The sequence below is a fragment of the Pseudophryne corroboree genome, chromosome 7, assembly GCF_028390025.1.
Source record: "Pseudophryne corroboree isolate aPseCor3 chromosome 7, aPseCor3.hap2, whole genome shotgun sequence".
In the NCBI taxonomy this organism is placed as follows: Eukaryota; Metazoa; Chordata; class Amphibia; order Anura; family Myobatrachidae; genus Pseudophryne; species Pseudophryne corroboree.
Window position 1 is genome coordinate 373,291,099 of NC_086450.1, and position 72,089 is coordinate 373,363,187.

The 72,089-nt window shown below is 44.8% G+C and overlaps 2 protein-coding genes across 2 annotated transcripts; both read left to right on the forward strand.

Moving 5' to 3' along the window:
* Window positions 1-29,908: 29,908 nt before the first annotated feature.
* LOC134944207 (paraneoplastic antigen Ma1 homolog) lies at window positions 29,909-31,312 on the forward strand. The gene has a single exon (XM_063932790.1). It carries the CDS (start codon window positions 29,909-29,911, stop codon window positions 31,310-31,312), a length of 1,404 nt encoding a protein of 467 aa, XP_063788860.1.
* Window positions 31,313-39,536: 8,224 nt separating this feature from the next.
* LOC134944208 (paraneoplastic antigen Ma1 homolog) lies at window positions 39,537-40,940 on the forward strand. The gene has a single exon (XM_063932791.1). The coding sequence runs from the start codon at window positions 39,537-39,539 to the stop codon at window positions 40,938-40,940; it is 1,404 nt and encodes a 467-aa protein (XP_063788861.1).
* The last annotated feature ends 31,149 nt before the right edge of the window (window positions 40,941-72,089 follow it).

Here is a 72,089-nt window from a genome sequence, read left to right on the forward strand (position 1 = left end):
TCGCCAATTCATGTAACACATACATATATTTGATTATGTTCAAGTGCTCTTGAGGTCTCATCTCTAAGTAACAGGCCGCAAAGACCAGCCAGTTAGAATATGATTTATATGCCTCTTCACCTATAACTGATTTCTTTCTGGCCACAGCTAATGCCTTTTTTGCTTTGCTGGTTAACGCAAACATGTTAACAAATCTGCCCTCTCGTATACGATCCCTAATTCTGGGCTGTACTCCTCTTAAATCAGCCATATTAGCACATTTCAGAGAGTCCTCAGGACCCTCCTCCAAGGAAATACTAGAACTGCTCTGTCTGCGCCTTCTTTTGTGTTTTCTCTTGCAAACACTGTAATCGCTGTCTACCGAATCTGAGGACTCAGAGGAAGATGTGGATGAACCACTCTCCTTCCTGCGCCTGTGCCTACGCTTTCTTTTATCAGCAACTTTTTGCGTGCATGTTTTCTCCTTACCCAACGACTTGTTGCCCGAGCTGGCTACTACACCCTCCTGACATGCTTCAATGTCAAAATCAGACTCACCATAAAATCGACCGCCCTCGTCCAGAGCGGATTTGACCACAGCAGCCGACTCCCCTGAATCCTCCTGTAGTTCGGGGACAATCAAAGATTCTGCAGGAGAAATACAAGGGGAGACATCCACTAGACACTCATCAAGTATCACATTACCCCCTCTTTTTCTGCGTGCCCTAACCCGCGAATCCACGACCGCTGGCTCACTTACACTAGCCTCATTCATCATGGAGGGATTCTGCCCACCCAAGACTCTCCCCTCAGCATGACCTGCCACAAGAACAGGGACCAGAGCTGATATTACTGAAGTGCATATAGACGCTACTTCAGACGAGTTCCAGCCAGCACCTTCTCGCCCAAAACGTGCAGCGTCTGCATATGAATGCCTAGAAACCGTGTGCCTGCTTTTATTTACCTCAGACGCCACACTTCTGCTCCTCATACTCAAGTTAACAGGCTTCCTGCTGCACACCAGCATTATCCAGGCCTGAAGTACCCGCGCGCTGACCAACTCCCTCCATGATTTCACAGGTACCCCTTAAATTGGCCCTCTCCCTGTTAACGCCTCTATTAGGTGCTCCCACTCCTTGCACCACCAATTGCTCAGTTGTGCCCCTTCCAGTTTGCTCACCTCTGGAAAGTCTGGTACTGCGACGAACGCCTAATCCAGCCACAGTCCCCCGCGGGCCCACGGGACGACCACGGCGCACCTCCAGCACATGCAATCCTGAGGAAACCCCTCTCGACGTTACCGCTCTCTGCATCACCCTACTCCGTGACTCCACCATAGCTCCCACGCTCCGAGACATCACACCTTCGGCGCGTGACACAGACAAGCTGTTCACCCGACCTCTGCGTGACACAGCTCTGCCATTCACAGCCCTCTCAGGTGGTCAAGCCCGACCCCTGGCAGCGGGATTACCACCCACATTTACTACACCTCACCGTCTTCCCTGTGCTGAAATAACATGTCCCCCACCTGACAAAGACTCAGCGTCATCCCTTGCACTGCTTTCAAGAAAACGGATAGGGGGACCCGCAGCACGACTGGGCCTTGGCATGTTAAAGGAAAGTTATATAAAGAAAGATTTAGAGAAAAAGGGGTGAGAAAAATAGAAAGTAGTAAAGATTGAAAGGAAAAGGAGAAGAAAATACCACAAATTCAGTTATAAGAAGTTCAGTACAACACAGACGCAGACAACTACACTGTTCAATTTTTACTGAGGAAAAGCGGGAGAACGTAATCAATCCTCCCCTCAAAAGGGCTAAGCCCTTCCCATCACCTGATTCCTCAGCACAATCTCATAGGGCCAGCAGTTACCATGGACACACCTCCACCTGTCCTTGCTGCTTCATTCAGTATACTACTCAGAATTTTATGTCACTATGGACATATGAAATGTCCTTCGTTCTCTTAATCAAAATAAAGTATTTTTAAAGTACCTTAGTTTCCCATATTTCAGTGGATTTAAATGTCCCTCTCTTCAGCAGCATTTCTGTAGCTCATTGATTCATTTTAGCTTTGTGTAATCCATATTGTAATCCATTTATTCATTCCTGTCATTTTTATCACATTTGTAAAGAATTAGCATGCTTATTGATTATATTATCAGGTGGAAAAGTTGCATTCAAAGAGATTGCACTGAGTCTGGTTAAAGCTTGTTTATTGTAATCATACAATTACCAGTCTATCAATCTAATGCGCCCTACACACTGGGCGATAACACTGCAAGATATGAACAATCTCGTTCATTAATGAACGAGATACCATTCATATCTGTCAGTGTGGAGGCACCAGCGATGAACAATGTGTGGCCCCACGCTCATTCATCGTTGGTGCCCCGTCGCCTGTGCATGCAGGCCAATATGGACGATCTCGTCCATATTTGCCTGCATTGCTATGGAGCCGAGTGACGGAGGAGTTAAAAAACTCCACTCCCCCTGTCACTGTCCCCCCCCTCCCCGCGCCGCTGGGTCGCCCGTCTGCCGTATCGGCGGTCGGGCAGCTCGGCAGCGTATCGCCGTGTCTGTATGGCCCCTTATAACTATAGGGCCTAATACAGCAAGAGTTGAAGTTGTGCGACTATTCGCACAACTGCAACTCTTTACACTTACATGCGGGAGGGTGCTCAGCACAGGGCAAGTGTGCCACGCATGCCGGGTCCTTCACCCCCCCCACCCTGCTAACATGTGAACTAGCAAAGCATTCGCATGATATGGGTAGCCCCCAGCCATGTTTCGGGTTGCAGCAGCCGCGTGATACGTCAAGCAGCCGCGCAGTCCACCCGGCAAATGGTCCAGACACGCCTGCGTTGTCCAGACCGTGCCCCTCAATGCGGCATCAACACCCATAAAATGCAGCATCATCGCCCCCGCCCACCCAGCGAATGCCTCTGCCTGTCATCTCACCATGTGCGCACATGCAGTGCGGCGGCTGCGTGTGCACAGACTGCACATGGACTTCAGTATGCGAATGCATTGTAGATGCGTTCCATACTGAATTAGGCCCATAGTACACAGCTCATGAAATAAAAATGTATTCAAGATACTGTATGTCAGATCAACTTGCAATGTCTGTGAAGCAATTTCTCATATTTGTACTTATCCATATTCCACAAGTGTTATTAATGTTAGTGCAAAATTGTGTCCTGGTGTTTTAAGTTAATAGGCCAAGTGATCGCCACTTTGCAACTGTGCACCAACCTTGTACACAGTGGTGGTCATTGCGAGTTGATCGCTAGCTGAAATGTTCGCTGCGCAGCGATGAAGCAAAAAAAGTCACTTCTGCGTATGCGGCGCAATGCGCACGCGCGACGTACTTTCACAACGGCCGATGCAGTTTTACACAAGGTCTAGCGAAGCTTTTCAGTCGCACTGCTGGCCACAGAGTGATTGACATGAAGTGAGCGTTTCTGGGTGTCAACTGACCATTTTCAGGGAGTGTTCGAAAAAACGAAGGCGTGCCAAGAAAAATGCAGGCGTGGTTGGGAGAACGCAAGGAGTGCTTGTGACGTCAAATCCGGAACTGAACAGTCTGAAGTCATCGCAAGCTAGGAATAGGTCTGGAGCTACTCTGAAACTGCACAATTTTTTTTTGTAGCCGCTCTGTGATCCTTTCGTTCGCACTTCTGCTAAGCTAAAATACACTCCTAGTTGGAGGCGGCTTAGCATTTGCACGACTGTTAAAAACAGCTAGCGAGCAATCAACTCGAAATGACCCCCAGGGTACGGAAGGGGAAATTGCTGTGCAGGGGTGCAATCGCATGTGCAGGATAGCTACACAAACAGAAGTTTGTGCACTCTCTGCACAGCCCAGGACTTACTCTTCCAGTGTGATGATCAGGGCCGGAGCTGACGACAGAAGACCTCCCTTCAAACGCCTGGTCCCTCCTGCATTTCTCCGGACACTCCTTAAAAACGGTCAGTTGCCACCCAGAAATGGCCTGTTCCTGTCAGTCCCCTTGTGATTGCCCGTCGATCCCCGTCACTGCGGACCAACGCATCTGCGCATTGCAGTGCATACGCATGCACGTTTCGGACTTGATCGCAGGCTGTACGAAAACGCAGCCTAGCGATCAGGTCTGAATTAGGCCCATTATTCTCTACAGTTGCACACAAACCTCATTGAATTGCCACAAACCACCGGTCTCCACTCTCATCCCACAAAGCAATACTCAGTCTAAAGGGCTTTGCAAAATATTTAACAAAAAGTATCAGATTATGGGGTGAATTTATCAGCAAACACTTTTTTAATGTGATAATGCTATGATAATTATGCTTGAAATCACAATGCAGTAATGAAAATGACTGTATGCATTTACTAAAGCTGGGGTGCAAAGTCAGAGCTTCTGGAAATAGCCTGTCCCCAGCGCTCCAAATAGCCCCCAGCGTGTGCCTAAAGGTGTAACCCCCGTTGTCAACATTCCTGGAAATGTTGGGCAACCTCCAGCAGGGCCGTAACTAGATGTGTGCCGATGATGCCTTGCACACATGCACTGAAGGTGCACCATCGGCAGCACACACACACACACACACACACACACACACACACACACACACACACACACCCTCATGGCCGTAGCCACTGTCAGTACAGTACAGTAATTTTTACAGCATACAAGACAGGGCCAGTGTACATTTATTTTCACTGCACCCACTGTCCAGCGCTGCCGCCTGTCTTCCGCCGGTCACCAGAGCCGTCGCCTCTGAAGGGACAGGGGGCGGGATGTACTAAAGGGAAAATGCGATAAAACCCCCGTTTTCAGGGGTTTTATCGCATCTTCGTATGTATTAATCCATGGCCGAGACGTTTTTGCCTCTGAGGGTATTGCCATCTTTTGATGGCAATACCCTATAGATGTCTATGGGCTTCTTAACGCAGGCCGCCGCAACTCACCGCCACAGATGCCGAATCCCCTCCCCACGGCATACCTTTTTCAGGCAGCCCTGGCCCCGGAAGCTAAACTCCTCCACCTCCTAGCAATACAGGCGGAGGTCCTTCCGTCTGCAGGGAGGAGGATGCGCCGGGGACAGCCTGCTTCCCGGCAGGTGAGCAGGTGGAGAGCCCAGGGATGTGACGGAGACCCCCCCGCACACCACCTCACAGGTATCGCCTCCATCACCACATTGCGATGTTAATCGCATATGTTAGTACATATGCGATTAACATCCCTGCGAGGGGCAGCGATGTATGTTAATACATCCCGCCCAGAGCGCAGCATTCACCCTCCCTTTCTGCCGCGATCTTAGGTCTCCAAGTCCTGCCGGTGCCTGCCTCCCGCCGCCTCTCTCCGGGACTTAGAAGTGAGGCCTCAGCCGCCAGCTCCAGGTTCTCTACCTCATCTTCCGTGGATGCCGGATCGCAGGTCACAGGTGAGTATAGCTCTCTCTCTTCCTCCGTCCATCCATCCCATAACAAGGGGACTGCCTGCTGTAATGTGTAAAAAAAAAAGGGGGACTGCCTGCTGTAATGTGTAAAAAAGGAGGACTGCCTGCCATAATGTGTAAAAAAGGGAGACTGCCTGCCGTAATCTGTAAAATAGGGGACTCTACCTGCCTAATGTTTCAAAAAGGGGGAATCTGGCTACAGTACCTAATGTGTAAACAAGGGTGACTCTCCCTTCTTAATGTGTAAAAAGGGGGACTCTGCTGCTGTAATGTGTAAAAAAAAAGGGGGGACTCTGCCTGCTATTATGTGTAAAATGGGGACTCTGCCTGCCTAATGTGTAAAAGGGGGACTCTACATGCCGTACTGTGTAAAAGTGAGCGCTGCCTGCCGTAATGTATAAAAGGAAGCTATGCCTGCTGTAATTTGTAAAATAAGAATTTACTTACCGATAATTCTATTTCTCGTAGTCCGTAGTGGATGCTGGGAACTCCGTAAGGACCATGGGGAATAGCGGCTCCGCAGGAGACTGGACATAAAAGTAAAGCTTTAGGACTACCTGGTGTGCACTGGCTCCTCCCCCTATGACCCTCCTCCAAGCCTCAGTTAGGATACTGTGCCCGGACGAGCGTACACAATAAGGAAGGATTCATGAATCCCGGGTAAGACTCATACCAGCCACACCAATCACACCGTACAACTTGTGATATGAACCCAGTTAACAGCATGATAACAGAGGAGCCTCTGGAAAGATGGCTCACAACAACAATAACCCGAATTAGTTAACAATAACTATGTACAAGTATTGCAGACAATCCGCACTTGGGATGGGCGCCCAGCATCCACTACGGACTACGAGAAATAGAATTATCGGTAAGTAAATTCTTATTTTCTCTGACGTCCTAGTGGATGCTGGGAACTCCGTAAGGACCATGGGGATTATACCAAAGCTCCCAAACGGGCGGGAGAGTGCGGATGACTCTGCAGCACCGAATGAGAGAACTCCAGGTCCTCCTCAGCCAGGGTATCAAATTTGTAGAATTTAGCAAACGTATTTGCCCCTGACCAAGTAGCTGCTCGGCAAAGTTGTAGAGCCGAGACCCCTCGGGCAGCCGCCCAAGAAGAGCCCACCTTCCGTGTGGAATGGGCTTTTACAGATTTTGGCTGTGGCAGGCCTGCCACAGAATGTGCAAGCTGAATTGTACTACAAATCCAACGAGCAATAGTCTGCTTAGAAGCAGGAGCACCCAGCTTGTTGGGTGCATACAGAATAAACAGCGAGTCAGATTTTCTGACTCCAGCCGTCCTGGAAACATATATTTTCAGGGCCCTGACTACGTCCAGCAACTTGGAGTCCTCCAAGTCCCTAGTAGCTGCAGGTACCACAATAGGCTGGTTCAGGTGAAACGCTGAAACCACCTTAGGGAGAAATTGAGGACGAGTCCTCAATTCTGCCCTGTCCGTATGAAAAATCAGGTAAGGGCTTTTACAGGATAAAGCCGCCAATTCTGACACGCGCCTGGCCGAAGCCAAGGCCAACAACATGACTACTTTCCACGTGAGATATTTTAAATCCACAGATTTAAGCGGTTCAAACCAATGTGATTTTAGGAACCCCAAAACGACATTGAGATCCCAAGGTGCCACTGGAGGCACAAAAGGAGGCTGTATATGCAGCACCCCCTTGACAAACGTCTGAACTTCAGGCACTGAAGCCAGTTCTTTCTGGAAGAAAATCGACAGGGCCGAAATCTGAACCTTTATGGATCCCAATTTGAGGCCCATAGACACTCCTGTTTGCAGGAAATGTAGGAATCGACCCAGTTGAAATTCCTCCGTAGGGGCCTTCCTGGCCTCGCACCAAGCAACGTATTTCCGCCAAATGCGGTGATAATGCTTTATGGTTACATCCTTCCTGGCTTTGATCAGGGTGGGGATGACTTCCTCCGGAATGCCTTTCTCTTTCAGGATCCGGCGTTCAACCGCCATGCCGTCAAACGCAGCCGCGGTAAGTCTTGGAACAGACAGGGTCCTTGCTGGAGCAGGTCCCTTCTTAGAGGTAGAGGCCATGGGTCCTCTGTGAGCATTTCTTGAAGTTCCGGGTACCAAGTCCTTCTTGGCCAATCCGGAGCCACGAGTATAGTTCTCACTCCTCTCCGTCTTATAATTCTCAGTACCCTGGGTATGAGAGGCAGAGGAGGGAACACATACACTGACTGGTACACCCACGGTGTTACCAGAGCGTCCACAGCTATTGCCTGAGGGTCCCTTGACCTGGCGCAATACCTGTCCAGTTTTTTGTTGAGGCGGGACGCCATCATGTCCACCTTTGGTTTTTCCCAACGGTTTACAATCATGTGGAAGACTTCTGGGTGAAGTCCCCACTCTCCCGGGTGGAGGTCGTGCCTGCTGAGGAAGTCTGCTTCCCAGTTGTCCACTCCCGGAATGAACACTGCTGACAGTGCTATCACATGATTTTCCGCCCAGCGAAGAATCCTTGCAACTTCTGCCATTGCCCTCCTGCTTCTTGTGCCGCCCTGTCTGTTTACGTGGGCGACTGCCGTGATGTTGTCCGACTGGATCAGTATCGGCAGACCTTGAAGCAGAGGTCTTGCTTGGCTTAGAGCATTGTAAATGGCTCTCAACTCCAGAATATTTATGTGAAGTGATGTCTCCAGGCTTGACCACAAGCCCTGGAAATTTCTTCCCTGTGTGACTGCTCCCCAGCCTCGCAGGCTGGCATCTGTGGTCACCAGGACCCAGTCCTGAATGCCGAATCTGCGGCCCTCGAGAAGATGAGCACTCTGCAACCACCACAGGAGAGACACCCTTGTCCTTGGAGACAGGGTTATCCGCTGATGCATCTGAAGATGCGATCCGGACCATTTGTCCAGCAGGTCCCACTGGAATGTTCTTGCGTGGAATCTGCCGAATGGGATTGCTTCGTAGGAAGCCACCATTTTTCCCAGGACCCTTGTGCATTGATGCACTGATACTTGGCCTGGTTTTAGTAGGTTTCTGACTAGCTCGGATAACTCCCTGGCTTTCTCTTCCGGGAGAAACACCTTTTTCTGGACTGTGTCCAGGATCATTCCAAGGAATAGAAGACGTGTCGTCGGGATCAGCTGCGATTTTGGGATATTGAGAATCCAACCGTGTTGCCGCAGCACTACTTGAGATAGTGCTACTCCGACTACCAACTGTTCCCTGGATCTTGCCCTTATCAGGAGATCGTCCAAGTAAGGGATAATCAAAACTCCTTTCTTTCGAAGGAGTATCATCATTTCGGCCATTACTTTGGTAAAGACCCGGGGCGCCGTGGACAATCCAAACGGCAGCGTCTGAAACTGATAGTGGCAGTTCTGTACCACAAACCTGAGGTACCCTTGATGAGAAGGGTAAATTGGGACATGGAGGTAAGCATCCTTGATGTCCAGAGACACCATATAATCCCCTTCTTCCAGGTTCGCGATCACTGCTCTGAGTGACTCCATCTTGAATTTGAACCTCTGTATGTAAGTGTTCAAAGATTTTAGATTTAAAATAGGTCTCACCGAGCCGTCCGGCTTCGGTACCACAAACAGTGTGGAATAATACCCCTTTCCCTGTTGCAGGAGGGGTACCTTGATTATCACTCGCTGGGAATACAGCTTGTGAATGGCTTCCAATACCGCCTCCCTGTCGGAGGGAGACGTCGGTAAAGCAGACTTTAGGAAACGGCGAGGGGGAGACGTCTCGAATTCCAATTTGTACCCCTGAGATACCACCTGAAGGATCCAGGGGTCCACTTGTGAGTGAGCCCACTGCGCGCTGAAATTCTTGAGACGGGCCCCTACCGTACCCGAGTCCGCTTGTAAAGCCCCAGCGTCATGCTGAGGACTTGGCAGAAGCGGGAGAGGGCTTCTGTTCCTGGGAACTGGCTGTCTGCTGCAGCCTTTTTCCTCTTCCTCTGCCACGGGGCAGAAAAGAGGAGCCTTTTGCCCTCTTACCCTTATGGGGCCGAAAGGACTGCGCCTGATAATACGGCGTCTTCTTATGTTGAGAGGCTACCTGGGGTAAAAATGTGGATTTCCCAGCAGTTGCCGTGGCCACTAGGTCTGATAGACCTACCCCAAATAACTCCTCCCCTTTATAAGGTAATACTTCCATATGCCTTTTGGAATCCGCATCACCTGACCACTGCCGCGTCCATAACCCCCTTCTGGCAGAAATGGACAGCGCACTTACTCTTGATGCCAGTCGGCAAATATCCCTCTGTGCATCACGCATATATAAAAATGCATCTTTTAAATGCTCTATAGTCAGTAATATACTATCCCTATCCAGGGTATCAATATTGTCAGTCAGGGAATCCGACCAAGCCACCCCAGCACTGCACATCCAGGCTGAGGCGATTGCTGGTCGCAGTATAACACCAGTATGTGTGTATATACATTTTAGGATATTCTCCTGCTTTCTGTCAGCAGGTTCCTTAAGGGCGGCCGTATCAGGAGACGGTAGTGCCACTTGTTTTGACAAGCGTGTGAGCGCTTTATCCACCCTAGGGGGTGTTTCCCAACGTGCCCTATCCTCTGGCGAGAAAGGGTATGATGCCAATAACTTTTTAGGAATTATCAGTTTTTTATCGGGGGAAACCCACGCTTCATCACACACTTCATTTAATTCATCAGATGCAGGAAAAACTACGGGTAGTTTTTTCTCACCAAACATAATACCCTTTTTAGTGGTACTTGTACTATCAGAAATGTGTAAAACATCTTTTATTGCCTCAATCATGTAACGTGTGGCCCTACTGGAAGTCACATTTGTCTCTTCACCGTCGACACTGGAGTCAGTATCCGTGTCGGCGCCTGTATCTGCCATCTGAGGTAACGGGCGTTTTAGAGCCCCTGATGGCCTTTGAGACGCCTGGACAGGCACAAGCTGAGTAGCCGGCTGTCTCATGTCATCAACTGTCTTTTGTAAAGAGCTGACACTATCACGTAAGTCCTTCCATAAGTTCATCCACTCAGGTGTCGACTCCCTAGGGGGTGACATCACCATTACCGGCAATTGCTCCGCCTCCACATCATTTTCCTCCTCATACATGTCGACACAATCGTACCGACACACAGCCCACACACAGGGAATGCTCTGATAGAGGACAGGACCCCACTAGCCCTTTGGGGAGACAGAGGGAGAGTATGCCAGCACACACCAGAGCGCTATATATATATATATAGGGATAACCTTATATAAGTGTTTTTCCCCTTATAGCTGCTGTTATGTTAATACTGCGCCCAATTAGTGCCCCCCTCTCTTGTTTTACCCTTTTCTGTAGTGCAGGACTGCAGGGGAGAGTCAGGGAGACGTCCTTCCAGCGGAGCTGTGAGGGAAAATGGCGCCTGTGTGCTGAGGAGATAGGCTCCGCCCCCTTCTCGGCTGACTTTTCTCCCGCTTTTTGCTGTATTCTGGTAGGGGTTAAAATACATCCATATAGCCCTGGGGGCTATATGTGAGGTATTTTCGCCAGCCAAGGTGTTTTTATTGCTGCTCAGGGCGCCCCCCCCAGCGCCCTGCACCCTCAGTGACCGGAGTGTGAAGTGTGCCTGAGGAGCAATGGCGCACAGCTGCAGTGCTGTGCGCTACCTTGGTGAAGACTGATGTCTTCTGCCGCCGATTTTCTGGACCTCTTCTTGCTTCTGGCTCTGTAAGGGGGCCGGCGGCGCGGCTCTGGGACCGGACTCGGAGGCTGGGCCTGTGTTCGGTCCCTCTGGAGCTAATGGTGTCCAGTAGCCAAGAAGCCCAAGCTGGCTGCAAGCAGGCAGGTTCGCTTCTTCTCCCCTTAGTCCCTCGATGCAGTGAGCCTGTTGCCAGCAGGTCTCACTGAAAATAAAAAACCTAAAACTAAACTTTTTCTTAGAAACTCAGGAGAGTCCTAGAATGCACCCTTCTCGGCCGGGCACAAAAATCTAACTGGGGCTTGGAGGAGGGTCATAGGGGGAGGAGCCAGTGCACACCAGGTAGTCCTAAAGCTTTACTTTTGTGCCCAGTCTCCTGCGGAGCCGCTATTCCCCATGGTCCTTACGGAGTTCCCAGCATCCACTAGGACGTCAGAGAAAAGGGAGATCTACAGGCCTAATGTGTAAAAGTGAGCTCTGCCTGCCGTAATGTGTAAAAGGGGGCTCTGCCTGCCGTAATGCATAAAAGGGAACTACGCCTGTCGTAATGTGTAAAAGGGAGCTCTGTGGCCACGCACCTTCCCCCATGAAGCCACGCCCCTATATTTTTGGCAAGCACTTGCCCTTATTTGTATATGGGAGAACACCGATGCTGTTTCTTACCGACAGCGCTAAAATGTCTAGTTACGGCACTGACCTCCAGAGATTCTCCCTGCAATGCCGGCTTTTCAGTGACAGAATCAGCAACTGTTCAGCACTCGGCTCCCCGTTCACTGAAGAGGAACTGGTATTTTAGTATCACCACCCTAGGCTACTATGGACTAATGTCATCTTGAGATGGCATTAGCTGACGGGTCCAAGATTCAGAATATGATGCATTCTGATGCTTGGTAAATCCAACAGTTTAGCAACACCCATAGAAAATGATGAGGGCTGCTTTAGCGGTCAGAAATGGATAGAACAATTGAAAATATCAGAGAGATCAGTTCCCTCCTTGTTACATCTTGGGGATGCTTTAATTTTGCAACGATTTCCTGCAATATAACTTTAATACACAAGTTATTTTAAATTGTGTGAGATACCCAGTAAGAACAAAATGCAGAGATGGGGGTCATATACAGTGGAGCAAGCTGTTTTTTTGGTTTGTCTTTTAACATAAAAATACCTTATCACTCTGCACATAAGCAAAGGCCTGTCCCTGTGTTCATATTATGCTTTTTGTGTATCCCTGTCGTGTGCCTTCTTGCGTCTTGAGAAGACACGGGACATGTACAGTAAAGCTGGGCATACACTATACAATTATCTGGCAGATTATCTGCCAGATCTGGCTGGTTGGAATGAAAATGTGTTAATGGAAAAATTTACAAAACCTGTCATTCATACAAATTGATTAAATCACAGCTTTAACCAATTTGCATGAACAACAGTTTTTGTCCATTTTTTAGTGTTTGAGAGCAAATGGTGGATTGTCATTTGCTCCCATCCAATACCAGATTTTCATTCCAACTAGCCAGATCTGGCAGATAATTTGCCAGATAATTGTATAGTGTATGCCCAGCTTTAGAGGATATACGTTTAATTTGCCAGCTGTGGGGATCCCGGCGGTCAAGGTACTGACGCCGGAATCCTGACAGCTGGCTATGCTACAGGACTGTTCCTACTCATGGGTGTCCACGACACCCATAGAGCGGAAATAGAGCCTGTGGTGTGTGCAGCGAGCCACAGAGCCCGCAGTGTGGCAAGCGTAGGAAGCCCACAAGGGGACTCCTTGCGATCGCCCCACTGTTGGCATACTGGCGTCCGGGATGCCACTGTCGGTATATTGACGGCCGACATCCCGGTTACCGGTAAATCATACTGAACCCCTTTAGAGAGTGTTCATGGAATTGATCTATACTGTACTTAGAGGTGGACACACCAGTAGATACACCTGTTGCTGTTTTAGGTGCAATGTGCTACATTAATGTATTTCAATGAGAAAATTAATTCAATATATTGTATCACCTGGTAAGGTCTGACCAGAGCTTTCTCGTGCTCTAACCAATCAGAACAAAGCTTTTTATTGGTGAGTTAGAGACAGTTCTCTTTCCTGTCATTGGCAAAGGGGCTATTTTACTTGTATCCAGGCCCCCTTTGAAAATAGGCCCACACGATCTACTGCAGTGCAGCCAGTGATGACGGAAAAAAAAATCCTGTCACCACAAATAGCTCAGCTCACTCACCTCCCAAATGTCCATTCACCCTCACCCCGAACTGGAAGGCCAAAGTCCCAAACACCCCAAGGACTGTCTGAAAATGCCCATCCTGAATTTGCCTGAGAGTCCGCCCCCAGTCCCATCTGAAGCTTTGCCCAACCAATCCGAGGCATACCACCTGAAGCACCTCTGCCCCCTTGCTCTTCCAAAGTAAAATGCTTACCATTCCCACTGCATCCAATGACAATCAAATGCCTCATGAAAGAGGGGAAGGCTTTGGGGGAGGAGGCTGCTGTCTTTTAGGAGAGCCGGGTCCATGGATATCAGAGCTGAGTGGGCATGCAAAACCTGGTGATTCACAGCGCACACCAGGCCCTGAGGGTCTACTCTCCTCCCATTTAAGTGGTATCTGTGTAAGTTTATCTGTGTGTGTTGTGTTGTGTCTGTGTGTCAGTAAGGGGTATCTGTATCAGTAAGTTGTGTCTGTGTCACTAAGGGGGGTCTGTTAGTATGTATTTGCCAAGAAGTGGTGTATGTGTCAGTAAGGGGTATATGTCAGAAAGTTGTGTCTGTGTCAGTAAGGGGTGTCTCAGTGAGTTGTATCTGTGTCAGTAAGTATGTATGTTCCAGTAGGTGTGTGTGTGTGTGTGTGTGTGTGTGTGTGTGTGTGTGTGTGTGTGTGTGTGTGTGTGTGTGTGTGCGCACGTGTGTTTTTCAGAAAGTGGTGTGTGTCAGCAAATATGTTTGTTTATGTAAGTGTGTCTGTGTCAATACGTGTGTGTCAGTAAGGTTTGTCAGTAAGTGTGTCTGTATCAGTGTGTTTGTGTCAGTAAGTGGAATCTGTCAGTAAGGGGTTTCTGTGTCTGTAAGTGATATCTGTCAGTAAGTGGTGTCTGTGTCAGTAGTGCTACCTTTGTCAGTAAGAGGTGTTCAAGTGTCAGTAAGTGGAGAGTAAGTGTCAATAAGTTTGTGTCAGCATTTGGTTTGTGTGTCAGTAAGGTGTTTCAGTAAGTGTGTCTGTGTCAGTAAGTGCGTCTGTATCAGTGTGTTTGTGTCAGTAAGTGGAATTTGTGTCAATAAGAGGTGTCTGTGTCGGTAAGCAGTGTCAGAGGTGTCTGGTTGGGTAAGTGCTCCCCTTTCCCCATCTGCACTGTATACAAGTCCCTATCTTTTCTAATCTTTCCACATCTGCTCTGTTTTGCCCCACCATTGCTCCCCTTTGTTGATACAGCTTTCTGCATTATACGGCAGTCATTGCAATGCTCTCTGTATTATATGGCAGTCACAGCAGTGCTCTCTGTATCATATGGTGGTCACTAATGCTCTATATGGTGGTCATAAGCTTTTCCTTGTTATAGCGCCACTATTATGTGGTTGAAAGTAGGCACTAGCTATGACCTCCAAGAAGATAGCCACACCCGTGTCACAGGCCACACTGGTCACACTCCCACATTACTAGTTACATCACCACAGTGCTTATCACACCTCTTGCCAAGGCACACAATAGGCCCTTTATAAATTTCAGTTACAGGCCCATGTGGACCGTAATCTGGCACTGCTTTTATTCCATATGAATTAAAAGGTGGAAACAAGAAAATGATCCCCACTGGTGATGATGGGTATCAAGCCAAGAGTACGGATCGGGGCAGATATCGATGCGTACAACTCTGCACACAAGCAAAAATACGTATTTTGGGGCAAATTCAGTATGAATCGCAAGTAGCGATTCGTACAGAATTTTTGCTGGGGGGGCGCGGGCGCAGCAGGCCCTACTGCGCATTCGCCCGCATTTTCTGTGGGGGGGGGCTGAAAAAAATATGATTTCCTCTGCCTGTCAATCAGGCGTGGCTTCATAGAGATGTGTGCAAATGGATACGTGTGATATACTTTGTTGTTTGTAATGATTTTATTATGGTTTGGTATGATGTTCAAGAGTTTATTTTGATATCTTCATACAGTATGTCATATTCAGAATCTTGGGTAACACATGAAAAAACCTCATTGCATTGCAAACCAGTTTTACATTTTGTGGCCAGTAAGTTATGAAACTGTTGAGTTTAATAATTTGGGCATTCAGTCTAATTTGCACAACTCTTATGTAAATTGTAATTACAGTTAGGCTGTGTATATTATTAGCTGTTTATGTTACTACTATTGCCATTGCATTCAGTGATTTACAGGAATTATGATTTATTAGTAAAACTAGTACAAAAACATTACTAAGGGTTCCATGTGGTGTGATACGGAAGGAGGTCCATGGGGGTGACACCATGAGTTACCATACCGGGTGACACCAACCTTAGTGACGCCTCTGCATAGAAGTTATAATTAGGAGCATACTGTAGCCTGAGCTTCTGATGGCAAGAAAGCCACCACAAAGTGTAATAGAAGAATCCCTTTCCAGGAAACATTATGTTAAAATAGCATACACAGAACAGATAGCAAGAAACCACACTGAGTGCAGAGAACAACTACTAATCAATTGGTTACATTCACATAAAAGAAATACACAAACTTGAAAAGATGCATTTATATAGGGATTTGGAAAATAGTCTGTTCTAGTCCATCTGAGCCACAGCAAACCTGATGAACAAGGGCAATGTAGTTTAGTTCAGGGGTGTGGGATATAAGGTCCACATTCATCATTTCTACATTCATGTTGATGTGAGAATGTTGATATATGTAACACTGACTAAATTAGCACTTGAAATGTTGACTTGTTAGAATGCTGCTCCTGGTGGTTTAGCAATGACTTACTGTACTTGATTCCAGGGGCAGCGTCGTCTCCAGCGTCGGCTTCCGGGTCTGACGTGTACAGCAGTTCTGGCTTAGACATCTGACGTTATGGCGGATACGGTGTCTATTCTCTGCCTATCCCTATTTTCTACCCCTAACCCTCTCCCTAGTGCCTGACCCTAACTTCCCCCTGCTGCCTGACCCTAAACCCCCCAGTGCCTAAATTTAGCCCATTCCACAGCCTAATTATAATGTCAACAATCTGAGAATGTCAGGATTTCACATGTCAACATTTTAGATATCAACACTATGTAATTGTCGACATTCTGAGGATGTTGACATGTCTGTCGATATTTTAAAAATGTCAATCTTACTGTCAACATAGTGGTGCCGAGATTATTATTGTTAGCATTGTGAATGTTGACATTATGACAGTATACCTATTCCATACAGTACTTCAGACCAAAAGTCATTCTCCCTGTGTGCCACTAGCAGGGCTGTCTTTTTGTATGGGCTCAACGGGCACTTGCCCAAGGGCCCCAGGAGTACAAGGGTCCTAGGCTGATAGCTGAGGGTCCCCTCTTTCCAGGGGTACCAGAGTTTTTTTAAATCTGCCCTAGGGAACCGGAGATATCTGACTTCAAAGCAGTGGTCCCTATCCGAGTCTGTTAATTGCTCTTCCCAGCCAGATATCTCTGGTTCTGTCTGACTTAAGGGGGGTACTCACGGGAGAGATGTGTGCTGAGCGATCTTAACACAGACCGCTCAGCACACATCTCTCACCCCGCTCAGCACAGCGCGATGTGCTGAGCGAGGGGGAAAGCTGACGGGGGGCCGCTCACTTCACACAACGGTGAAGTGAGCGACCTGCTAGATTGAACCTGCATGCAGGCTCAATCTAGCACCGGCGATAGCGATGCGCGGGGCCGTGCATCGCTATCGCTGGAGGGCATACACACGGCAGATCCGTGCTTAAAATCTAAGCAATCTAGCAAGATTGCTTAGATTTTAAGCACGGATCTCTCCGTGTGTACCCCCCTTTAAAGTTTTTCTGAGGGTATACTCCAAAATCTGGGACTGTCCCCTTTTGGTGGACACTGGCAGCTTGTCTCTACTATGCCCAGAACCAAAGATATCATCCTTCCAGAAGATAGTCCCTGCTCAAGCTCCACACACCTAATATGCAGTTTTATATATTTGTTGGTGGATTACTCTGGCTCCTGAACTCTGATCCCCAAGTCCCCATTACCTCCTGAAAGGTGAGATGCTCTAATTTTTTTATCCCATTCAAAGCTAAGAAATCTTTTTCCAGGTACTGGAGATACTGTATCTGCAGTCAAGCAAGCTGCCCTCTTTATGGAAAATGATGCATACTAAGCACACTCCACTATCGACCCCTCCCCTACATATTAAACACCCCCTACCACGCTGGAAGTCATGTACCGAGGCCCCTTCATTCAGGCCAGTGCCCCCTTCTACAGTTTAGTGTTCTCCCTCCCGCCCCATCTCCCGCCATCTGTGCAGTAATGGAGTAATTAGCAGAAATTACTGCTCCAGGTCCTACATGCTCAGCGTAAAATAGAAAACCCGCTACCGCTGGTGGGACATTAAAGCTGCCGCTGATAGCACCTCGCACCCCTACCGCTGCAGGATGGGTAAGGGCCCCAGTGCATTGCTGTGCCCAGGGGCCCACACTGCTGTTAAGACGGCCCTGGCCACTAGCTAGACAAATGGTTTATCATCCTTTGTTGTCCTTATCAGAAATAGAATTATCCATGATAGATTAACACTCCATAAACAGTGTAATAAAAGATGAAAAGGGGTCTCTATACTGAAGTGGATAAAGATAAAATAACAGCCAATCAGATCCAAACTGCCATGTTACATGCTATGGGCATAGGCGTGCGCAGCATATTTTATTAGGGGGTGCACGACTGGAGTGGCGTGACTAACACCACCTACTCGGTGTGCCTAGCACCATGTATTAGCAGTCAATGCCTTCAGAAATATAGAGATATATAGTCAGTGAAAGGATGCGGCACTCACATGACTTGTAATCCGTATGCAGGTTATATACTGTTCCACCTCACCTTACAGGTCAATGTTTCAATTTATTACATAACATTTCGTATGTCCTGACAAAATGTAATGTAATAAAATAAAACGTTGACCTGCATACGGACTGCATACGGATTACAGGACCTGTGAGTGCCGCAGCCTTTCACTGAGATATATATATATATATATATATATATATATTTATATAAACAGTCCAACAGGGGGTACTCTCCAGACTTCTATATATAATGAAGAAGAGTCATTTTATTGAACATACCCAACTTGCACAGGTTATTTAGTAGAGATGAGCGGGTTCGGTTAGTTAAGATTCGAACCCCCCCGAACTTCACCTATTTTACACGGTTCCGAGGCAGCCTCGGATCTTCCCGCTTTGCTCGGTCAACCCGAGCGCGCCCGAACGTCATCATCCCGCTGTCGTATTCTCGCGAGATTCGTATTGCATATAAAGAGCCGCGCGTCGTCGCCATTTTCACTCGTGCATTGGAGATGATAGCGAGAGGACGTGGCTGCGTTCTCTCAGTTTCTGTGTTCAGTGTGCTGCAAATATCTGTGCTCAGTGTGCTGCAAATATCTGTGCTCAGTGTGCTGCAAATATCTACGTTCTCTGCCTAAAAATGCTCCATATCTGTGCTGCATTGTAGTATACAGTAGGAGGACAGTGCAGAATTTTGCTGACCACCAGTATATATATATATAGCAGTACGGTACAGTATTCCATTGCTCTACCTCTGTGTCGTCAAGTATACTATCCATCCATATCTGTGCTGCATTGTAGTTGTGCGCAGTAAATAGTAGGAGGACAGTGCAGAATTTTGCTGACCACCAGTATACAAATAGCAGTATGGTACAGTAGTCCATTGCTCTACCTCTGTGTTGTCAAGTATACTATCCATCCATATCTGTGCTGCATTGTAGTTGTGCGCAGTATATACTAGGAAGACAGTGCAGAATTTTGCTGACCACCAGTATATATATATATATATATATATATATAGCAGTACGGTACAGTAGTCCATTGCTCTACCCTGTGTCATCAAGTATACTTTCCATCCATATCTGTGCTGCATTGTAGTTGTGCGCAGTATATAGTAGGAGGACAGTGCAGAATTTTGCTGACCACCAGTATATATATATATATATAGTAGTACGGTACAGTAGTCCATTGCTCTACCTCTGTGTTGTCAAGTATACTATCCATCTATATCTGTGCTGCATTGTAGTTGTGCGCAGTATATAGTAGGAGGACAGTGCAGAATTTTGCTGACCACCAGTATATATATAGCAGTACGGTACAGTAGTCCATTGCTCTACCTCTGTGTCGTCAAGTATACTATCCATCCATATCTGTGCTGCATTGTAGTTGTGCGCAGTAAATAGTAGGAGGACAGTGCAGAATTTTGCTGACCACCAGTATACAAATAGCAGTATGGTACAGTAGTCCATTGCTCTACCTCTGTGTTGTCAAGTATACTATCCATCCATATCTGTGCTGCATTGTAGTTGTGCGCAGTATATAGTAGGAAGACAGTGCAGAATTTTGCTGACCACCAGTATATATATATATATATATATATATATATATATAGCAGTACGGTACAGTAGTCCATTGCTCTACCCTGTGTCGTCAAGTATACTATCCATCCATATCTGTGCTGCATTGTAGTTGTGCGCAGTATATAGTAGGAGGACAGTGCAGAATGTTGCTGACCATCAGTATATAAATAGCAGTACGGTACAGTAGTCCATTGCTCTACCTCTGTGTTGTCAAGTATACTATCCATCCATATCTGTGCTGCATTGTAGTTGTGCGCAGTATATAGTAGGAGGACAGTGCAGAATTTTGCTGACCACCAGTATATATATATATATATATATATAGCAGTACGGTACAGTAGCCCATTGCTCTACCTCTGTGTCGTCAAGTATACTATCCATCCATATCTGTGCTGCATTGTAGTTGTGTGCAGTATATAGTAGGAGGACAGTGCAGAATTTTGCTGACCACCAGTATATATATAGCAGTACGGTACAGTAGTCCATTGCTCTACCTCTGTGTCGTCAAGTATACTATCTATCCATATCTGTGCTGTATTGTAGTTGTGCGCAGTATATAGTAGGAGGACAGTGCAGAATTTTGCTGACCACCAGTATATATATATATATATCTCTACACCTCTTTTTTTCTTTGCATCATGTTCTGTTTGGGGACTATTTTTTTAAGTGCCATCCTGTCTGACACTGCAGTGCCACTCCTAGATGGGCCAGGTGTTTGTGTCGGCCACTTGGGTCGCTTAGCTTAGCCATCCAGCGACCTTGGTGCACCTCTTTTTTTCTTTGCATCATGTTCTGTTTGGGGACTATTTTTTTAAGTGCCATCCTGTCTGACACTGCAGTGCCACTCCTAGATGGGCCAGGTGTTTGTGCCAGCCACTTGGGTCGCTTAGCTAAGCCATCCAGCGACCTCGGTGCAAATTTTAGGACTAAAAATAATATTGTGAGGTGTGAGGTGTTCAGAATAGACTGGAAATGAGTGGAAATTATGGTTATTGAGGTTAATAATACTATGGGATCAAAATGACCCCCAAATTCTATGATTTAAGCTGTTTTTGAGGGGTTTTTGAAAAAAAAACCCGAATCCAAAACACACCCGAATCTGACAAAAAAATTTCAGGTAGGTTTTGTCAAAACGCGTCCGAATCCAAAACCTGGCTGTGGAACCGATTCCAAAACCAAAACACAAAACCCGAAAAATGTCCGGTGCACATCACTATTATTTACCAAACGTTTTCAGTCCACACAGGACCTTCCGTATGTTCAATAAAATTATTAGTCTTAATTATATATAGAAGTCTGGAGAGTGCCCCCTGTTGGAATGTTTCTATATTTATGATACCTTGGTATCCGGTGGACACCCCGGCTGCTGATTTTTCCTGAGTATGTAAGAGAGAGAGAGAGAGCTGAGCCAAGCAATCAGTAGTTTACTGAGTGCACCTATAGACTATAGGTGCACTCAGTAAACTACTGATTGCTTGGCTCAGCTAATATATATATATATATATATATATATATATATGTATAGAGAGAGAGAGAGAGAGAGAGAGATGCAAGTGGTGCAGCACTCCAGGCGATTAAGGAATTCAGAGACGGTGAAGCATGTCTTATAACAACAACGTTTCAATGCCTTTATTTCAGCATTTTCATCATGCCGAAATAAAGGCATTGAAACGTTGTTGTTATAAGACATGCTTCACTGTCTCTGAATTCCTTTACGCCTGGAGTGCTGCACCACTTGCATCTTTATGTCTACTTAGTGAGGGCACCCAGCGCAGTACGGACATTATTGGGAGAGATGGACCTACAGTTGTATGTATGTGTGTGTGTGTGTATATATATATATATATATACAGCAAATCCTAGCATGCAGCGGCACTCAGGGACAGACTCATGAATAATCCAAACAAGCGGTGTTTATTCCATAATGGTGTGAAAAAAGAACATCCAACGTTTCGGGGTGCTAACACCCCTTTGTCAAGGTGAACAAGTAAGAAGACTTCTTTTTGCTGACCACCAGTATATATATAGCAGTACGGTACAGTAGTCCACTGCTCTACCTCTGTGTCATCAAGTATACTATGCATCCATACCTGTGCTGCATTTTAGTTGTGCGCAGTATATAGTAAGAGGACAGTGCAGAATTTTGCTGACCACCAGTATATATATATAGCAGTACGGTACAGTAGTCCACTGCTCTACCTCTGTGTCATCAAGTATACTATGCATCCATACCTGTGCTGCATTTTAGTTGTGCGCAGTATATAGTAGGAGGACAGTGCAGAATTTTGCTGACCACCAGTATGTATATATATATATATATATATATATATATATATATAGCAGTACGGTACAGTAGTCCACTGCTCTACCTCTGTGTCGTCAAGTATACTACAAAAGTTCAGTAAAATGACCCAAAAATCAAAATCATGGGCCGGGTGTTTGTGTCGGCCACTTGGGTCGCTTAGCTTAGCCACACAGCTACCTCATCGCACCTCTTTTTTTCTTTGCATCATGTGCTGTTTGGGGACTATTTTTTAAATCTGCCATCCTGTCTGACACTGCAGTGCCACTCCTAGATGGGCCAGGTGTTTGTGTCGGCCACTTGGGTCACTTAGCTTAGTCACACAGCTACCTCATTGCACCTCTTTTTTCTTTGCATCAAGTGCTGTTTGGGGACTATTTTTTAAATCTGCCATCCTGTCTGACACTGCAGTGCCACTCCTAGATGGGCCAGGTGTTTGTGTCGGCCACTTGGGTCGCTTACCTTAGCCATCCAGCGACCTCGGTGCAAATTTTAGGACTAAAAATAATATTGTGAGGTGTGAGGTGTTCAGAATAGACTGGAAATGAGTGGAAATTATGGTTATTGAGGTTAATAATACTATGGGATCAAAATGACCCCCAAATTCTATGATTTAAGCTGTTTTTGAGGGGTTTTTGTAAAAAAAACACCCGAATCCAAAACACACCCGAATCCGACAAAAAAAATTCAGGGAGGTTTTGCCAAAACGCGTCCGAATCCAAAACACGGCCGCGGAACCAAATCCAAAACCAAAACACAAAACCCGAAAATTTTCCGGTGCACATCACTAATGCATAGTATACTTGACGACACAGAGGTAGAGCAGTGGACTACTGTACCGTACTGCTATATATATATACTGGTGGTCAGCAAAATTCTGCACTGTCCTCCTACTATATACTGCGCACAACTAAAATGCAGCACAGGTATGGATGCATAGTATACTTGACGACACAGAGGTAGAGCAGTGGACTACTGTACCATACTGCTATATATATATACTAGTAGTCACAGCAAAATTCTGCACTGTCTTCCTACTATATACTACAATGCAGCACAGATATGAAGCGTTTTTCAGGCAGAGAACGTAGATATTTTCAGCACACTGAGCACAGATATTTGCAGCACACTGAGCACAGATATTTGCAGCACACTGAACACAGAAACTGAGAGAACGCAGCCACGTCCTCTCGCTATCATCTCCAAAGCACAAGTGAAAATGACGGCGACGCGCAGCTCCTTATATAGAATACGAATCTCGCGAGAATACGACAGCGGGATGATGATGTTCGGGCGCGCTCGGGTTAACCGAGCAATGCGGGAAGATCCGAGGCTGCCTCGGAACCGTGTAAAATGGGTGAAGTTCGGGGGGGTTCGGATCTCGAGGAACCAAACCCGCTCATCACTAATTAGAACCAAAATCAAAACACGAAACACGAAAAGTGCAAGCCGAACATCTCTATTAGTAACATAACTCTGTTAAATGATACATTGCTGTGAATCTGTTATGTTATTGAGTCCTTTATAAAAGGACATTGGTTAATAAATACATTGTGCAACAAAACCTTTAAATAAGTTCGTATTATGGGATTCTTCCTCGCCTCTCTGCAAAGATTGAAGTTCTAGGAGATCCGGTAAGAGAGAAAGAGACAAGGGGGTATATTTACTAAGCTCCCGATTTTGACCGAGATGGTGTTTTTTCTTCAAAGTGTCATCTCGGTCATTTACTAAACACAAATCTCGGCAGTGATGAGGGCATTCCTATTTTTTTTTAAGTCAACGGAAAAAAATACGAATGAATACACCATCGGTCAAATACGCCTGTTATTTGGTAGAACTCGGTAATTTACCAAGAATTCGTATTTGTATTTTTCACCGTGAAAGGTCCATTATGTTCGTGTTCAAGATAGAATCGTAAAAAAATACGACGAAAAAATAGACCTGCTTTTGAAAAGCGTGTTTACATGTATTGCACCCTCACCAAAAATTACACATATAGGCCCTCATTCTGAGTTGTTCGCTCGCAAGCTGCTTTTAGCAGCTTTGTACACGCTAAGCTGCCGCCTACTGGGAGTGAATCTTAGCTTAGCAAAATTGCGAACGAAAGATTCTCAAAATTGCGAATAGAAATTTCTAAGCAGTTTCTGAGTAGCTCGACACTTACTCTGCCACTGTGATCAGTTCAGTCAGTTTCGTTCCTGGTTTGATGTCACAAACACACCCAGCGTTCGCCCAGACACTCCCCCGTTTCTCCAGCCACTCCCGCGTTTTTCCCAGAAACGGCAGCATTTTTTCACACACACCCATAAAACGGCCAGTTTCCGCCCAGAAACATCCACTTCCTGTCAATCACATTACGATCACCAGAACGAAGAAAAAACCTCGTAATGCCGTGAGTAAAATACCAAAATTCTTAGCAAATTTACTTGGCGCAGTCGCAGTGCGAACATTGCGCATGCGCAGTTTGCGGAAAATCGCTGCGATGCGATGAAAAAGAACGAGCGAACAACTCGGAATGAGGGCCATAATTGTGATACTTTAAAAGGTCAATAAGTACAAGATTAACATCTCACCCTCAGAAATGGTAGAAATAGCGATTATCCACAACATTTTTATGTTTAAACCACAAAAATGTTTATTAAAATGTGAAAGTGTGTACATTGCAAACGTCAACAGACAGTGTTAACCCCACTTATGCATCTGCCATCTGCAGAGGCTGGCTTTATTTTTTTCGTGTAGCCTTGGAGGCTTCAGAGGTGGGGCCAGGGACATGAGCTCTTGATCTGCTTGACCTCCTTATTGGGGAGGTCACTGGGGTATTTATTGGAGTTGTAGTTCCTGAGCTAGTGCTCGCTTGTTGGGAGTGTAAAGCACTTGTGTTGTGGCTTAAGTTACTGAGTGTAGCATTTAATTGGTTATTGGAGGCCGTGTTATTGTCTATAATTCTACCCAGACTTTCTGTAAGGCTATTGTTCCTTTCAAGGAGATGCAGGTAGTTTTGGTGTTGCCTCATTTGTTCATCCAGAATGCGCTGTAAAGTGGTCATCATGGTGCTGTTTTCTGCCCGCATTTGCTCCAGACAAGTCGCCACACGACTGGTTTCCAAATGTTCTCTGCTGAGATTTCTACTTATGCGTGGCATGTAATGTGGCAGACTTGCCAGCAGCTGATTTTGTCTTTGGAGACACTCTGAATTGAGCCTCTGGTGGTTTGCCCAGTTGGCCCAAAATGTCTGCTCTTCAGTTTGAGCCAGTGGTGTACTTGGGCTCATTATTGGTTGCGGACTTGTTTGTTGTGGAGGCGGGGCCACAGGTACCGTGCTAGGTTGCGTTGTCTGTAATGGGCGGAGATCCAGAACAAACGTGGCATCAGTTTGCAGTGTCTGCTGGTCCGTGGGCATGCTGTCATCATCTGTGTGTGGTATAAGAATACAACATTGTAGTAATATGCAACATGTATTTTATACTTCTATCATATTGCTTTGCATTTATTATTCTGTTTGTCAAAAAATAACACACATATGTTTGTAACCACAACAAATATTTTTCTTAACGGAAGACCCTATTTTGTTTTAGGTTCGTGGTTTTGATTGATTTAAAAACATTAGACAATCAGGAATAGACAAAAAAACAATCATGTACAAACCCTGTTGAAGTAAGATGAGGCAGAAAACACAACATGAATGGCATAGTAGACCAACATTATTTCCTTTTTTGTAAGGTTGCAGGAGCAGGGACTTCTTTCCTCATGTTCCTTTTCTTTAATTATTTACACTATCTATACTCCATACTCCCTTTGATGGCACCTATCACCAGCTTTTCTAAACCTGTCCTATTTTGTCCTAAATGTAACAGTGATGAACACTGATATATATAGATCGAGGTATAGCCTTACATATATGTATAACTTTATATTTACTTGTCAGTGGATATAGTAATGTCCTCTATGTTAACATGATATCTTCACAACTATGAGGTAAACCTGTGGAAGCTTTGATGTATTTTCGGGCAAAATGTGCCTATTAATATTTGTGTTTAATGAATATTCTCATTAACAGGAATGATCAAATTTATAATCCCCTATATCCTGTATTTGGATTATAGTATGATTGTGTGGCAAATCTATAGATCCATTGGACTATGAATATGCCTCAGTAAACAGCAGGGCACGAGGAACTGTTAGAATTAGCTCGTGCTGCTGGCGGGAGAAACTTACTCACGAGGACTGGAAACTGCCCTCGTGGCCCTTGGGGCTCCTGTATAAAAGGGGGACCTGAAGTGCTGGAGGGGACTAGTGGGTGCGCCTCTGAGGGAGATACTCATCCTTCTCCCTGCCCGCCACAAAGAGCTGTGCTGTAGACATTGGCGGCGCAGTGGAGATGAGGTGATTCTCCAAACGAGCGATAGCACCCTGAAGCAACCGGAGCACCTAGCGGCTGTCTGCAAGAGCCGTACCGAGCGGTGACCAGCGCTATCAGCGGCCAGCGGCCGGAGCCGTGAAGAATCGGAGCCGCCGGGTGAACAGTGACCGGCGCGACCAAGCGGCAAACAACCGGAGCTGTACAGCGCGGAGAGCCGGGGGAAGCGATGACCGGTGAGACCAGAGGCTGGAGCCGTGAAGAATCGGAGAAGCCGGGGGAGCAGTGACCAGCGGCGCTGTGAAGATCAGAGCTGGGTGAGCGGTGACAGTTCAGAGCAGCGGCGGCCGGCGGGGCCGTGAAGATCCGATAGCCGGGGGAGCTGTGACCGGTGTGAGCAGCGTCAGTGACCAGCGGCGCTGTGAAGAGCAGAGACCGGCGCGGCCAGCGGTGATCAGCGGGATCAAGAGCCGGGGAAGCGGAGACCCTCGCGGCCAGCGGTGAGCAGAGGGAGCGGTGAATATAAACACAGCAATTACCGGCATCAAGGCAAGGCAGAGATCCCCCTTCATCCAGCACTGGCTAAGGTCAGGGTATCCGCTAAACCAACCCAGCCACGCCACTGATCCCCATCCCAGCCTATGCTACTAAGCATAGGACAGCCGCTCCATTGCCCACCAATGAGACGCTAGATGGGCGGAGCTACCCTATTAATATAGTGAGTGTCAGGAGGCACTCACCGAAGACATCGAAGGTCTGTAACTATATTTATATTGTGCACCTCTTCACTATAGACTTCACTATAGGCACACCAAGTACTGAAGTGGCAGCTATAAGTACTATCTATTTAAATATCTTTCACAAAATACTTGCAGCCACGTTTTATCTAAATTGCAATAGGGAACTATAAAACTATATGCTGTGGACAAAACAAAGTGTACCTTGGTACATTATGAAGATAAGCCGTACCACCTAAGATCAATTATTGGCTGTCTATATTTACTGCTGCTACCACCTACTATAGAGCTACAGTAGAGTATTTATTGTGGGGATTTAACATTACTGACAAGCCCAGAACTATTCATACAGTCAAGGGAAGCCTGTCAGCCTAGACTCAAAGGATACAGTTGCATTATTTGTAGCAGTATAAGTTCAGAGCCGCATTCATTGATACATACTACTGCAAAAGTATCAAAGTGACATTTGTGGACAAAGCTTACTCCTGCTCCCAGTTAAATATTCTTCAGGCAGTGTGACAGTCTACTCTATGGATACCAGCCTTTATTTTCAATGATTACCAGCTGCATTAATGTCATATACAAAGGAAAATTATTTATCACAGAGTTTCTGAAGTTTAACTTCTAGGAAATACGTTGCTCTGTACCAAAATCTATAGACTATATATGCATATATATCTAGTTACCTACATACTCAAAGGATAATTACAGAGGATAACCTCAGCAGGTTCAAGGGTGGACTTCAATAACTATTGTGGACTCTATTTAAATGTGTGACTAAAATATAATTCAGAATTGATATAGTTATATGTTTTAATGGTTCTAATATACTTCTTTATAAAGCTAATGACATCTATAGATAGATATATATAAATATAAGTAATTCTGAGTATGGTTATTAAGAATGTTATCTCAAGGGTATCATCGAGTATGAATTAATTACACATAGGGGTTTGTATACATTAGAGTGTAATTGATATATATAATATTTCTATGTATATATATATTCAAATGGTATTGCTAATGTATTTAAGTAAAATTTAAAACCAATGTTGTCTAGTACATTACTTCAATAAAAAGAATTAATAGAGGCGCTCATAAATTCCACATTCCATGTATTCACAGATTCAAAGAACAACCAAAGAATCAATTGCTTATAAAAAGAGGGTATACAGTTTTTATTTTTCACAATAATTGATAAAAAACCTTCTGGTGTAGATGATTATTAATAGTAGCTATCGTAATTACCACATACATATGTTTATAGATATAAAATTGCATAGGTTATCTGTGCTTTAATCAATTATATGTATAACATTCAAATTTCCACTAAACTAAAATAAATTAAAGTTCCAGGTAATGTCCCAGTGACTGCACGTTTTGGGTGTGCACTTCAATCAGAATTATTGTATAAATGACGGTGTGGAATTTAAGGTATTACCTCTCCAGAGGGGCTGGTGAACCCGAGCGTCCCCGGGTGAGTCCAAATTTTGCCCTGTAGATAATGCATCTTTGAGAAAGTCACGGGTCACGTGACGAAACGCGTCAGGACTCCTCCCCCACGTCTTTTCCACTGAACACCTATCCAGGTACCTTTGGCACGCAGATCCCCCTGCCTGTATTCTATCAGCGGCAGTAAGAGGTGACTACTCTTTTTGAAGATAATCCAACTGTGGGATCTGCACGGCGGCTAAAATTGGCCTCACCATCTTTCTACACTGCTGACTGTCGGCGGGCGGTGCACGTCCAGGCAGTCCGAAAGAAATATCACAGTGCTGCTTGATCTTTGTGGACGGCTTACACCAGATTGGCTTTCCGTTTGCCGTATGCTCCTGCCTGCACGGCTTACATTGGAACATCAGGTAACTGAGCCAAATTCTGCAGCAAGTGGAGACGTTTATTCATCTCACGCACTCTCCAGCTGCATTATCTACAGGGCAAAATTTGGACTCACCCGGGGACGCTCGGGTTCACCAGCCCCTCTGGAGAGGTAATACCTTAAATTCCACACCGTCATTTATACAATAATTCTGATTGAAGTGCACACCCAAAACGTGCAGTCACTGGGACATTACCTGGAACTTTAATTTATTTTAATTTATTTTAGTTTAGTGGAAATTTGAATGTTATACATATAATTGATTAAAGCACAGATAACCTATGCAATTTTATATCTATAAACATATGTATGTGGTAATTACGATAGCTACTATTAATAATCATCTACACCAGAAGGTTTTTTATCAATTATTGTGAAAAATAAAAACTGTATACCCTCTTTTTATAATCAATTGATTCTTTGGTTGTTCTTTGAATCTGTGAATACATGGAATGTGGAATTTATGAGCGCCTCTATTAATTCTTTTTATTGGGCTAAATTCGATAGGAGTTCCGCATATCTCCTTATAGCGGCGAACGTATATTCACACTATCAGTTCCAGGTTCATCTCATTTGAGATTGATTAGTTTATAGTTCAACACAGGCGCAGCAAAAGAGGTTCTCTCTCACTTGTTTTGTATAGTACATTACTTACCTATGTCGGTAGAGTGGAGATGAGCTGTGAGCAGCAAGAGAAGTAAGTAAACCTGTAAAGAAGAAAAAAGTTATAGAATATTGGGAGGGACTATTGTGGTTTATATTAGCTATATGTATATATATATGTGTATGTATATATATATATATGTGTATATATATATATACACATATCCTCAACTGGATTACAGGGTATTCTCAAATCTACCCTGAGCCTACTTACTTTAAGTGAATAGGATAAAGATTTGGGTGGAGGCACAACCTTAAGTATAATCACCCCGAAAAAAAACAAAACAGGGTTACATTTGGAGGCACTGCTGAGATCCGAACAAATAGATAGAAATGGAGTTTATAAAGGGGGAAGATATATATAGCTGGTGTAGAAACAAAGGAGTAGATGTACAGAAGACTGTAAGCATTTTGGGAAATTTTATGGAAATAATAGATGAAGATATCGTAAATGAAGTAAAGAAAATGTATGGAATCAAACAACCATATATTGTAGATAAGTGGAGAGGAGTTAATGATGAAATATGTGCCATTTTAATTAGTAATGATAATCAGCTTGATGCTTCTGTAATCCCAGCTAATATTTTAATTGAAAAGGCCCCTGGTAAGAAATGGAAAGTAATGTGGCCAGTAGATAGGTATGCGGAAGGAGGGGAGAAGGCCCTAATTAAGGAAGATAGTAAAGGAGAGAGTACCAGTGCGGGATGTTATCCTAACAATAGTCAGACATCTGAAGAAGATTCCTTAAGTAATCAGAAAATAGATCCTCAAGTTGAGAATGTGATGGATAAAGTGGTTAGTCATTTTGAACGCTGGCATTATGAAGGGGGATATAGGAGACTGAGAATCTTTTCGGGAGTAACTCCCGTTCCTACAGGAGAAGAGAGTTATGAAGTATGGAGAGAGGCAGCGGTACAACATTCAGAGGAGTGGAGATGTCCAGAGCATATTAAACAACAAAGAATCGTGGAAAGTTTGAGGGGACCCGCGATGGGAATCATTCATGCTACCAGAAGAAGTAACTCAAAATCAACTTTGAAAGACTATTTTGAAGCATTGGACTATTCTTTTGGAACTTTGGAAGATGTAGAGGACCTTCTATCTAAATTAAATCAAACTTATCAAGAGCCAAATGAAACCCTCACCACTTATATTTACCGTTTAGACAAAATTCTATACAAGCTTCTGGACAAAGGAGGGATTAATCCACACGAAATTGATGAGAGGCGATTGAAGCATATTTTGAGAGGGGCCTTGACTACGAACCCTGTAGCTCAACGTTTAAGGTGTAGTTTGCCCAGGGTGCCTGCTCCTACTTTAGGTGACTTAATAAAAGAAGTAAAACTAGAAGAGGTACAAATTGAAAACCGAGAGAAAAACTTAAAACGGGTTAAAGTGATTGTTCCTACCCCTGACGTTTCTTCAGTAAATGATCAATTGTTAAAGCTAATAGAGGAACAAAATAAGAAATTAGATCAGCTTATTTCTCTACAAAATACACCATCTGCCACGTCAAGAGTATCATCTTCTGGTCGGGGCAGAGGATTCAGTAGGAGACCCGTGGATAATTCTAATATCACTTGCTTCAAATGTGGACAATTAGGACATAGGTCCTTTGAGTGTAGTCAAGGAAGAAGTTTCCCTTCACTTCCAGCTACCATTGACAGACGTCAGCCTGGACAGTCGGAAAACGTAGAAGGGAGGTCGATGAACCCCGCACCGACTCCCAACCCATAATAGTCTGCACAATGGGGAGTACTCAGTGGCCTACTATTATTCCAGATGGAATGATGGGGCAGGCCCCTCTGATGACTGTGGTAATAAATGAACAACCGTGTACTGCCTTGCTTGATAGTGGGTCTCAAGTTTCCATTATTTTTGAAAGCTGGTATGCTCAATATCTGTCTGATGTTCCCTTGATGCCCTTTGATGGATTAACTATTTGGGGATTAAGTGAGCAGAAGTATCCCTATCTAGGATATGTAATTACTCAAATAGAATTTCCTCAACAACCATCTGGATCTCATGACCCATTACCTTTTTTAGCATTGGTGTGCCCTGACTCCCCTGAAGATAAAGGAGTAATATCAGTAATTTTAGGCACTAATTCAAATTTGTTCAAAATGCTATCTGATTGGTGTTTGGAGCAACAAAAGATATATACCCCAGCATCCATTGGTGTCCAGGAGATAGATTCGGGGACAGTAAACCGGGTAGAGTGTGATGTAAACACCACCACCTCATTAATACCTATTACTCCCTGTGACCCTGAAACGGAATTTATTAATAGAGTCTCCGAGTGTTTTCAGAACAGCGATATTACTATGGATGAGAAAAATCAATTAATTTTCCAATTCATGACTAGAAAGCCTGTTTTTTCTCTCCATGAATGGGATTTGGGCACCGCCATTGGAATTGAACATCGCATACACCTGACCAATGAGGCCCCTTTTAGAGAAAGATCTCGTCGTCTGGCTCCCGCTGATTTTGATGACGTCCGGCAGCATTTGAAAGGTTTATTGGAAAATCAAGTCATTGCTGATTCAGATAGTCCTTACGCATCTCCCATTGTAGTAGCTAGAAAGAAGAATGGAGATATCAGATTATGTGTGGATTATCGTACATTAAACAATCGTACCCTTCCTGATCAGTACACGGTACCCAAAGTGGAGGAAGCCTTGCATTGTTTGCAGGGCAGTAGATGGTTTTCTGTTCTGGATATGAGAAGTGGTTATTATCAGATACCGATGCATCCTGATGACCGACCTAAGACGGCTTTTATTTGTCCTATTGGATTCTTTGAGTTTCTAAAGATGCCACAAGGGATAAAAGGAGCCCCGGCCACTTTTCAGAGAACCATGGAACAAACGGTAGGGGATATGTGCTATAGAGAAGTCCTAGTATATCTAGATGACCTTATTGTATTTGGACGAACTCTGGAAGAACATAACAACCGATTGTTGAAAGTTTTGGATAGGTTACAGAAAAGAGGATTAAAACTATCTGTTGACAAATGCAAATTTTGCCAAACCACGGTGAAATATCTGGGCCATGTTGTTAGTCGTGATGGAATATCTACTGATCCTGATAAGGTTGCGGCTGTACAGAATTGGCCACGACCCAATACTTTGAAGGACCTTCGATCCTTTCTGGGATTCTGTGGGTACTATCGGAGGTTTGTGCCCCAGTATTCCAGAATTGCTCGTCCTTTAAATGATTTAACGAAAGGATACCCTTCTCACCACCATAGACAACTAAAGGATATTAGAAAAAATCTGAAAGACTATCACAAGCCACAAGAAGCTTTTGGTGATAGATGGACGCCAAATTGTGAGGAGGCCTTTGAAAAATTGAAATTTTATCTAACGCATTCTCCCGTTCTGGCCTATGCGAATCCTGAACTTCCTTATGAACTACATATCGATGCCTCATTTGAAGGAATAGGGGGAGTCTTATACCAACAACAAGAAACTGAGTTAAAACCCATTGCCTATGTTAGCCGAGGTCTATCCACAAGCGAGAAAAACTATGCTGTCCATAAATTAGAGTTTTTAGCACTAAAGTGGGCGGTAGTGGATAAGTTCCATGATTATTTGTATGGCGTACATTTCACTGTGCTCACGGACAATAATCCTTTAACATACATTAATACTACAGCTAAATTGGATGCCACCGGTCATAGGTGGTTAGCCGCCCTTTCTAATTACCAGTTCTCATTAAAATATAAGCCTGGCACACAGAATATAGATGCTGATGCTCTATCCCGACTTCCCCATCCTCTTTTTGTGAGTCCAAATGATGATTGGGTAGAAATACCGGCTCCTGCTTTTCAAGGATTATGTCATCAAATTAGATTGCTACCCAGTAGTTCCTCTGGAGCAGTACACTCGTTGGGAGCCACTGAAACTTCAATTCCTCCCATGTACTGTTGGATTAACACTCCTGAGTTAGAAGACTTACCCCTCATTTCTAAAGATCAACTGAGAGAGGATCAACACCAGGACCCCGAGATTGCTATTGTCATGGAATATTTAAGAGATTCTAAAAGAGCTATGGGAGGCAATGTTTCTTTCACAAGCAAAGCTTTACTGCGGCAGAGAAAGAGATTGGTATTCAAGCAAGGAATCCTGTTTAGAAAAACTACTACAAGAGAGGGGCATGATAAATATCAACTTGTTCTTCACAATATTCATATTCCTATGATTCTCCATTCTTTGCATAATAAACATGGACATTTGGGTGTGGAGAAGACATTACACCTAATACAAGAGAGAGTATACTGGCCTTATATGAGTAAGGATATTGAATACTATTGTAAAACTTGTAAGAATTGTGTTCTGAGAAAAAAATTACCCACTCCTACAGCCACCATGGTCAATTTAAGTAGCTCTGGGCCTATGGAATTGATCTGCATTGATTTTCTATCATTAGAAGGGCCCAATGGGAGGGAAAGTAATATTTTGGTGATCACTGATCATTTCACCCGTTACGCACAGGCCTATGTCACTCGGGACCAAAAAGCTTTGACAGTAGCTAAGACCCTTTGGGATCATTTCTTTGTACATTATGGACTTCCTGCCCGCATTCATACAGATCAAGGAAGAGACTTTGAAAGCAAGTTGATTAAAGAGCTGTGCATTTGTTGCGGGATAAAGAAGTCACGAACCTCACCTTATCATCCACAGGGGGACCCGCAACCTGAGCGATTTAATAGAACTCTGCTCGATATGTTAGGAACCTTAGATCCCAGGCATAAGCTCCAATGGAAGCGTTACATCAATCAACTTGTTCATGCTTACAATTGTACTCGAAATGAGTCGACTGGTTATTCACCTTATTCACTTATGTTCGGACGAGAAGCACGACTGCCTATAGACGTTTTTATGGGTCTTTCTGTTTCCTCTAAAAAACCTTCCACTTATAATACCTATGTCAATAATTTGAGGAAGGAACTAAAAGCCGCACATGAAGTTGCTAAAAGAGTATCCGAACAACATGGTGAAAAGAATAAACAGCGGTATGATGCTAAAGTCAAAGAACACGTGTTACTTCCTGGTGACCGAGTTTTATTGAGACGACTTGGGACTCCTAGAAAACAAAAATTATCCAACCGTTGGAAAGAAATTCCATATAGAATACTTAAACAATTACCTGACATTCCTGTATACCAACTGGTACCTGAGGATAAAGAAGGGCCTATACTAACTTACCACCGCCAACACTTGTTGCCCATAAGTCAAGACATTTCTTTCACTGCGGAGAAAGATATTTTTCATCCTAAAGTAGTGGGAGAGACAAGTTTTACAATCTCTACTTCTCCTGATTATCCACAAACTGATCGGTCCGAAACAGAAAGACTAGAGCAGGGATTTTTCTATAAAGAGGTTCCAATTGTCTATAGTGGGGACCTAGGTGAGCCATTAGCCACTCATTCTCCACAATCTGATTCTATACTCAAATTGGGAGGGAACTCTCGACCTTCTTCAACAAAACCCTGGAATATAAATGAACCCAATGATCCCCCTTGGGAGGATGCCTCCCCATATCCCTACAATGAGGTGGAACTACCTAGTCATTCCGATACTGTGGAGATCGATGAACACTCCCGACCTCAAAGGGAACGTAAGCCCCCTATAATTCTCACTTATGACCAGTTGGGGCACTCTTGCAATGAACCTAGAGTAGTTTATCCTAGTATTGTTTATACTTGGCCTTACTTTGGTTATATGGGAGGTCAACCACTCCCTATGTGTTAATTGTTTAGTAGTAATAAAATTTTGTTAAATGGTGCTCCGAATTTGAGAGTTAATAATTAATTTGGATCACCAGGGGGAGAAATGTAACAGTGATGAACACTGATATATATAGATCGAGGTATAGCCTTACATATATGTATAACTTTATATTTACTTGTCAGTGGATATAGTAATGTCCTCTATGTTAACATGATATCTTCACAACTATGAGGTAAACCTGAGGAAGCTTTGATGTATTTTCGGGCAAAATGTGCCTATTAATATTTGTGTTTAATGAATATTCTCATTAACAGGAATGATCAAATTTATAATCCCCTATATCCTGTATTTGGATTATTGTATGATTGTGTGGCAAATCTATAGATCCATTGGACTATGAATATGCCTCAGTAAACAGCAGGGCACGAGGAACTGTTAGAATTAGCTCGTGCTGCTGGTGGGAGAAACTTACTCACGAGGACTGGAAACTGCCCTCGTGGCCCTTGGGACTCCTGTATAAAAGGGGGATCTGAAGTGCTGGAGGGGACTAGTGGGTGCGCCTCTGAGGGAGATACTCATCCTTCTCCCTGCCCGCCACAAAGAGCTGTGCTGTAGACATTGGCGGCGCAGTGGAGATGAGGTGATTCTCCAAACGAGCGATAGCACCCTGAAGCAACCGGAGCACCTAGCGGCTGTCTGCAAGAGCCGTACCGAGCGGTGACCAGCGCTATCAGCGGCCAGCGGCCGGAGCCGTGAAGAATCGGAGCCGCCGGGTGAACAGTGACCGGCGCGACCAAGCGGCAAACAACCGGAGCTGTACAGCGCGGAGAGCCGGGGGAAGCGATGACCGGTGAGACCAGAGGCTGGAGCCGTGAAGAATCGGAGAAGCCGGGGGAGCAGTGACCAGCGGCGCTGTGAAGATCAGAGCTGGGTGAGCGGTGACAGTTCAGAGCAGCGGCGGCCGGCGGGGCCGTGAAGATCCGATAGCCGGGGGAGCTGTGACCGGTGTGAGCAGCGTCAGTGACCAGCGGCGCTGTGAGGAGCAGAGACCGGCGCGGCCAGCGGTGATCAGCGGGATCAAGAGCCGGGGAAGCGGAGACCCTCGCGGCCAGCGGTGAGCAGAGGGAGCGGTGAATATAAACACAGCAATTACCGGCATCAAGGCAAGGCAGAGATCCCCCTTCATCCAGCACTGGCTAAGGTCAGGGTATCCGCTAAACCAACCCAGCCACGCCACTGATCCCCATCCCAGCCTATGCTACTAAGCATAGGACAGCCGCTCCATTGCCCACCAATGAGACGCTAGATGGGCGGAGCTACCCTATTAATATAGTGAGTGTCAGGAGGCACTCACCGAAGACATCGAAGGTCTGTAACTATATTTATATTGTGCACCTCTTCACTATAGACTTCACTATAGGCACACCAAGTACTGAAGTGGCAGCTATAAGTACTATCTATTTAAATATCTTTCACAAAATACTTGCAGCCACGTTTTATCTAAATTGCAATAGGGAACTATAAAACTATATGCTGTGGACAAAACAAAGTGTACCTTGGTACATTATGAAGATAAGCCGTACCACCTAAGATCAATTATTGGCTGTCTATATTTACTGCTGCTACCACCTACTATAGAGCTACAGTAGAGTATTTATTGTGGGGATTTAACATTACTGACAAGCCCAGAACTATTCATACAGTCAAGGGAAGCCTGTCAGCCTAGACTCAAAGGATACAGTTGCATTATTTGTAGCAGTATAAGTTCAGAGCCGCATTCATTGATACATACTACTGCAAAAGTATCAAAGTGACATTTGTGGACAAAGCTTACTCCTGCTCCCAGTTAAATATTCTTCAGGCAGTGTGACAGTCTACTCTATGGATACCAGCCTTTATTTTCAATGATTACCAGCTGCATTAATGTCATATACAAAGGAAAATTATTTATCACAGAGTTTCTGAAGTTTAACTCCTAGGAAATACGTTGCTCTGTACCAAAATCTATAGAATATATATGCATATATATCTAGTTACCTACATACTCAAAGGATAATTACAGAGGATAACCCCAGCAGGTTCAAGGGTGGACTTCAATAACTATTGCGGACTCTATTTAAATGTGTGACTAAAATATAATTCAGAATTGATATAGTTATATGTTTTAATGGTTCTAATATACTTCTTTATAAAGCTAATGACATCTATAGATAGATATATATAAATATAAGTAATTCTGAGTATGGTTATTAAGAATGTTATCTCAAGGGTATCATCGAGTATGAATTAATTACACATAGGGGTTTGTATACATTAGAGTGTAATTGATATATATAATATTTCTATGTATATATATATTCAAATGGTATTGCTAATGTATTTAAGTAAAATTTAAAACCAATGTTGTCTAGTACATTACTTCAATAAAAAGAATTAATAGAGGCGCTCATAAATTCCACATTCCATGTATTCACAGATTCAAAGAACAACCAAAGAATCAATTGATTATAAAAAGAGGGTATACAGTTTTTATTTTTCACAATAATTGATAAAAAACCTTCTGGTGTAGATGATTATTAATAGTAGCTATCGTAATTACCACATACATATGTTTATAGATATAAAATTGCATAGGTTATCTGTGCTTTAATCAATTATATGTATAACATTCAAATTTCCACTAAACTAAAATAAATTAAAGTTCCAGGTAATGTCCCAGTGACTGCACGTTTTGGGTGTGCACTTCAATCAGAATTATTGTATAAATGACGGTGTGGAATTTAAGGTATTACCTCTCCAGAGGGGCTGGTGAACCCGAGCGTCCCCGGGTGAGTCCAAATTTTGCCCTGTAGATAATGCATCTTTGAGAAAGTCACGGGTCACGTGACGAAACGCGTCAGGACTCCTCCCCCACGTCTTTTCCACTGAACACCTATCCAGGTACCTTTGGCACGCAGATCCCCCTGCCTGTATTCTATCAGCGGCAGTAAGAGGTGACTACTCTTTTTGAAGATAATCCAACTGTGGGATCTGCACGGCGGCTAAAATTGGCCTCACCATCTTTCTACACTGCTGACTGTCGGCGGGCGGTGCACGTCCAGGCAGTCCGAAAGAAATATCACAGTGCTGCTTGATCTTTGTGGACGGCTTACACCAGATTGGCTTTCCGTTTGCCGTATGCTCCTGCCTGCACGGCTTACATTGGAACATCAGGTAACTGAGCCAAATTCTGCAGCAAGTGGAGACGTTTATTCATCTCACGCACTCTCCAGCTGCATTATCTACAGGGCAAAATTTGGACTCACCCGGGGACGCTCGGGTTCACCAGCCCCTCTGGAGAGGTAATACCTTAAATTCCACACCGTCATTTATACAATAATTCTGATTGAAGTGCACACCCAAAACGTGCAGTCACTGGGACATTACCTGGAACTTTAATTTATTTTAATTTATTTTAGTTTAGTGGAAATTTGAATGTTATACATATAATTGATTAAAGCACAGATAACCTATGCAATTTTATATCTATAAACATATGTATGTGGTAATTACGATAGCTACTATTAATAATCATCTACACCAGAAGGTTTTTTATCAATTATTGTGAAAAATAAAAACTGTATACCCTCTTTTTATAATCAATTGATTCTTTGGTTGTTCTTTGAATCTGTGAATACATGGAATGTGGAATTTATGAGCGCCTCTATTAATTCTTTTTATTGGGCTAAATTCGATAGGAGTTCCGCATATCTCCTTATAGCGGCGAACGTATATTCACACTATCAGTTCCAGGTTCATCTCATTTGAGATTGATTAGTTTATAGTTCAACACAGGCGCAGCAAAAGAGGTTCTCTCTCACTTGTTTTGTATAGTACATTACTTACCTATGTCGGTAGAGTGGAGATGAGCTGTGAGCAGCAAGAGAAGTAAGTAAACCTGTAAAGAAGAAAAAAGTTATAGAATATTGGGAGGGACTATTGTGGTTTATATTAGCTATATGTATATATATATGTGTATGTATATATATATATATGTGTATATATATATATACACATATCCTCAACTGGATTACAGGGTATTCTCAAATCTACCCTGAGCCTACTTACTTTAAGTGAATAGGATAAAGATTTGGGTGGAGGCACAACCTTAAGTATAATCACCCCGAAAAAAAACAAAACAGGGTTACATTTGGAGGCACTGCTGAGATCCGAACAAATAGATAGAAATGGAGTTTATAAAGGGGGAAGATATATATAGCTGGTGTAGAAACAAAGGAGTAGATGTACAGAAGACTGTAAGCATTTTGGGAAATTTTATGGAAATAATAGATGAAGATATCGTAAATGAAGTAAAGAAAATGTATGGAATCAAACAACCATATATTGTAGATAAGTGGAGAGGAGTTAATGATGAAATATGTGCCATTTTAATTAGTAATGATAATCAGCTTGATGCTTCTGTAATCCCAGCTAATATTTTAATTGAAAAGGCCCCTGGTAAGAAATGGAAAGTAATGTGGCCAGTAGATAGGTATGCGGAAGGAGGGGAGAAGGCCCTAATTAAGGAAGATAGTAAAGGAGAGAGTACCAGTGCGGGATGTTATCCTAACAATAGTCAGACATCTGAAGAAGATTCCTTAAGTAATCAGAAAATAGATCCTCAAGTTGAGAATGTGATGGATAAAGTGGTTAGTCATTTTGAACGCTGGCATTATGAAGGGGGATATAGGAGACTGAGAATCTTTTCGGGAGTAACTCCCGTTCCTACAGGAGAAGAGAGTTATGAAGTATGGAGAGAGGCAGCGGTACAACATTCAGAGGAGTGGAGATGTCCAGAGCATATTAAACAACAAAGAATCGTGGAAAGTTTGAGGGGACCCGCGATGGGAATCATTCATGCTACCAGAAGAAGTAACTCAAAATCAACTTTGAAAGACTATTTTGAAGCATTGGACTATTCTTTTGGAACTTTGGAAGATGTAGAGGACCTTCTATCTAAATTAAATCAAACTTATCAAGAGCCAAATGAAACCCTCACCACTTATATTTACCGTTTAGACAAAATTCTATACAAGCTTCTGGACAAAGGAGGGATTAATCCACACGAAATTGATGAGAGGCGATTGAAGCATATTTTGAGAGGGGCCTTGACTACGAACCCTGTAGCTCAACGTTTAAGGTGTAGTTTGCCCAGGGTGCCTGCTCCTACTTTAGGTGACTTAATAAAAGAAGTAAAACTAGAAGAGGTACAAATTGAAAACCGAGAGAAAAACTTAAAACGGGTTAAAGTGATTGTTCCTACCCCTGACGTTTCTTCAGTAAATGATCAATTGTTAAAGCTAATAGAGGAACAAAATAAGAAATTAGATCAGCTTATTTCTCTACAAAATACACCATCTGCCACGTCAAGAGTATCATCTTCTGGTCGGGGCAGAGGATTCAGTAGGAGACCCGTGGATAATTCTAATATCACTTGCTTCAAATGTGGACAATTAGGACATAGGTCCTTTGAGTGTAGTCAAGGAAGAAGTTTCCCTTCACTTCCAGCTACCATTGACAGACGTCAGCCTGGACAGTCGGAAAACGTAGAAGGGAGGTCGATGAACCCCGCACCGACTCCCAACCCATAATAGTCTGCACAATGGGGAGTACTCAGTGGCCTACTATTATTCCAGATGGAATGATGGGGCAGGCCCCTCTGATGACTGTGGTAATAAATGAACAACCGTGTACTGCCTTGCTTGATAGTGGGTCTCAAGTTTCCATTATTTTTGAAAGCTGGTATGCTCAATATCTGTCTGATGTTCCCTTGATGCCCTTTGATGGATTAACTATTTGGGGATTAAGTGAGCAGAAGTATCCCTATCTAGGATATGTAATTACTCAAATAGAATTTCCTCAACAACCATCTGGATCTCATGACCCATTACCTTTTTTAGCATTGGTGTGCCCTGACTCCCCTGAAGATAAAGGAGTAATATCAGTAATTTTAGGCACTAATTCAAATTTGTTCAAAATGCTATCTGATTGGTGTTTGGAGCAACAAAAGATATATACCCCAGCATCCATTGGTGTCCAGGAGATAGATTCGGGGACAGTAAACCGGGTAGAGTGTGATGTAAACACCACCACCTCATTAATACCTATTACTCCCTGTGACCCTGAAACGGAATTTATTAATAGAGTCTCCGAGTGTTTTCAGAACAGCGATATTACTATGGATGAGAAAAATCAATTAATTTTCCAATTCATGACTAGAAAGCCTGTTTTTTCTCTCCATGAATGGGATTTGGGCACCGCCATTGGAATTGAACATCGCATACACCTGACCAATGAGGCCCCTTTTAGAGAAAGATCTCGTCGTCTGGCTCCCGCTGATTTTGATGACGTCCGGCAGCATTTGAAAGGTTTATTGGAAAATCAAGTCATTGCTGATTCAGATAGTCCTTACGCATCTCCCATTGTAGTAGCTAGAAAGAAGAATGGAGATATCAGATTATGTGTGGATTATCGTACATTAAACAATCGTACCCTTCCTGATCAGTACACGGTACCCAAAGTGGAGGAAGCCTTGCATTGTTTGCAGGGCAGTAGATGGTTTTCTGTTCTGGATATGAGAAGTGGTTATTATCAGATACCGATGCATCCTGATGACCGACCTAAGACGGCTTTTATTTGTCCTATTGGATTCTTTGAGTTTCTAAAGATGCCACAAGGGATAAAAGGAGCCCCGGCCACTTTTCAGAGAACCATGGAACAAACGGTAGGGGATATGTGCTATAGAGAAGTCCTAGTATATCTAGATGACCTTATTGTATTTGGACGAACTCTGGAAGAACATAACAACCGATTGTTGAAAGTTTTGGATAGGTTACAGAAAAGAGGATTAAAACTATCTGTTGACAAATGCAAATTTTGCCAAACCACGGTGAAATATCTGGGCCATGTTGTTAGTCGTGATGGAATATCTACTGATCCTGATAAGGTTGCGGCTGTACAGAATTGGCCACGACCCAATACTTTGAAGGACCTTCGATCCTTTCTGGGATTCTGTGGGTACTATCGGAGGTTTGTGCCCCAGTATTCCAGAATTGCTCGTCCTTTAAATGATTTAACGAAAGGATACCCTTCTCACCACCATAGACAACTAAAGGATATTAGAAAAAATCTGAAAGACTATCACAAGCCACAAGAAGCTTTTGGTGATAGATGGACGCCAAATTGTGAGGAGGCCTTTGAAAAATTGAAATTTTATCTAACGCATTCTCCCGTTCTGGCCTATGCGAATCCTGAACTTCCTTATGAACTACATATCGATGCCTCATTTGAAGGAATAGGGGGAGTCTTATACCAACAACAAGAAACTGAGTTAAAACCCATTGCCTATGTTAGCCGAGGTCTATCCACAAGCGAGAAAAACTATGCTGTCCATAAATTAGAGTTTTTAGCACTAAAGTGGGCGGTAGTGGATAAGTTCCATGATTATTTGTATGGCGTACATTTCACTGTGCTCACGGACAATAATCCTTTAACATACATTAATACTACAGCTAAATTGGATGCCACCGGTCATAGGTGGTTAGCCGCCCTTTCTAATTACCAGTTCTCATTAAAATATAAGCCTGGCACACAGAATATAGATGCTGATGCTCTATCCCGACTTCCCCATCCTCTTTTTGTGAGTCCAAATGATGATTGGGTAGAAATACCGGCTCCTGCTTTTCAAGGATTATGTCATCAAATTAGATTGCTACCCAGTAGTTCCTCTGGAGCAGTACACTCGTTGGGAGCCACTGAAACTTCAATTCCTCCCATGTACTGTTGGATTAACACTCCTGAGTTAGAAGACTTACCCCTCATTTCTAAAGATCAACTGAGAGAGGATCAACACCAGGACCCCGAGATTGCTATTGTCATGGAATATTTAAGAGATTCTAAAAGAGCTATGGGAGGCAATGTTTCTTTCACAAGCAAAGCTTTACTGCGGCAGAGAAAGAGATTGGTATTCAAGCAAGGAATCCTGTTTAGAAAAACTACTACAAGAGAGGGGCATGATAAATATCAACTTGTTCTTCACAATATTCATATTCCTATGATTCTCCATTCTTTGCATAATAAACATGGACATTTGGGTGTGGAGAAGACATTACACCTAATACAAGAGAGAGTATACTGGCCTTATATGAGTAAGGATATTGAATACTATTGTAAAACTTGTAAGAATTGTGTTCTGAGAAAAAAATTACCCACTCCTACAGCCACCATGGTCAATTTAAGTAGCTCTGGGCCTATGGAATTGATCTGCATTGATTTTCTATCATTAGAAGGGCCCAATGGGAGGGAAAGTAATATTTTGGTGATCACTGATCATTTCACCCGTTACGCACAGGCCTATGTCACTCGGGACCAAAAAGCTTTGACAGTAGCTAAGACCCTTTGGGATCATTTCTTTGTACATTATGGACTTCCTGCCCGCATTCATACAGATCAAGGAAGAGACTTTGAAAGCAAGTTGATTAAAGAGCTGTGCATTTGTTGCGGGATAAAGAAGTCACGAACCTCACCTTATCATCCACAGGGGGACCCGCAACCTGAGCGATTTAATAGAACTCTGCTCGATATGTTAGGAACCTTAGATCCCAGGCATAAGCTCCAATGGAAGCGTTACATCAATCAACTTGTTCATGCTTACAATTGTACTCGAAATGAGTCGACTGGTTATTCACCTTATTCACTTATGTTCGGACGAGAAGCACGACTGCCTATAGACGTTTTTATGGGTCTTTCTGTTTCCTCTAAAAAACCTTCCACTTATAATACCTATGTCAATAATTTGAGGAAGGAACTAAAAGCCGCACATGAAGTTGCTAAAAGAGTATCCGAACAACATGGTGAAAAGAATAAACAGCGGTATGATGCTAAAGTCAAAGAACACGTGTTACTTCCTGGTGACCGAGTTTTATTGAGACGACTTGGGACTCCTAGAAAACAAAAATTATCCAACCGTTGGAAAGAAATTCCATATAGAATACTTAAACAATTACCTGACATTCCTGTATACCAACTGGTACCTGAGGATAAAGAAGGGCCTATACTAACTTACCACCGCCAACACTTGTTGCCCATAAGTCAAGACATTTCTTTCACTGCGGAGAAAGATATTTTTCATCCTAAAGTAGTGGGAGAGACAAGTTTTACAATCTCTACTTCTCCTGATTATCCACAAACTGATCGGTCCGAAACAGAAAGACTAGAGCAGGGATTTTTCTATAAAGAGGTTCCAATTGTCTATAGTGGGGACCTAGGTGAGCCATTAGCCACTCATTCTCCACAATCTGATTCTATACTCAAATTGGGAGGGAACTCTCGACCTTCTTCAACAAAACCCTGGAATATAAATGAACCCAATGATCCCCCTTGGGAGGATGCCTCCCCATATCCCTACAATGAGGTGGAACTACCTAGTCATTCCGATACTGTGGAGATCGATGAACACTCCCGACCTCAAAGGGAACGTAAGCCCCCTATAATTCTCACTTATGACCAGTTGGGGCACTCTTGCAATGAACCTAGAGTAGTTTATCCTAGTATTGTTTATACTTGGCCTTACTTTGGTTATATGGGAGGTCAACCACTCCCTATGTGTTAATTGTTTAGTAGTAATAAAATTTTGTTAAATGGTGCTCCGAATTTGAGAGTTAATAATTAATTTGGATCACCAGGGGGAGAAATGTAACAGTGATGAACACTGATATATATAGATCGAGGTATAGCCTTACATATATGTATAACTTTATATTTACTTGTCAGTGGATATAGTAATGTCCTCTATGTTAACATGATATCTTCACAACTATGAGGTAAACCTGAGGAAGCTTTGATGTATTTTCGGGCAAAATGTGCCTATTAATATTTGTGTTTAATGAATATTCTCATTAACAGGAATGATCAAATTTATAATCCCCTATATCCTGTATTTGGATTATTGTATGATTGTGTGGCAAATCTATAGATCCATTGGACTATGAATATGCCTCAGTAAACAGCAGGGCACGAGGAACTGTTAGAATTAGCTCGTGCTGCTGGTGGGAGAAACTTACTCACGAGGACTGGAAACTGCCCTCGTGGCCCTTGGGACTCCTGTATAAAAGGGGGATCTGAAGTGCTGGAGGGGACTAGTGGGTGCGCCTCTGAGGGAGATACTCATCCTTCTCCCTGCCCGCCACAAAGAGCTGTGCTGTAGACATTGGCGGCGCAGTGGAGATGAGGTGATTCTCCAAACGAGCGATAGCACCCTGAAGCAACCGGAGCACCTAGCGGCTGTCTGCAAGAGCCGTACCGAGCGGTGACCAGCGCTATCAGCGGCCAGCGGCCGGAGCCGTGAAGAATCGGAGCCGCCGGGTGAACAGTGACCGGCGCGACCAAGCGGCAAACAACCGGAGCTGTACAGCGCGGAGAGCCGGGGGAAGCGATGACCGGTGAGACCAGAGGCTGGAGCCGTGAAGAATCGGAGAAGCCGGGGGAGCAGTGACCAGCGGCGCTGTGAAGATCAGAGCTGGGTGAGCGGTGACAGTTCAGAGCAGCGGCGGCCGGCGGGGCCGTGAAGATCCGATAGCCGGGGGAGCTGTGACCGGTGTGAGCAGCGTCAGTGACCAGCGGCGCTGTGAGGAGCAGAGACCGGCGCGGCCAGCGGTGATCAGCGGGATCAAGAGCCGGGGAAGCGGAGACCCTCGCGGCCAGCGGTGAGCAGAGGGAGCGGTGAATATAAACACAGCAATTACCGGCATCAAGGCAAGGCAGAGATCCCCCTTCATCCAGCACTGGCTAAGGTCAGGGTATCCGCTAAACCAACCCAGCCACGCCACTGATCCCCATCCCAGCCTATGCTACTAAGCATAGGACAGCCGCTCCATTGCCCACCAATGAGACGCTAGATGGGCGGAGCTACCCTATTAATATAGTGAGTGTCAGGAGGCACTCACCGAAGACATCGAAGGTCTGTAACTATATTTATATTGTGCACCTCTTCACTATAGACTTCACTATAGGCACACCAAGTACTGAAGTGGCAGCTATAAGTACTATCTATTTAAATATCTTTCACAAAATACTTGCAGCCACGTTTTATCTAAATTGCAATAGGGAACTATAAAACTATATGCTGTGGACAAAACAAAGTGTACCTTGGTACATTATGAAGATAAGCCGTACCACCTAAGATCAATTATTGGCTGTCTATATTTACTGCTGCTACCACCTACTATAGAGCTACAGTAGAGTATTTATTGTGGGGATTTAACATTACTGACAAGCCCAGAACTATTCATACAGTCAAGGGAAGCCTGTCAGCCTAGACTCAAAGGATACAGTTGCATTATTTGTAGCAGTATAAGTTCAGAGCCGCATTCATTGATACATACTACTGCAAAAGTATCAAAGTGACATTTGTGGACAAAGCTTACTCCTGCTCCCAGTTAAATATTCTTCAGGCAGTGTGACAGTCTACTCTATGGATACCAGCCTTTATTTTCAATGATTACCAGCTGCATTAATGTCATATACAAAGGAAAATTATTTATCACAGAGTTTCTGAAGTTTAACTCCTAGGAAATACGTTGCTCTGTACCAAAATCTATAGAATATATATGCATATATATCTAGTTACCTACATACTCAAAGGATAATTACAGAGGATAACCCCAGCAGGTTCAAGGGTGGACTTCAATAACTATTGCGGACTCTATTTAAATGTGTGACTAAAATATAATTCAGAATTGATATAGTTATATGTTTTAATGGTTCTAATATACTTCTTTATAAAGCTAATGACATCTATAGATAGATATATATAAATATAAGTAATTCTGAGTATGGTTATTAAGAATGTTATCTCAAGGGTATCATCGAGTATGAATTAATTACACATAGGGGTTTGTATACATTAGAGTGTAATTGATATATATAATATTTCTATGTATATATATATATTCAAATGGTATTGCTAATGTATTTAAGTAAAATTTAAAACCAATGTTGTCTAGTACATTACTTACCTATGTCGGTAGAGTGGAGATGAGCTGTGAGCAGCAAGAGAAGTAAGTAAACCTGTAAAGAAGAAAAAAGTTATAGAATATTGGGAGGGACTATTGTGGTTTATATTAGCTATATGTATATATATATGTGTATGTATATATATATATGTGTGTATATATATGTATATATATATATATATATATATATATACACATATCCTCAACTGGATTACAGGGTATTCCCAAATCTACCCTGAGCCTACTTACTTTAAGTGAATAGGATAAAGATTTGGGTGGAGGCACAACCTTACGTATAATCACCCCGAAAAAAAAAAAAAGAAAAACAGGGTTACATGTAGTATAACTGTGCTTTTCAAGGTTTGCAGATTTAATTATGTACTGTGTTATGGGCGCTGCGGATCCCTTGTGCCGCCATATAAATCAAGGAAAATATTAATAATTAGATTAAAACCCAATAAGCAATGATACTCATGTGCTGAAGCTTGCCCAGCAGATTATGGTGTGCACTTTAATAAGCATTATATTACTGTATACCTCAAGTGTGCACTCATGTAGTTTGGTTGCTTTAGTGAGGAGGTGTTCAGCCCTTTACATTAATGTTTGTTTTAGTAGAAAAAAAAATTATACTGACGCTGCATTACTGTGTGTTTGTTTCGTTGACATAATTATCAAAAGTACACTGTGTTTGTAAGTGTTCAGATGTGTTATTTTATGGACTCACCAGCCAGATGAGGGGATTCTGCTTCCCGTGTTGGGGAAGGTGCCAGTAATTGTGATGGTAGCCATGAGGACACAGTAGAGATGCCTCTGTGAGGCGGAGATGCAGATGTGGGCATCGGGAGATCTGGCCGTGGTCTTTTCAACTCCACGTGTTTGCGGCTGGATGTTGGTTGTCCTGTGCGCATTTGCGGACTAAGGTGTGGCCTGGATGGGACTATGGAAAAACGCAATACATTAGTGTTTTTTCAAAAATATATTTTGGCTAAAAAACCCATAAAGGATACTTTACCTGTAGTAGCAGCAGCATCCTCCTGTGCAACATTTGTCCTGCTACTACGGGCTGCTCTTCTTTGTGACACTGAAAAATATTTAGCAGTATGGTATGTATTTTTGCCAAAACATTTACAACATGATAATCAACATTAGCCATGTAGCCATTAGGAAAATTAAAACCATACCTGTGTTTTGAAAATTGTTATTAAAAATAGTCCGCCATATATTGTCGTCAGCAAGTACAGATATAATATACATCTAAAAATACAACAACATGACCACACCTGCTTACTTTACCAAAAACACCTATGCTTACTACAACATAGATGTTTGCCACAAACAAGGAATGTGCAGTAAAACACTACATAACAAATGCTATATTCAAATACCACATATGCTTACAACTTATACATACAGTAGAACTGACAAAAATCAGCTGCAGCAAATATACCATCTGATACTGAAATCAAAAAACCATGCTAAGCACATTCAACATAAATGGATAAAGGTAATGGTTACAACTAGGAACACAACGTTTTATACACATCACTACTTCAACAATTTGTACCAGACAACGTAAGCCAATATTAATAGGTTTAAACATTAAACTATCAAACTGGGAACATACAAATTGCAAAAAATACAGTATGGTCTGAGCCCCATATGGCACACATAATCGTTCCTGTTACATAACGTAACTGATGGTGAAAATCCCAAAAAATGAAGAAGAAAAAAATATACAAACATTTCAAATGTCATAATACATATCCCTCACATACAAACACATTAAAACAACACAACCTCAATGCAACAAATATGCCAAACACTAAAAACAGTTTTGCCCACATTAAAACACATTTTAAAAACAATTACACTGATAAGAAGAAACAAAACAATACTCACCATCCTGCCTGGGCCGATCAGAATCTCTGACATGAGTGGCAAGGACAACTTCATGTGGAATAATGCGACACACGGGCTCCTCCCACTCAGCATATGTGGCAATGAAAGGATGGCCACCCCCAGTTTGTCGGGCTGACTTTGCCTCCTTGGCCATCTTTGCCTTTACCCTGCGCTTTATGTCATAAAATCGCTTTCGGCAAGTGTCCTCAGTCCGCCTCACCACACCCTCGCAGTTCACTGCCGAAACTACTTGACCCCACAGCACAGCCTTTCTGCGAGATGTCACCTTGGAGGCCTGAGGGGCAAACAGGTGCCGATGATGACGCATTAACTCATTCACCAATGCCACATTTTCTGCGTGACTAAATTTTACATTTCTGCCTGTCTTCTTAGTGGTGCGTGGCTGCGGAGCGCCATCAGCATCACTCTCACTCTCACTGGAGGCCGCAGCAGCAACCTCACCCTCCTCCTCTGCCTCACTAACCTCCTCCACCTCACTCACCTCCTCCAGCTCACTCACCTCCTCCACCTCACTCACCTCTGACTGGGACATAATCAGGACAAACAACAAATAACACTGAGAAAAAAAAACAGTAAACACACTCCCCACTACCACTACACACCACACACCAAACACACACACACACACACACACACACACTCTCACTCACTCACTCACTCACTCACAAACAATGACAATAGACGTAAAAAAAAACAAAGACAAAAAACTAGACAGACTTTTAAATAACTACACAACAAGTATGACAAGACTACTTACACACACAGTACAGCACTCAACAATCGCAAAGAACCTCCTCCAAACCGCCAAAAACTCCAAACAACTCACCAACTCCTAACACACCTTCCTCTCACCTCTCACTAACTAAACCCACGAGGTGCGGCCGGTTTGGGGCGGATTTATAGTAATGAGCACAGACACTCCTCCATCACGAAACAAACCAATCACGGACGAGTGACAAAAACGAAACTTAGAAAAAAAAGCGGCCGGGAACGGATAAACACTGCCGACACTGAAAAATGACGCAGTCGGTACAAAAAACGCATAACACAGCCGCAAATCTACAAAATTGGCCGCATTCTACCTTTGAAAAACACGAATGACATCGACATCGGAAAACACGAAAATTTCAAATACGACAGCTTAGTAAATGAGTCGTAATCCGTTCAAAAAGTTGCAGTTTTACACATTCGATGTCATTCGTGTTTGAACTTTAAGCTCATTCTGAAAAATATGAATTTTAGTAAATATACCCCAAGGTCTACAGAACTAAATACTTACCTGTAGGATGTAAAATCATACTTTTTTTAATAGAGTAATTTTTATTCAACAGTGTTTTTATATATACAGACATTTCAGTGTACACTGGGAAGCATATTGGGGTTACACGTTATTCAAAGCAATATTGTCTCCAAGGATAAACGTATATTTGTACTGATACGAATAACAATTCCCATTTTATAGTTCCCGTGCAATCTTCCCACCATATACATATTTTCTGAGGTCTGTAACCAGGTCGTTTTTCGCATACTTAACATTTTGTATTTCCTCCCTCCCCCCCACCCAAAACCTGTGTTAAAGGTTACCCCGTCTATCAGGCCCTAAGTATCCCCCAACCCCTCTACCCCGAACAAACCCTTTAACTAACTTAAGCCTAGTTACCTAACATATGCGTGGTGTGGTGTGGCGACCAGATATGTAAACAGCTATAATAGAGGAAAGGTGATGGTCCGACTCAGCGCCCCAGGGCCCTAATAACACTCCGCGGCGAAGGTCGGTGTCTCTAAGTCCTAAGGGCAGGGGATGAGTATGTGGAATTGATCCAAGGAGACCATATCTTCTCGTATTTGGTAAGGGCGTTAAATTTCATGTAGACATAACGTTCTTTTATTAGAGTATCGTTTACCAAACCTTTAAAAGCATGTATCGTGGGAGGTCGCGGGGCCATCCACGTCCGCGCGATGCACACCTTTGCAAGGGCGCACATGTTACGGGCGTATAAGTCTTCCCAACGGGACCCAGAATCGGGGTCTCCCACCCCCAGAATGCTGAATTTCGGAGTCAGCAAGCTTCTCTGTATCCCCGTATGTTCCAGAATCGACCCGACCCCGGCCCAGAACACCTGCAGCAGCGGGCATTCCCATGTGAGGTGCCAGAATGTGCCTCCGGCATCCCCGCACTTGGGGCAAGCGCCAGCGCTATCTGTCCTAAATCTGGCCAGCCTGCTCGGAGTCATGTATGATCTATGTAGAATAAAAAACTGTATCTGTTGAAACCGCAGCGATTTGGTGACCTGACTCGGGTTACCCAGAGCGCCCTCCCAGTCTTCCCCGTCCATGGGACCTACGTCACTCTCCCATCTCTCCCTAAGGCTTGAGAGCGGGTCTGCATGTGTCGTTTGAAGGAGATACGAGTAGATGAAGGAGATCACCTTAACTCGGCCCAGTGAATGTAGAAATGCTTTCATGGGGAAGGGGAAAAGCGTTGGGGAAGAATCTGCGAATTGCGCCTGCAGGGCATGCCTCAGTTGTAAGAATCTATAGAAGTGGGAATTCGGGAGACCAAACTCCTCTTTCAATTGCTGGAATGATTTTAACGTGCCGTTGCTGTATAGCTGGGACACCGAAACTATCAAGTACGGAGCCCATACCTCCTCACCCCCCAGGGACCCCAGTTCACTGAGAGATCTGGAGTGCCACAGAGAGGTGTCCGGGTCCATTCCCTCATACCCAAGTAGGACCTTCAATGCCAACCATATCTTCAGAGCCTGGAAGACAATTGGAGGTGAGAGTCTGGAAGGGTTACCCCCCGCCAAAACCTGTGCCGGGGAAAGACTTGGATGATAGCAGCTGAGGAACGCCCGGCCCAGTTCATCTTCCTCCCCTCCTCGGAGCCACGTGCCAATGTGTGATAACTGAGCAGCGTAATAATACAGTTGGAAGTGGGGTAATGCCAGGCCACCATCCCTTTTTTGTCTGGTAAGAGTGGATAGTTTTATTCTGGATCTTCTATTGGCCCATATCAAGGACGTCAGGACACTATTTAATTTTCTGAAGAACGCTGGGAATATGTAAACGGGGGACTGCAATAGAACATACAAAAGCTTAGGCAACACTACCATTTTAATGAGGCCGACTCTACCCGTCATTGTCAGTGGCAGCTTGCACCAAGCTCTCGATTTGCGCACAACCATCTGTACCACAGGGTCAAGGTTTAAGGGCACAAAGTCCGATGGGTCGTTAGTGACCAGGATCCCTAGGTACTTAAACTGGGCTGTCCAACACAGCGGCAAGGATATTTTCGGAGTCTGGGGGGGGGGGCCTATAACGGGCATGATAAACGACTTGGTCCAGTTTATGCGGAGACCCGAGTACCTACCGAAAGTCTCTATGACCTGCAACACAATGGGCATATCCACCGCGTAGTCTCGAAGGAATAGCAACAGGTCATCTGCATAAAGGGCCAATTTATCAGTGCAGGGACCCGTACTGATTCCCTCAATGTCCGGGTGTGACCTAATCAAACAGGCCAGGGGTTCCATGGCTATGGCAAACAAGGCGGGAGAGAGGGGACATCCCTGTCTGGTGCCTCGCGTCAAGGGGAATGAGGAGGAAATGTATCCATTCACCAGGACCCTGGCGCGTGGATTTTGGTATAACAGTTTGACCCATTGTATAAAGTTAGGGCCAAAGCCCATGCTCCCCATAACTCCCCACAGGTATGGCCACTCAACACTATCAAAAGCCTTGGCCGCGTCCAATGAGACCACGACCTCGTCTGAAGGGAAGTCATGAGGAGCCTGCAGAATAGTGTACAGCCTGCGCAAATTAATGGACGTGGATTTCCCTGGCATGAAGCCCGTTTGATCGGGGTGGATTATGGATTCAATCACTGTGTTTATACGGACCGCAAGAATTTTCGCTAGGATCTTAGCGTCTGTGGGTATAAGGGAGATCGGCCTGTATGACTCCAAGAGTTTAGGGTCCTTGCCAGGTTTTGGAAGCATTATTAGAATAGCCTCGGACATTGAGGGAGGGAGGCAGTCAGCGGCATATATGTTGACATACATGTCTAGTAGTTGAGGTCCAAAAAACTTAATGTACTGTCTGTATAGTTCCGTGGGAATACCGTCACTACCCGGGGATTTGCCACTAGGAGCCGCCTCGATCGCCGACATCACCTCCTCCAGGGTCAGAGGCGCGTCCAGGGCGTCCCTAGCCTCAGGGGAAAGTTTAGGAAGGGGGATATTTGTCAGGTAGAGGTCTAGCTCCTCCCCGGAGCATGTCAGTCGACTGTTGTATACCTCCCTAAAGTAACAGAGGAGTAGCTGTGCAATGTCGGGGGTGTTATCTGTAATGGAGCCGTCAGCGCCGAGCAGCTGCGCTATCGTGGTCCCAGGCCTGTCGTAGTGCACCAGGTGGGCCAACAGGCTACCTGGTCTGTCCGCCTGCATGTATATATTGTTGGCCCTGAACAGGAGGGAGCGTGCATTTTTGTCTGAGAGGTGAGCCAGCCAGGCCCCCTGAGCCATCTGCCAGCGGGCCTTCAGCGTAGGGGTGCCCTCAGTTAGGTAGCGTGTCTCCAGGTCCCTGCACTCGGTCTCAAGCTGTCTTTCTGTCGCCCTGCGAGCCACCTTGCAGGCAGCAATTTTGCCAATTAAGGTACCCCGCATATATGCCTTGAATGCATCCCATATTACCGGAGCCGGGGCCGTGTCAGCGTTATCTGCGAAAAATCCCTCCCATGCGGGCGCTAACTCTGGGCATTCGCCCAGCTGGGCAAGCCAGGATGGATGCAACCTCCAGTATGATTGTCCCTTCTCACATTCCCCCACCAGTGACAGCACCAGGGGTGAATGATCCGATACCCCTCGTGCCTCGTAATGAGCATCCATCACGCCAGGCACAAGCTCAGGCGAGACCAGGGCCAGGTCGATTCTGGAAAAGGAGCCATGTGTACTCGAATAACAGGAGTATTGCCGAAGGGTAGGATTGCGAGCCCTCCAGACATCAACCCACTGCATACTGTCCAGAAATTCTGCAAATTTAGATTTCGGAGGAATCAAGTCGCCCCCCGCTCCCTGTCTCGAAGGAGTCCCCCATCTGTCCAAAGAGGCATCCAACACAGCGTTGAAGTCTCCCAGGCAGATGACAGGAGTATGGGGGGAGGAGGCAACGAATGAAGCAGCCTTTTGCAGGACATCGTAGGAGAATGGGGGAGGAACATACACAGACAATAGGAAAAAATTTCGTGAAAACAGTTTGCACTCTAGAAATACGTATCTACCATAAGGATCTGTGTTTACCCTGACCATCTCGAACTGTACAGTTCTCCTTATCATTACCGACACCCCTCGGGAATAAGAGGAGTGTGAGGAATGATACGCCCACCCCACCCAAGGCCTGCGGAGCGATAACAGCCTATTCCCTTCCAAGTGAGTTTCACTCAAGCAAATGATATCCGGGCCATATTTCTTGATCATTTTAAATACTAGGGAACGTTTAACTTTATTGTTGATGCCCCGGACATTCCACGCCAGAAATTTCAAGGGAGGCATGTCAGTCTAAGTATCAACAGGGACGTAGCTCTTTTAGCATCCACCCGTCCAACCGGTGTTTCGCACCTATAATCATGTCGCCCGCAGGCCCCGAGCCCCGAGCCGGACCCCATAAAACAGTACAGGCCCACCACACCCTCCAGGTAACAAGCATATAGGCTTCTTAATTTCAAAACGAGCAACATAATAATTGCTAAGAGGCCAACGGCGGCCCCCAAACTTCCCCCCACCCCGTATACCTCCCCGAACTGTGGTATACCCATATCCCTAACTAAACTCTAACCTTGGAGTTCCCAAAGCCTACGGCAACACTGTACCAGGTGTACAGATCAATTCAACCCCGATACAAAAAAAGCCTTTTTTGTACGTTAATGTCACTTCTCAGCAAAGTCCAGAACCATTAAGCTAGAGGAAGCTCCCTGGACTTATACTTGCGGAGTGTTGGCCCATATAGGAGGGCGACCCGGTGTCAGTCTGGAGCCAGCTGGCGGTCCCCCGGAGCATACCTGTCCAGCCAGGACGCCGCCTCCCTCGGCGAGCCGAAGAACTTTGTCTCCCCGTCCGCCACCACGCGGAGCCTGGATGGGAACAGCATCGAGTAGGGCAGATTCAAGTCTCGAAGGCGTCTTTTGATGGGAAGGAACTGGGCCCGGTCTTTTTGAACGTCCGCTGCAAAGTCCGGAAATGCCGACACCCTGATTCCATTCCGGAGTAGAGGGCCCTTCACACGGCCCAGGCGCAGGACCGAGTCCCGATCCTTGTAGTGCAGGAACTTTGCAATAAAAGTTCGTGGCGGGGCGCCTGGGGGTAGAGGCCGGAAGGGCACCCGGTGAGCCCGCTCCACTGCGAACTGGGAGGTGAAGGATTCAGCGCCATATGCCTCTTTTAGCCAGGACTCCAGGAAATCTTCAGGATTTGCCCCCTCCTCCTTTTCGGGGAGGCCCACGAATCTCACATTGTTTCTGCGGAGTCTGCCCTCCATGTCCAGGAGTTTAGTTTGCATTGTCGCGACTTGCTGTGTGACTGCAGACACCGATCTCTGTAGAGGGCCACTGAGGTCTTCCAAATTGGAGACTCTTGTTTCGGTTTCGCCCACTCTCTCCCGTATTCGCTGGACATCCTGCCGCATCAATGAAAGATCGCACTGTACCTTCTCCATTTTGTCTGACAGACGTTGTTCGCTGGCCGCTATAGCCTCCAGGACCTGCTGGATGGAGGGGGCGGGTGGCTGTGTATTCGCCCCCGAGTCGGCCCCGGCCGAGGGATCCATTCTGGCAGGGGGGGAGGTCTTAGGTGATGGCTGCGTCGACTGGGTTGCAGGCTGTCGTGCAAACTTCTCCAATTTAGCAGCAGCAGCGCTCTGGCCGCCCCTCACCATCGTATCAATGCCCAGCACAGCTCAAAGTCTCGCTATTCAGTGTCAGGAGGTATAGCAGTAGGGCGGTAAATGCAGTATCAGCAGCTGCCGGGCACTGGGAGAGCCAGCTGCCAGGCCAGTGGGAGAAGGGGGGAACCCGGTGGATGCAGTGGAAAATAGATATAAATGTAAATCCAATATGTGATGTGTGATGTTCCAAGGGTATAGGCAGGAGAAGGGCAGCTGGGGCCAATCCAAACTCCTCCAGCCCAGCTCAATCTCACACTCACTGCGCCCTGCTGTAAGGGGAGAGGGAGGAAGCTGCAATCAAGATGGCCGCCCAGCACCTTTATTATTTCCTCCTCTCACCCTGCCCCAGCCCTCAGGGGAGCTGACTTATTGCCGTGTGGAGCCCTGGGGGTGCAGGAGTGAGGTGTCTTTCGTCCCCAAGAGCCGCCAGCCGCTGTGTCTGCCTCCGGCGCGGGATCGCGCGCACGCGCACACGCGCGCCCGGCCGAGCTCCAAAACTGAGGCCGGGGATTGAGTTGCGGCCTAGGCCCGACGTCCGGGCGGCCGCTGGCGCGGGCCGGGAGTGCTCGTTTCGGGCAGCGACTGTGCCTGCTGCCTCCCCAGTGCTGATAGGCAGGAGTGGGGACCAGGGGAGACCGCAGTGTAGAGCCCCAGGATTGAATCAGGATCTTTTTCCAGGGAGCTCCTCTGTCCCGCTGCCTAGTCCCTTGCTGCCGTGGCCACGCCCCCCGATGTAAAATCATACTTACCTTCGAACACCTTCACGTAATACTTACCTGGGTGTTACAACTGCCTGCGACATGAGGGTCCGACATGTCGCAGTAGTGTATTTTTACTTTACTCTCAAAGGGGTGTGACTTTATGGGAATGTGGGTGTGATCGGGCAGGACTAGAAATGGGTGGTTCTGTGCGTGGTTTAGTCCAATAAAGGAGTAGTTTGTGTGGGTCATGGGAGTGGCCTTATTTCTGTTTTGCTGTTTAAAATGTTGGTGATATATGTAAAAGGGATGTGATACAGTATTCATGACTGACTAACACGTATCATCCATCAGAAGGAACTTCCTAAAGATCACTGAAGCGGGATCAACTACCATTTTGCATTATAAACATTGCCCTCACTGATGACGGGATGTATCAAGCAAATGCACTACATCCTGCCACACATCTCATTGATACTAATTGCATATGTACTAATATATGCGATTAGTATCGCAAAGGACAGCTCTACCGATAAAAGCTGTCCTTTGTGATCAACCGCCGGCACTGAGGCAGGACTACCGAGGGAACCTAGACTCTGGCTGCACGTCAGCAGCTGTCACCGATGGAGCCTGAGGGCCGGAAGCAGAGATACAGGCTTGGGTGCATGTGTCCGGTGGCTTATGGGGAGGAGGATGATGCTGCTGCATTGCGGAGGCAGCGACGATGGGCGTGACAGGGGTGTGATCAGGGTGGCTACGTGACATCACACGCAGGGAAGGCGATCAGAAAAATGGCAGCGGGCCTCCTGTAGGTGCAGCCAGGCTGCGCCGGCAGGAGTATTGCAAATTTTTTGTGATCACTCTGAAATTGCAGTGCAACCGCAATTTCAGAGTCGTCAAGGGGGAGGGGGCGGCTGAGAGCATGCTGGGCGGCCTTGACCTGCATTGGGCGGCTCCCAGCATGCGATCCAAAGGGTTGCAAATTCTGCTACTTAGCAGAATTTGTAATCCTTAGTGAATCAGGCCCTTAGTACATATCAAAATGAGGTAACAATCCAGAAAACAGGGTTTTTACCGCATTTTTCCTTTAGTACATCCCGCCCAGAGAGTGAAAACAAACATGGACATCTCCCTCGTTGTTTTACAGGCGCATTCCTTTACTCATAGGTTTAGGGCTGCTTTAGTGCATTTAATCTCTTCTAGATGTGTCCTATTCCACCCAGGGTAATCCTACATAGTGCGCCAAAGATGGATGCCTCACTTGGTACCTTTCTTGGGTGGAGTACATGACCCATGGAAGTTATTACCAAATATTGGTGCCTAATTCAGACCTGGTCTGGTGGTCTGGTCACTGGTGCGATCACCTTTGCCTGAAGCAGGGAGCTACGCGCCAGGTGCGAAAGCATTGCCGCTGTGTGATGCTTTCGCTCCTCTGTGGGGCGGGTGGGGCGGAGCCTGGCATGCTGGGTGTCCCCCCCCCCCCCCCCGCATGTCAGAGATTTTGATCGTAGATGTGTGTTTTTTCACACATCTTCGATCAGCTCTGAATTAGGCCCATTGTCTGCACCAACCCTGGAGTATGCTTAGGATGCTCTCTAGGTTTCTGTTGTTTTTATCTCTGTTTGGTTTTCTATTTCTGCTGCGGGGTACACTGGGCTACACAAGGAAATACATTGGGGGTGTAGAGTAGGATCTTGATCCGAGGCACCAACAGGCTCAAAGCTTTAGACTGTTCCCAAGATGCACAGCGCCGCCTCCTCTATAACCCCGCCTCCATGCCAGAGAGCTCAGTTTGTAGTTGGTGCCTGAAGTAGCAGGTTACTTAACAGGGGGCTGCTTCTGGCAGCTCGTTCATAGCTTACAGACTTTAAAGAAAGAAGAGGACTATACCAAGGGCTACAGCAGTCTCCGTCTGATCATCGTCTCTGCTGCAGCTCCATCACCCCCAGCAGCACTGTATACTCCCGCACCACGGTTGCTGGGTCACTACAGCGGAGGCGCCGGCTTCTTCCTCTGTCCTACAGTGAGTCACACACACGCCGCCGTCTCCCGGATCACGGGGCCACTGACAAGGGGGAGGTAAGGGGCTCTGTGCCGCACTTTTGCACCGAGATCCCACGTGGCCATAGGAGGCGGGCCGCGCGCGCTGGCGTGGACACAGATTACTGGGCTGCTTGCTCCACTAGCCACCAGCGTGATTATATAAGGGCACAGGTCAGGGGGGACGTTGTACCATTACCCCCCCCCCCATTTTTTTTACTGCCCGCACGCCCGGTGGGGATGCCAGCAGGGGGAGCAGGCCGGACCTGAGGCCCCTCCCCCCAGCCACAGGGCGCCATTTCTACAGTGTTCCCGCCCTGGAGCTGCATATCTCTCCCTCACTCCTGACCAGCAACCATCATACGTTGAGCTGAGCTGTTTCTAGGACTGCAGGGGCAATTCCTCCTCTGTGGAACCACCTGACTGCCAGTGCTGTGTTTCCCACAGGACACTTGAGTATTCTACCTGTCACTGCGACTGTGCTAGTTAAGAAAGAGTGCATACTGTCAGGGTTGTGTGGTACAAACACCCTGTGATATACATCCAGTGCTTACTGCGTTTGTTATATCTACTAGTTTCACGTATAGCCATACTGAGTATTACTTTGTATTGCTAGTCCAGTGCAGTTTATGGTACATAATTTCTGCATGGTACGTGTGTGACTATATATGTGTGTGTGAATGTAGCTGCTGCCTTATTGCAGGGTATTTCACTCAGCGTGCTATTCCTATATTACCATACCTGTGGGGGCCAAGTGTTTCAGGTTTTTCTCTGATAATATAGGGTTGTTTCACAAGATTTACTACTGCAGTATTTTTTACTTGTGAATTATAGTCACTATATATATATTTTATTCCTGTTGAACCCTCGGTCTGTGCCTGCTGAGGCTGTTATTCTGAGAGTTCTTCCTAGGTGCGGTGCTGCTGATTATAAATTAACTGTTTGTACCGGGTTGCCCATTACTGTGAGCCTTGTTATGTCTGCTACACGTGGCAACGACGTTGGGGTCTCTCCGAAACTGCGTGGTAGTGAGGTCACTGACAGAATGGAGGATAATTTAGCAGCTGAGAGTTCAGGTTCAGGGGCTTCTTTGCCCCTAGTGGGTCGGTAGCACTCGGGGCATCACAAGAACCACCTTGGGCTACATTCTCCACATTGTTGAGCACGATTGTAACTAAATTGACGCCCCCTGTGGGACCACCTGTGCCATTATCACAGATTATGGTCCCCGCTGTGAACCCGCCATGCGCGGATCAGCTTTGCACTCAGTTACAGCGATTCAACCGATCCATGTCTAAATCTAAGGATCACTCTCGCCCACATAAGACTAAGTCGTCTTCTAAAGGGCCATTACTTCCTCCCGATCCGCGGCCTTAACTGACTCGTCCCTCGGACACTGATGCTGATGTTTCAGATGGGGAGGGGAAATCGTCCGTGGATGTCCCGGATTTGATTGAGGCGATACGGCTCATTCTTCAGGTGGCTGATGACTCTGAGCCTGAGATGGTCTCCAAGAAACCTGATAGGTTTAAGCGTAAGAAGGTGGTTAAGCAGGTTTTACCCTACTCCAAACACCTGATTGACATACGTCAGAAATCCTGGGAAAATCCGGGGACAAAGTTTACACCGAATAAGAGACTGTTGGCTCGCTGTCCTCTCTCTGCAGAGGTGTGTAAAAATTGGGAAACCCCTCCGCCTATAGATTCTCATGTGGCGCGTATGGTTGTTTCCTCTGCCCTGCCCGTAACAACCGTCACCTCGCTGAAGGAACCGACGGATCGTCGGGTGGAGGGCTGTTTAAAAGCGATTTATACCTTGTCTGGGGCTGTTCAAAGGCAAACTATTGCAGCGACTTGGACTGCTGAAGCTGTTGGGGCGTGGGCTCAGGAACTTGAGGTGGAACTGCCTTCTGATGTTTCTGAGCATGCTCGACAGTGTCTCTCGTATATTGCGATGGCTTCTCTGTACCTGTAGGAGGCGGCCTCCGATGCCGGGGTGCTCGCGGCCAAGGCTGCTACTGCATCCGTTTTGGCCAGACGTATCCTTTGGTTGAGATCCTGGTCGGTGGATTTGGATTCCAGAAAAACCCTGGAGTTTCTTCCTTTCAAGGGAGACATTCTCTTTGGAGAAAATCTCGATAAGATTGTGGCTGACCTGGCTACTGCTAAAACAGCCTTCCTGCCTAGTACGGCTCCTTCCGCACAGAAGGCTAAAAATACTTTCCCTCGGCCCTTTCGTACTCCAGGTAAAGCAAAAGGTCAGGCGTACCCAAAGCAAGCCCCTGCTTCCAGACCTGACAAGCCCATACCGAAGCGTGCTTGCGCCGCCCATCAGCCAGCTTCAAAAACTGATAAGCCTGCCGCATGACGGGGCGGGCCTCCCCCAGGGGGGATCCCAAGGTGGTGGGCCGACTTCTAGGTTTTACCCAGGAATGGTTGAAGACCACTTCAGATACCTGGGTGAGGGAAGTCGTTGCTCGAGATTACGCCATACCCTTCAAGAATCGCCCCCCTCATCGATTTTGCCTGACAGATGTGCCTCTGGATTTGGCAAAAGCAAACACGTTGCACTCGGTGGTACATTCCTTCCTGTCCACAGGAGTAGTGGTACAGGTGCCTCTGGCTCAGAGGGGCAAGGGGTTCTATTCACCGCTGTTTCTAGTCCTGAAACCGAACGGGTCCTTGCGGCCCATTCTCAATCTGAAGTCCTTGAACAAGCATGTGTGAATTTCCAAGTTCCGTATGGAAACGCTGCGCTCTATTGTTCTGGCCATGGAGCCTGGGGACTATATGGTCTCCCTGGACATACAGGATGCCTACCTACATATTCCTATTGCGATATCTCATCAGCAGTACCTGTGGTTTGCAGTGGACAACCGTCATTACCAATTTCGGGCGTTACCTTTTGGTTTGACAACGGCTCTGCGAGTCTTCACCAAGGTTATGGCGGTCATGACGGCCACGCTACGCCGTCAAGGGGTCAGGATACTGCCATATCTAGACGATTTGTTAATCCTGGCTAGTTCCCCAGAACTTCTCCTGTGTCATCTCGATTTGACAATCCAGTGCATGAAAGCGCACGGATGGCTGATCAACTGGAAGAAATCCTCCCTGGTTCCGGCTCGGAGCATGGTACACCTGGGAGCGTTATTGGACACCCACAACCAGCGGTTGTTCCTGTCTCAGGAGAAAGTCCTGAAGCTTCAGGGCAAGATCCGATGCTTCCTATCCCGTCCGCAAGTGTCGATTCATTCGGCAATGCAAGTGCTAGGTCTCATGGTGTCGGCTTTCGACATGGTAGAGTATGCTCAATTCCATTCTCGCCCTCTGCAGAAGTTGATTCTGTCCAAGTGGGACGGTCTGCCTCCCCGGATAAGATCTCACTTGATCTCCCTATCTCCGGAGGTCTGCCTGTCACTGAGCTGGTGGCTTCAGGACCAACGATTGAGCAGGGGCCGTACCTTCTGAATATCCAACTGGGTCCTGCTGACGACGGATGCCAGTCTGAGAGGTTGGGGCGCGGTGTTGGAACAACACTCTCTCCATGGTCGGTGGACCGAGGAGGAGTCTCTACTCCCGATAAACATTCTGGAACTGCGGGCAGTGTTCAATGCATTGACAATGGCCCAGCATCTGATGCAGAACAGACCTGTTCAAGTACAATCGGACAACGCCACCACGGTGGCGTATATCAATCATCACGGTGGCACTCAAAGCCGCATGGCAATGAAGGAAGTATCAAGGATTCTTCAGTGGGCAGAACGCCATCTGCCGGCCATATCAGCAGTATTCATTCCGGGCGTTCTGAACTGGGAAGCGGACTATCTCAGTCGTCAGGATGTGCACGTCGGAAAATGGAGCCTACATCCGGAGGTGTTTCAACTTCTCATAGACAAGTGGTGTCTCCCAGATGTGGACCTGATGGCGTCTCGACACAATCACAAGGTTTCGGTCTTCGGAGCAAGGACAAGGGATCCTCAAGCAGCGTTCGTGGATGCTCTATCAATCCCATGGAACTTTCAGCTGCCGTATGTGTTCCCTCCGGTGTCCCTCCTGCCCAGAGTAATACGGAAGTTCAAACAAGAAGGAGGAAACCTACTTCTAGTCGCACCAGCGTGGTCCAGACGGCACTGGTTCTCCGATCTACAGGGCCTCTCGTTGGATCGTTCCCTTCTACTTCCACAATGACCAGACCTCCTCGTTTAGGGCCCTTGTGTTTACCAGGATTTGGCCTGTCTGGCTTTGACGGCATGGCTCTTAAAGCTTCCGTCCTGAGGGCCAAGGGTTTTTCTGAGGCGGTCATTCAAACTATGTTGAAGGCCCGTAAGCCGGCTTCTGCTCGGATATACCATAGGGTCTGGAATGCTTACTTTACTTGGTGTGAGTCTCACAATCATGATGTTTACAAGTTTAGTACTGCCAAACTATTGGCCTTTCTACAACAAGGCCTGGATTTAGGCCTGCGTCTGGCCTCCCTAAAGGTTCACATCTCGGCCTTGTCGGTTTGGTTTCAGAGAAAGATCGCTACCCTACCTGATGTCCATACATTCACTCAAGGTGTTCTGAGGATTTAGCCTCCTTATGTGCCACCTGTGGCCCCTTGGGATCTGTTGGTGGTCTTGGAGGCCTTACAAGAGTCGCCATTTGAGCCTCTTATTTCTGCTGACCTTAAGTGGCTTTCCCTTAAGGTGTTGTTTTTGCTGGCTATTGCTTCAGCTAGAAGGGTCTCGGACTTGGGTACCTTATCCTATAAGTCCCCCTATTTGATTTTTCACCATGACCGGGCGGTTCTTCGGACACGCCCAGGTTATTTACCCAAGGTGGTGTCTTTTTCCCACCTTAACCAGGAGATTGTGGTTCCGGTCTATAATTCTCCTGAGCTGTCTTCCAAAGAGCGGTCTTTGGATGTGGTATAGGCTCTCCGTATCTATGTGAAGAGAACTTCCTCCATTAGGAAATCTGATTCTCTTTTTGTGTTGTTTGGTTTTCACAAACGTGGCTGGCCTGCTTCTAAGCAGTCATTGGCCAGATGCATTAGAATGGTGATTGCACATGCTTATGTACAGGCTGGTCGTCCGGTTCCTACTACCATTAAAGCCCATTCTACTCAGTCGGTTGGACCTTCTCGGGCGGCTACCATGGTGCGACCCTTGAACAATTGTGCAAGGCGGCTACGTGTTCCTCGAGGAACACGTTTATTAGGTTCTACGCCTTTGATACTGCAGCTTCCCAGGATGCTTCCTTTGGACGCCGGGTTCTTGTGCCCGCTACAGTGCGTCCCTTCCCGTGAGGAACTGCTTTGGGACATCCCCGATGTATTCCCTTGTGGAGCCCAGTGTACCCCGCAGCAGAAAACTAGATTTATGGTAAGAACTTACCGTTGTTAAATCTCTTTCTGCGAGGTACACTGGGCTCCACAAGGCACCCACCCTGACGCAATTAGCTTTTTTGGGTTGGTATTGGCATAGCCTCTGACACCCTCTCCTATTGTGAGTGTGTGGCGAAATTGGCTGCGAGCGGTTGTCGTCTCTGGTACCTGCTACTGCATTGGGCTGGTTATCTAAACTGAGCTCTCTGGCATGGAGGCGGGGTTATAGAGGAGGCGGTGCTGTGCATCTTGGGAATAGTCTAAAGCTTTAAGCCTGTTGGTGCCTCGGATCAAGATCCTACTCTACACCCCCGATGTATTTCCTTGTGGAGCCCAGTGTACCTCGCAGAAAGAGATTTAACAACGGTAACTTCTTACCATAAATCTCGTTTTTCTGTAATTACCAAATCTTTGTACAATGTACCATGTTTCCGATTTATGTAAAGTGACTTTGAGTCCTACAGGAGAAAAGCGCTATATAAAATAATAATAATAATAATAATTATTCTATATATATATTAAGAAATTAAGTAAATAAGAGCGCCTAATAGTGTTAGTGTGGAAATTTATATAAAAGATAACTTAGCTCATAAAACTTTCAGCCTGATGATTCTCAGAAGTAAAACATGTAAAAGAGAGATAAAAGCAACATAGTGTGTACTGTTTTCAAACGTTTTTCAAAGATACAAGCATTAGGAACTTTGCCGGTTCCAATAATTTGATGTAATAAAAACAGTAAAAACAGTAACAATTTAAGAAACAACAATCCTGCCACAATCGCAGGTGGCAGGTAAAAACAATTAAAAAATAGCTAGTCTGATCATAAGTGTAGGTAGCGCACGTACAGAATTAAGAATTATAAACAGCTTATCTGTCCGCATATGGAAAAACCATAGATAAAAAAGAATATTCAGGCAGATTCTCTATCTGTAATAGCAAGTATCAAACGTACAGGATTGAAATTAAAAAACAGCTTATCTGTCCGCAAGTGGGAAGTCCAAGGGGTAAGCATCAAGTCCCTGTCCCAATGCGTTTCGTCCTAGCATGAGGACTTCATCAAGGGGATAGTCCTCATGCTAGGACGAAACGCGTTGGGACAGGGACTTGATGCTTACCCCTTGGACTTCCCACTTGCGGACAGATATTGGAACCGGCAAAGTTCCTAATGCTTGTATCTTTGAAAAACGTTTGAAAACAGTACACACTATGTTGCTTTTATCTCTCTTTTACATGTTTTACTTCTGAGAATCATCAGGCTGAAAGTTTTATGAGCTAAGTTATCTTTTATATAAATTTCCACACTAACACTATTAGGCGCTCTAATTTACTTCATTTCTTAATCTTTATTTTTATACTGTGTGAGAGCTGCCACTCATTCACATATAAGGTGTGTTGTATTCTGCTAAAAAGGACAATTAATAATTTAGATAATTTTACCTATTTAAGTGTCCTACCGGGTGTACTTAGGCGCTTTTCTCTATTGTTCCACACATATATATGTGTGTGTGAAAAAATGGAATTAACAAGTAAAACCTTTGGCGCTCGTAGTGAGTGGTCTTTCTTAGAGCAGCTAATATACCAGGGTTAGTTAGACCCTATAACTGAGAACAATAAACAAGAAAAAGCGCTAGGAAACTGGATAAGAAATTTCTGACAAATTTAATAAAGAATAAAAATTATTCACTGTTGCAACAGATAATTGGAAAATTCATAGGAATCAATTAAAAATAGGGCTAATATAGCACTGCAAAAATTTAAAAAGTCCCATATGCTTTATATGGTATTTGAAATTTGCCGGTACTCAAATGAAACAATTCATCCCAAGAAGCTTTTTTGCCACAGTCCAGGAACAATACTGCGAATGGAAAAGAGAATACTGCAGTTAATGACCTTACGTAGCTAGGTTCAAGACGCTGCTTGGTCCAGTGATTTTGCTCAGGTCCAATGATGCAGTGATCCAAATCGCTGATGCAAAGAGTTCCTTTATCTGACTTCTAGGCGTTTGTATGGGGATGTATAGTCAAAGTCCAGCTGCTACACCGACGCGTTTCGCTGTTATACACAGCTTTCTCAAGGTGATTGTAGTGCAGTGACTAGAAGCCCTTTATATAGCAGTGCTAATAGCCCATTCAAAACAGGTGTTACAAATTGGACACATCTAAACATTGTTAAAAATGAAATTCTATCCAGTTTCCCTAAATAGTGACAGACACAGGGACTCAAATATTAGAAATTAATAAAATTATTATTTGTACAAAACCGTTTTTAATCATATTAAATGATTCTGGAGATCGGTTTCCGATCACATGATCGTATGCTCACTTCCTGTATTTGGAACACAAAGCTTGTTCCGATTTCCTGTATATGGAACACAGTCCCCTATTCATTGGTTAGTGTCCGGTCACGTGACCGGAACTGGGCGGCCCCCCGGCAGACTCTGCATCTTGTTGCCAAGTGACAGACTGCATGAGGAGGCCCGTTCCGGTCACGTGACCGCACTCCAGACGTCACACTGCTTGTATGAGTAATGTTTAGGATAAGACAAATTTGCATACCATGTGACAGTTACCAAGTAACAGATCGTGCAAGAAGGTCCGTTCCGGTCACGTGACCGGACACTAACCAATGAATAGGGGACTGTGTTCCATATACAGGAAATCGGAACAAGCTTTGTGTTCCAAATACAGGAAGTGAGCATACGATCATGTGATCGGAAACCGATCTCCAGAATCATTTAATATGATTAAAAACGGTTTTGTACAAATAATAATTTTATTAATTTCTAATATTTGAGTCCCTGTGTCTGTCACTATTTAGGGAAACTGGATAGAATTTCATTTTTAACAATGTTTAGATGTGTCCAATTTGTAACACCTGTTTTGAATGGGCTATTAGCACTGCTATATAAAGGGCTTCTAGTCACTGCACTACAATCACCTTGAGAAAGCTGTGTATAACAGCGAAACGCGTCGGTGTAGCAGCTGGACTTTGACTATACATCCCCATACAAACGCCTAGAAGTCAGATAAAGGAACTCTTTGCATCAGCGATTTGGATCACTGCATCATTGGACCTGAGCAAAATCACTGGACCAAGCAGCGTCTTGAACCTAGCTACGTAAGGTCATTAACTGCAGTATTCTCTTTTCCATTCGCAGTATTGTTCCTGGACTGTGGCAAAAAAGCTTCTTGGGATGAATTGTTTCATTTGAGTACCGGCAAATTTCAAATACCATATAAAGCATATGGGACTTTTTAAATTTTTGCAGTGCTATATTAGCCCTATTTTTAATTGATTCCTATGAATTTTCCAATTATCTGTTGCAACAGTGAATAATTTTTATTCTTTATTAAATTTGTCAGAAATTTCTTATCCAGTTTCCTAGCGCTTTTTCTTGTTTATTGTTCACATATATATGTGTGTGTGTTTGTGTGTGTGTGTGTGTGTGTGTGTGTGTGTGTGTGTGTGTGTGTGTGTGTGTGTGTGTGTGTGTGTGTGTATAGTACCAGTCAAAAGTTTGGACACAATTGTGTATATATCAATTACTTTATTTTATTTTTTTAATTATTTTTTTCCCACGCCCACACCAAGATCTTCTGTCATAACTACATCTATATGTGTTAACAAACGTCTGATGTTAGGGATGATCAGCCAAAATCTGTCTGCTGCAGCCCACAGAGGGGGTAATTAAAGCTGTTTATAGCCACCTGACACATTAGTAGTAGACCATTGCTATTGCTTGAGTAGTGCACAGCAAATCCTAATGAGCTACTTTCCTTTACCTTTGACCACTACTGCCATTAATAATTACATCTGTGTGTATGTACAGCAGTACCATAAGGAATGTCAAAAAATATATATTAATGAGACAGCCATAACAGGCCAAACAAGTATGATACTCAGCTTATCAGCAGATTATGGGGCAGACGTATTAAGCCTTGGAGAGTGATAAAGTTCAGAGATATAAAGTACCAGCCAATCAGCTCCTAACTGCCATGTAACAGACTGTGTTTGAAAAAAATGACAGGAGCTGATTGGTTGGCAGTTTACTGTATCTCTCTCCACTTATCACTCTTGAAGGCTTACCATAATACATCTGCCCCTATGCAATACATGGGAAGCAAGTGGCCACTTGCCATTTATAGCAGGGACGTGCGGTGAGCTAAATGGCTCAGGAGGCAATGGCTAGCACCAGAGCCAGATTTAAACGCAATATATGAGCCAAAGAGTACTTCTGGGCATTATACACAGGTGCAGCAGTATAAACTTCTGGAAATTTTGTGAGTTTTGATCTGAGAAGTGCAGAAAAGGTCAGCAGGTGAGGCACTGCCTCCCCTGCCGTAGACTTTTTACTCCAGAGATTTGGCTATAAAAATGATTAGAATAATGCAAAGAAGATATTTCAAACATATTCTTTGTATTTTTCATAGATATGCAAGCGCACATAAACATAGATATATTGTTAAATACGTTTCATAGGCTAAAGTTTAGTGAAGCCTGTCATTTTATTTTTTACATTTTATAATTGACCATATTCAAATTTCAGCTTCAAACACTGACCCTAAGAGCCTGAATTTCAGACTCGCAGCTAAAATGAACTGTGACTGATTGCATTTCACAAATGAAATCATTTTTGCTGAGAATGAGGTTTCAGGCTGAGTTGCGCAGATTAAGGTTTTGAATGATTGGGGGATCAAACCATTAAATGTAATTCTGCTTGCCATGCCGATTTATTGAGCTCTGTGGGAAAATGACTTTCTTGGAAGACTGGGATGACAACCTACTTTCATCATGTATAAAATCCTGGAAAGCTTTGCCTGCAAAAGTACTGATCTGCTGACCACCACGGACACCATACATGTCCTATAAATATTTCAAAAAATAAAATTCAGCATGAAGTGCAGAAATGTAACTAGGCCTGTAATCAGAAATGTGGAAATCTTTTACACTGTGATACAAAATGACGCTCTTCTACAAATACATGCTATTTTAGAGTCAGGGCCTTTTTAGGTGAGGAGGGGACCCGCGTGCAGCCTCAGCCTCTGCAGATTGTCAGCTCTTATGTCAAGTCATTATAATGTAGGTAAGTGATACAGGTTGAGTATCCCTTATCCAAAATGCTTGGGACCAGAGGTATTTTGGATATCGGATTTTTCCGTATTTTGGAATAATTGCATACTATAATGAGATATCATGGCAATGGGACCTAAATCTAAGCACAGAATGCATTTATGTTACATATACACCTTATACACACAGCCTGAAGGTAATTTTAGCCAATATTTTTTATAACTTTGTGCATTAAACAAAGTGTGAGTACATACACACAATTCATTTATGTTTCATATACACCTTATACACACAGCCTGAAGGTCATTTAATACAATATTTTTAATAACTGTGTGTGTTAAACAAAGTTTGTGTACATTGAGCCATCAGAAAACAAAAGTTTCACTATCTCACTCTCACTCAAAAAAGTCCGTATTTCGGAATATTCCGTATTTCGGATATTTGGATATGGGATACTCAACCTGTATGTGGTGGATTTTAAACTTTGAAGACAGTAAATAAACTACAGTAGTTCATTTATTTCATTGTAAAGATGGACAGGTGCCCGTTCTTTTCAGCACTGGTAACTGTACGTCATTACATCTGCTTCACTATTAAAACCTGCACATGCCACCTGTTTGCTATTGTTTGACCCACAAAAGCTTCAGATGTTAGAGACTCTGCAACAACCAGGTGGTTGAGCCAATAACACAACAGAGCACGGTACGTGTTTAGGATGACACACTATCAGACATTTCATCCAATTTGTCAGTGTGTGTGGCATCAAAACAACCAGCGTGCCCGGTAATACCAGTCAATCAATTTATTATCAGACATGTTTGCATAAGCAGTTGGAAGATAACCACAGATACCGCTATTTGCTAATGTATGCAATCATCATCAAACTATACTATCATTCCCCAGTAATGCTGGGAGAGATCTGGCGGTAAAGCCGGAACACTGAACTTCCCTACCCTGCGACGTAAGTGATTTTGAAGAGGTGTGGATGTATTTGTAGCTTTTATTTTCATATTTGTGTTCAACCTCTGTTCTTTGTTTCCACTTATGCATAGATACAACTCTTCACTTCTCCCAGTTCCTGATCCTATGCTGCAAAGTCTGATTGGAGAGCAATAGCAGATTAATACATTCAATCCTGTCCTCCATTCTATCTCCACATTCATGTATTAAAGCAGAGGTTATCAAACGCTGTCCTCAAGGCACCCCAAAGGTCCATTATCCATCAGGTATCTCCAAGGCTCGGCACAGATGGTTAAATCAAATTGACTCGGGTATTAATTAAGTCACCTGTGGCAAAGCATGGATATATAGTTACAGATAATTATGTTCTTCTACATAATAATGGATATAGTTACAACCTGAACCGTTGAGGTGCCTTGAGGACCACGTTTGAGAACCTCTGTATTAAAGCATTCTTGCCTATTCTTCTGTTATGTCTTGGAAGCACACTCATTTTGTGTTCTCCCATAGACATCCCTCCCACCTCCATTTGAAAAATTTTGCAGTGTGAGGGGATGGTTATGGCATAGATCACTGCGTTGCCCTGGGACCCTCTCCCCTTCCCTCTAGGATGCAACAATGGGGGAGTCTCACAAAGTCAAAAACTATGTTCTTAACAATATATAGATAGAGGAACATATTCTGTAGGATTGAGATGGAAAAATACATCAAAACAGCCTCTCCTACACATAGATCCATGTACTTATTTCATTATGACCACACTTTGTACTTGGTGAAACCAGTGGAGACAAAGGAAGGGGGGGGGGGGGGGGGGGGATTTATCAAAGCATGGAGAGAGAGAGAGAGACATTGGAGAGAAATGATGCACTAACCAATCTGCTCCTAACTGTCGTTTTTCAAACACAGCCTGTAATATGAGGGATAGAAGGTGATTGGTTAGTGCTTTATTTCTCTCCACTGTATCTCTTTTCCTGTTTTGATAAATACCCCCAAGTGAATGACTGCATTTATTTGTCTCAATTCATTGTGACATATCCAGCGGCATCAGGGTAATATACATAAAAAGGTCAGAAAAACATTGAGCAGCAATGATATACATGAGTGACTTAGTTACTAAGCTGTGTAACATCTGTAGCACGTCATTTCTCCATGCGCTTCCCTGGCAGACATAGATATCAGTGTGCTTCTCCAGGAGCAGTAATTGGGTTTCCTGGCAGTGATTTGATTAGTGGCAATAAGGAGAGGAAAGGACACTGCTTGTTTGAATCCTAGCCAGGAAGCCTGCAGCCGCTTCCAGAGTGTAGGGACTCTGAGCTGTTGATCAATATACAACTGGGTTACTTTGGGTCAAGTATGGAAAATTAATAGTAGGTTTCTATTCTGGGTTACATGACCTTCTTGTAAATAATCACTAGAAGAAATAAGGGTATTGCAAGATTCTTTGAGATAGATGTGTGTGCAATACTGAAGGCTGTCTTATCACGTTTCTTGATTCAGCCTAGACGAGCAAGATGTTTGCATATATTATTAAAAATACATTTATATTGTAGTGCCACATGCAGGTGGAAATTTCTATCTGTAGACATGTATCGCACCTTGATTATCTTTAATATTGTGAAATGTTGTTTACATCAGGCCCAGATTTATGGATTGGTCTCATTATGCTCACTCTCATTTCAGGCAATATTTTAATACTGTAGCTGTAAAGTTCCGCCAGAATTTTGTGTGCTAT

What these genes read in the sequence shown, in the direction of transcription:
- LOC134944207 (XM_063932790.1), top strand. Translation starts at nt 29,909, where the DNA reads ATGGAGTTTATAAAGGGGGAAGATATATATAGCTGGTGTAGAAACAAA.
- LOC134944208 (XM_063932791.1), top strand. Translation starts at nt 39,537, where the DNA reads ATGGAGTTTATAAAGGGGGAAGATATATATAGCTGGTGTAGAAACAAA.